General features: G+C 35.9%; 1 protein-coding gene across 10 annotated transcripts; it reads left to right on the top strand.

Annotated features, from left to right (window-relative positions):
* Positions 1-32616: 32616 nt before the first annotated feature.
* LOC147384396 (C2 domain-containing protein At1g53590-like) lies at positions 32617-70667 on the top strand. Of its 10 annotated transcripts, none has more exons than XM_086426619.1 (11): positions 32617-33076; positions 64335-64462; positions 65053-65205; positions 65297-65337; positions 65550-65598; positions 65790-66069; positions 66197-66279; positions 68007-68101; positions 68671-68746; positions 68886-68922; positions 69604-70667. In XM_086426619.1, the coding sequence occupies exons 2-6, from the start codon at positions 64370-64372 to the stop codon at positions 65859-65861; spliced, it is 408 nt and encodes a 135-aa protein (XP_086282745.1). In that variant the 5' UTR covers positions 32617-33076; positions 64335-64369; the 3' UTR covers positions 65862-66069; positions 66197-66279; positions 68007-68101; positions 68671-68746; positions 68886-68922; positions 69604-70667. The 10 variants fall into 10 exon arrangements, with proteins under 10 accessions (XP_086282745.1, XP_086282742.1, XP_086282746.1 ...); XM_086426616.1 differs by having other exon boundaries at positions 68007-68519; positions 69604-70299; XM_086426620.1 differs by lacking the exon at positions 68886-68922.
* Positions 70668-72089: the final 1422 nt, after the last annotated feature.

Below are 72089 nucleotides of genomic sequence, written 5' to 3'. Positions count from 1 at the left end.
CTAAAATCGATATGACAGGCAAGGCGAGAGTCTAACCATTTGCTCCAAGCTTTGACTGAGTTGTGACGCATTAACAGGTTTCTTTTGGAAAAGTGTTTTGACCCATATTCGAGGTTTGATGGAATATCTACAATTTTGAGACGATCACAAAGCCACATATATAGTAAGTAGGGGCTTCCTTTAAAGCTTTCCCGCTCACCATTTTTTATGGCATCTAAACCTGAGAAAGTTTCAGCTAGGATGAGAGGTACCAGGTTAGCTTTCCTTGAGAGTTGAGAGGCTATATCTATGAAGGACTCAGGGATAGTTTGGCCATCACTATTGGAGGTTAGCATGTATTGGGCTAGGATTCCTAGGAACAAACGATAATCTCTAGTAGCTTGACAGGCTTCAGGTTTTACATTGATAGGGTGACTGCGGGAGCGATATGGGCCCAGTAAAGGTACTAAGTCTAATCTCCCGTTATGAACTAAGGCCTTGGCTTCTTCCTTGGAAATGTTCAATCCTGTGGCGAGGTCACCAGAATACCCGGTCTTCAATGAAGGCCTGACTAGGGGTCCTAAAGTGGATATCCCCATGATGCCACAATAATCCTCGTGAATGGGGTACAAATGCATATATCCCATATGGAATATATGAAGGTGGGGGTTTCATCGCTTAGCCATAGCGCGTAAGAGGTTCCAGTCTATCTCAAACTCGTAGAAGTAAAGAGCACTCCTTAACATGAATCTCTCAAAATTGATCTTCTCTACAGGGTGCATCCCTACGACGGTTGTTTTGACTAACTGATCGATTGGGTTATCGCCTGCGACTAGCATCCTGGTTTGACACAAAAGGGTATTTTAGTACTCTTCCAAGGTCCATGTAAAATGTCAATTTTTTTTATTTAGAAAATATTTTCCTTTCATAAAATCTTTTTCTTATGAAAAATATTTTTTGAAAAACATTTTTTCTTGGAAAACATTTTTTCTAGAGAATAACACTTTTTCTGGAAAACACTACTTTTGAAAAATACTTTCCCTTCGTAAATCATTTTTCTTCTTTGAAAATTTGATATCTTTCAATTTAAATGGCCTGGCCCACCATGATTGTTAGATCGGGATGGACTGGGTCATTATTGTAAAAGAATGGATTCTTTATTGGGTCGGTGCACCCATTTTAATTTTCAAAAATAACATTTTTGATCCTTGGGAACAATCATATACTCTGATCTCATCATTCACATCAATCACAAAGTCTCATAAGATTTCATTCAATGAACAACCCGGGAACACCCATGATAAGTTCGAGTCGTGACTTACAGGAAAGGTTACTAAACTCTAAGCTTACTACGTGCAATACTTTTTTATCTGGCCACCCTTGCCTAAGCACACCTATATACCTCTCGATACGTGGTGACTTGGTTTGATATACCGTATAGGTGATAATCTAAAATCTCAATTCACTTCTCTGAAGCCAAAAACAGTCAGTTTGATCTCCAGTTGAGAGGTGGCGCACAATGCTGAGCAAGGGCCCACTTAAATACCTCTCGTCTAGAATAGACGTAGTCTATCCCCCTCGTACAGTAGGGTACAACGGGGCAAGATCTTGCTTAGGCACCGGTTTTGACCAAGAAGTGCAATTGATATACTTAGATTATCTTTTACATATCTATGGGTACGAGTCAAGAGTTGTAGCTTTCGTAAATGATTTGGCATCCCACGAGGGGACCGACCACGTACTAGTACTACATTGGCAATCGGGACATGTGACTGTGTGGCTCACAATAGGTCAAAGGCTTAGGTCACTCCAGCCTGGGTGCATCAATATATCTCTCAGAATCACCTGATCAGACGGCATTGATGCTCCAGTTTGATATACCATAAGGTACGTGACTGGAGTTGTGATTTTCATGAATAACTTCGCATCTCTGAAGAGATCGGGCCACGCACTAGTGCCACGTTGGCTATATGGGACGTGTAAGTGAGTAAAACAGTAAACGTGCATGTGGTGTATGCAAAACAGGGTGGGGTGTGCCCGGGACCTTTTTTAAACAAATGGGCCGATGGGCCAGATCATATCACTACAACAATGATATCACATGAATATTAAATACCAATCCGATCACATTCCATCACATCAACATAATGATCAACATCAAACATATATCTCAAACAAGATTATGGCATGTTAGATAGCAATTAACATAAAGACTAATAATATGGTCCAATCAAAATTATTTTGGGTGATCCTAAAATAATTCAAAATTTCAAGGGATATCGGATTGAGGATAAAAGGATAATCATTAGGATGGAGATTTTAAAATCAAATAACCCTTCCCCCCGTTTTTTTTTTAAAAAAAACATAGTCCTAATAAAAATTTAACCCATAAGTGTATCATTATTGACATATCATCTTTTGCTAGTGTTACCCCAATTTTCATGTAAATCAATAACTAATTAAGATGACATTAGAACAATTGGTATGTCGATAACAACTCACAAAGAGTCCATAATCATTCTCTATTTAGTCATAAAGAGAGTTATTATTAGTCCTTTTGTTTATTTTATTTTATTTTTTTTTAAATCTCTTTATGTCTTCTTTTTTTTTCATTTTTAGTTTTGAAGAAAGAACATGTAAAGAAAAAACACGATCTAACCTATATCCAACAAATTCTCCAACGAAAAAAAAAACATATCTATCATTTAACCAATCAATATACCCTTTCTGAAAAAACAAGGATTTAACAAATCATTAAAAAAAATAGACTCATATTTTATTTTTTCGATTTTAATTACCCATGGATTAATCTTGCTCACATCCAATCGACCCATCCATTGAAATTAATTAATCCATGACTAATCCATGTTTAAGATCGTTTCTTCCCTCGAAAGAATGGAAGTAAAGCTATTTCAAAGAGAAAATAACAGCATATTGATGATCATAGAAGATGCTCATCTTCTTGTCAAGATTTCTCACAGAGAAGTTAATTTCCAAATTAGCAGTGATTTGTGAGGTGGATTGGCGTTCATCTTGTGCTGCCATTGCAACACCCAAATTGAGGTCGGATCCTCTGTTTTTTTTTTTTTTTTTAAATAGATAAGATCGAGAAGAGAAGTAAACATCAAAGATTTGTACAGGTCATCGTCAAAACACCATCCAAAGTAATGGGTTCCAATCCGTTGGTTCAGATAAAAAAAAAACGCCAGATTTTTTTTTTAAAGAAAACTTACTGATTTCTACGATCTCAACATATTCAACCATAGATCCTTATCGTTATACAAATAAGTCTCATCTAAGGCTTGGGTTGATCTAAGATTGAATCTTCTCTGATCTTTAAAATCCCAACTTGACAACCTGCTCCTTAAGAATTTAGAATTTTCAAAACCCAGCAAGTTTTTTTTTAACAGACGAGAAAACGACAATCGAATCTTAGTGCTCTAAGATCGAATCAGTTTTTAAGAGAAACCAATGAACTTAATTCTGCAACAAAGCTGAAACGTTAAGGGTCTTGAATCAATCGGAGCTCAGTCTCCCAAGTATCTGAATAATGGATGAAACGAATTGGAGAAGAAAGACATTGTTTTTAAAAAATGATTAAACGGGTTTCAAAACTCAAAAACACTCTTTACTAACGGTACCCCATCTATAAAAATGACTTGGGTGTTGCTGTTGCTAATAGCACACCATGTTTTTCCCATTTTTTTATGTTGTCAATGGACAGCATCACCAAAAAAAAATTAAAAAAAAATTAAAAAAAAAAAAACAGATTTGTAAAAAGCTCCAACAATTATTATCTCCATAAGACCGTCCATCTCGAAACCTCGCATTATTTAGAATCACCCTAAATGAACTTGATTGAATCACCAAAAAAATATGCCATAACAAAGTGCTCCAAATCAAATCCGATGATGTTAATAGAGACTAACATATGATATCCCAAAAAAATTGAATGGGCTACAACCATTCTCATTTTCATATCTCTAACTCCAGATATCCTTCATCATTTTAAGGTAATCCTGCATTATTTAGGGTCATCCCAAATAACCCTACATAATATTCTGCAATAACACGCTCAAAACTTAATCCAAATCATACCAAGAGAATGTAATACAATCACAAAAAATAAAATAAATAAATAGATAAATAACCGAATCAAATAAACTAAAAAAAAAATCTAAATAGCAATGTTCCCATACTTGGAGTTTTTCAAGTTTGATCCTCAATGATCCCCAGTGGAGTTGCCACTGAAAGCGCCCCTGATCAGCGGGGTGCGCGGATCCGCTTTTGACCCTTGAGGTTTGGGAGTCGCCACCTAATTATTATGGTATAGGAACCAAACTAACTCTAAAACGGATAAAAAACTAATCTACTACAGAAAAACTGAATCTGGGGATCATATTACGAGGTTGGAAGGTGTTAGGCACCAACCTCGCCTGGCCAATGCCGGTCTCTACTTATCCCAAATATAACTACATCGCTAATGACAAAACCTAGATAAAAATAATAATAAAAATCTTACCTTCGATCTGCAAAGGTTATATTCCCTCAAATCTGGTGAAAATGCTCATTGTACCGTACTCCTTACTTCGTTCTGTCTCTGAATCTGATTTCTGATCTCCGAGGCAAGGTATCTCCTTCTTGGATCTGGGTGCTTTGAATTTATTATAGATTTTGGGGTGTTTTTGAAAGGTTTCTGGGTGTTTTTAAGGCTAAAATTGAAGTAGGGATGTTAGGTAAGGAGTTGGGACTCCAAAATTAGGGTTTTGAAGGCTTCTTCACCTACTTTTCCTAAGATTTTTTCTTTGATACGAAAATAGGGTGTGGAGGCTCCTATTTATAAAGTTTTTTAGAAGCATTAGGGTTTGAATAGGATTTCTTTTAGGGTTTCAATTAGGGTTTAGACTTTGGTCTCATGAGATGGACTTAGTCTTTAAAGTTTTAATTTAGGGTATTAACTTTTAGTCTTATGAGATTGACTTAATTAGTTTAGATTAGGATTTTGATTTAGTCTTATGAGATTGACTTGATTAGTGTTTTGATTTAGGGTTTTGACTTTAGTCTTATGAGATTGACTTTAATACTTTGACTTTAGTCTTTTTTGGTTGGCTTTTAATATCTTGACTTTAGTCTTACTTGATTGACTTTAATGTTTCACTTTACATTTTTTATGATTTATTTATTAATTTCAAAAAATTTAATTATTAAAGTTGTAAAATTACCGTTTTGCCCTGGAGAGGATTTTTTACGTTTTAAGTCATTTTTCAATGTTCCAAGATGTTTTGGAATTAGTTTTTCGTAAGGAATTCAATGAGAATATTGGTTTTTGTCATTTATGAAATTTTTGTGTGAAATGGTTATGAATTTTATGAGGAGTGTTTTCGTAATTTTGTCAAATTTTGTGAAAATTGGCGAAGTGGTTTATTTGATTTTGATTTGTTATTTTATGTGTTTGAATGGGTCTTCCTAAACGTAACGTAGGTTCTAGGGTGATTTTGATATTAAGGGTATTTTGGTAATTTGGTCATTTTTAGTGATTTTTATCATGAAGCTTCTTTTTGTCTGCAAGATGATGATTTTTATATTTCTAGGGTTGTATTTTCCTAGCGTAGCGTGGTTTCTAAGTTTTGTCAGTTTGAGATACCTCATCCGGATTTCTGAAACATATCTGGTAACAAAATAAAGCATTGGAATAAACATCCATCATTGGGAACCATTGCGATCGGGTTGACGAGTTGATTAATCAGACGAGTGCAAAAATGGGGTGTCTACACTATCTAGTTTGCTTCAACTCTCTACCAAAGAGGGGCATCTATAGACACCCCATTTTTGCATTTGCCTGATTAATCAACTCGTCAACCCGATTGTAACGGTTCCCACTGATGGATGATTAATCCAATGCTTTATTTAATTACCAAATGTGTTTCAAAAATTTGGATGAGGTATCTCGAACTAACAAAATTGTAGAAATCACACTACGTTAGGAAAATATAACCCCAAAAGCTTAGAAATCATCATTTTTCAGATAAAAAAAAGTTTCACAATAAAAATTACTAAAAAATGACCAAATTACGTAAATACCCATAACCTTAAAACATCCCTAGAGCCTACGTTATGTTTAAGAAAACTCATTCAAATGCATAAAATAACAAATCGAAACCAAATAAATCATTTTACCAATTTTTACAGAATTCGACAAAATTATGAAAATACCCCTCATAAAGCTCATGACCATTTCACAGAAAAAACTTCATAAATGATAAAAACCAACATTTCTATTGAATTCCTTATGAAAAATCGATTCCAAAACATCTTGGAATATTGAAAAACGACTTAAAACGCAAAAAGTCCTCTCCGAGGGTAAAATGGTAATTTACAATTTTAATAATTAAAATTTTTAAAATTAATAAATAAAATATTAAATAATGTAAAGTGAACATTAATAAAATTAATTTAAAATTTTAAACAAAAAAAATCGATCAATCAGGCTCTCAGGCAAAATTGTTGATGGTTGCCTAGATATTTATTAAAGGACTCCTCCATTTGGGGGCCCAAAGAATTAAAGATATAATAAAGGGGGTTTCTCCAAAATCTTAAAGTCAATCAAGTGAGATTAAAGTCAAGATCTTAAAGTTAATCAAATAAGAATAAAGTCAAAATCTTAAAGTCAATCAAGTGAAACTAAAAGTAAACAAAACTCTAATAGAGTTCTAATTAAATAATAACTCTATTTAAAGCAATCCTAATTAAATAATAACTCTATTTAAAACAATCCTAATTAAATAATAACTCTAGTTAAAACAATTCTAATTAAAATATAACTCTACCTAAAATAATTATAATTAAACAATAACTCTCTCTAAAAGAATTATAATTAAACATTAACTCTATCTAAAAGGCATTAAAAGAATCTATAAATAGGGGTCCTTACATCCTATTTTCGTATGAAAAAATAAATCCTAGAAAAAGTAGGTCCAGGAGCCTCCTCAACCTCCCCAAAACCCTAATTTTAAAGTCCTAACTCCTTACCTAACATCCATACCCCAACTTTAACTCAAAAGACACAAAAATTCTTCTAAAATACCTTAGAATCCATTAAAAAATAATAAATAAATAAATAACTCACAGATCCAAGAAGAAGATACCTCAACTTGGAGATCAAAAATCAGATCTGGTAACAGAACGATGTGAGGAATACTGTACAAGAAGTTGTTCTATCAAATCTGAGGGAACAAAACCGTTGCGTTCGGAAAAGGTAACTATTTATTTATTTATTATTATTATTTAAGTCTTGTTAGCAATGTAGTTTTATTTGGGAATTAGTAGAGACCGGCGTTTGTCGGGCGGGGTTGGTGCCTAACACCTTCCAACCTCGTAACATGATCCCTGGACCCATATTTTTTTCGTAGATTAGTAGTATTTACCTTTTTAGAGTCAGTATTCGGTTCCTAGATCGAAATAACTAGGTGGAGACTCCCAAACCTCAAAGGTCAAAAGTGGATCCGTGCACCCTGCGAATAGAGGGCACTTTCACTGAAGGAAACCAATTATCTATGTGGTATAGTTGGTCAAACGAACTAGGTATCGACATCCAATAAATTTTTTTAGAATTATGCCTAGCACGGACCATGGGTAGACCCGGACAACACTCGAGAGAATGACCATAATTATTACATAGAACACACGAGGTTCATGATTCTCTCCTAAACTCCATAATGATGTAAATCTGCTTAAGGTTCTGTATCTACAAAAAAAAAAATTCAAAATACACTACGGACTAGCATAAAAATTAGGGAGGAATTTTCACATGCTTTATGGGTTCCTATTAAACTAGACAACTCCTAATTGTTTCGAAGGGATAACTTGAGTTTCCATCATAATTCTCTGAAATCAAAATTAGCCAGTTTAATTCTCAAATGAGAAGTGGTGCACGATGCTGAGTAAAGGCACTCTTAAATCACCTATTCGTCTTGAATAGACATAGTATATCCCCCAAATAAAGTAAGGTACAGCAGGGCAAGATTTCACTTAGACACTGGCTCCGATCAAGAAATGCAATTGGTGCAACTCGGGTTAGCTTTACTTATTGAGCTCGATGGGACCTATAGTCGAGTCTAATTAGATTTTAATTAAACTTGGCTTGTGTGAATTGATTTCCCTAATAAGGCAAGAACTTGGTGATGAAATTTGATTTTTATCTTATCTGTGCCATCCTCGTAAGGATGCCCTTTTAACTATTGTGCAATCGGAAGTATGTAGTTAAATCACTCAAATTCAATACAGAAACCTATTTACAAGAGATGCGTAGGGGTTTTGAGTTTTACCTCCTATTTTAGATGGGTATTGATTGAATTAAGTAACTCAGGCCACCAACACCAAACTTGGTGCACGAACCCGAGGAGCCGAGACAATTACGTCCCACTGTCGTCCTCACTTAATTCTATTACAGTCCAAGCCTTCTCAGAATAATGAAAATTAAATTCTAAAAATAAATTAAAATTTTCTATTCTAAATAGAAACTAAAATAAATAAAATCTTTGTTTCTTCGTCAAAAAATTAGATTCAGGTGGTGAAATAAAAATTTCCAACCACATTGCTCCTCATTGAATCTTTCGACTAAAAATAGAAGAAAAATCAAATTAGAATTCAAAAACACTTATGTGCTCATTATAATCCATAAGTCTGAAAAAAGATTTCACCAAAATTAAAGCGGTAATCTCAAGGTTTGACCGCAATGCCACAATTGGCCTAGGCGCCACGAAATTTTTTTGATGAAATTGGCTCAAATTTTAGGATTTTGTTCGTACTGACTTCAGAAATCCAGTGGTATTTTTTTTCGAATTTTTCTGAAATAAAAATTTTGATCAACAAAAAATCGAATCAGATTTTTGCATAAAAAAATGTTGGATTACATCATTGTTCCCGGTATAGGTGCCAATTTGTTCGAGTTGTAGATGATGATTAAAAAAAAACCTTGGCAAGCAAGGTTTGAACCATAAAGACAACGTTAATCCAAAGTTTTTTACTTCAAATCAAATTAAAGTTTATCTAACCAATTAAAACCAATTTGCGAAAGAGATTTATCTAAAATAAACTACTAAAATAAAAACTTAAAAATATGATAGAGAAGTGTACATTAATTGGATCCACCTTCATAAGCTTCCTCCCCAAAATGGCATTATACGGGGAACTCGCCTCAACAACCACGAATCTGATCATCAATATCACTAGTCCCACCTACACCGACAGCACTATCTCCCCCTAGGATTGGTTGGATCTTCCATCGAACTTGATTAACGATGCCCCCACCGAGGCAAGCACATTCTTGCTGAATCCCATCTTCAAGAAGGCTGAAGCATACAAAATGTCCACTGAGTTTCCAGTATCAATCAACACCTTCTTGAGCGTGAAGGTGCCCCTTTGTAGCGTTACCACCAGTATGTCATAATGGGGTCTTACTGCCCCCTCTAAGTCTTTCTCTGTGAATGCTACTGTTTGTTCCCAAAGGGCTCTACCTGCTCTGTGGACCCGCTCCTCCTTGTAAAGATGTGATCCAGATGCTCAACTTTCCTTCTTTTTACTCTATCACTAGTTCTGGCCTGCTTAGGCTTGTTGTTCTCCTCTCTAAGGATAACGTGTGTCATCGCTGCCCTTCCATCTTGCTCTTTTACTAGCGGTAGGTCTGCCTTGCGATTCCTGTCCTAAAGTTGGTTCTCCCTCTATCTCCTGGGCAAGTCTCTTAACCTACCCTGCTTTGCCAACTTTTGCAGAAATCTTCTCAAAGCCTGGCATCTATTAGTAGTATGTGCCTGCACCTTGTGATACTCACAGTATCTCTTGCTCTGATTGATCTAATCTCGAGGTATCGATACGGGCCACTTGAAATACGGAAATATGATTCATGAGCAATAATGGGCAATTTTTCACTGTGAGGCATATTGAAATATGTCCCAATCCTTCTCCTCTCCCCATCTTGCTCGAGCGACATCTTCTTGTCCTATCGCTGTAGCTAGTGCTGCTTGCTAGGCTTTTCCACAACATGTATAACCTTGTTCTTTCCTGTTGAACTTCGAGAGTCGTCTTCTAAGCAGATGTACTTTTTTGCTCTCTCGAACAATTTGCTTAAAGTTTCTGGCCTCTTCTTCACAAGAGATCTGTACAACCCTGAGCTAGAAGGCAAGGAATTTCTGAACGTCACTACTGTCGTTCGTTCGTCATAACTCTCTAGCGACATTGCTTCTTCCCTAAACTTCCTGGTGAACTCCCTAAGGCTCTCCCCTGATCCCAACCTCATGCTAAGTAGTGCGTCAACTCGAATACAGTGTAGAGCTCCTCAAACGAGCTAATGGATCCACATGACAACTTGTGGAACCAGGTCAGAGCATTTCCTTGCAAACTCGAAGGAAACAACCTACACATTAACCTATGTTTCTCTTCCAACAATGCGAGTATCTGTCGGAAGTGAAACAAATGGTCTATCGGGTCCTTCATCCCTGAATAAGGGGTAAACCACGGTGGAACAAACTTTTTAGGAATTTCTTCAACTAAAATTTCTACTAAAAAGGAAGACTTCTGAATTCTCCGAAAGGATTGCACTGTTGCTGTGCCCACGTCAACACTCTTCATCATTTTCTTATCTTTTCTAATCATTTCTCTAACCTCTTCTCAAGTTAAACCAACCACAGGTTCAGTTCGAGTAGCTGCCGTAGCAACCTCTGTTCCATCTTCCCCTACAGGGATTAGTAATGGTGTGTTCCCTTTTGTACTAGAGGCATGGCCATCTTTACTTATCACCTGAGGATCCTTCGACATGCTATCTTATTCTGCCTATTGCCGATTGTCGAGACGCTAACTAAAGTTTTGATTATGTTCTACCAAATCGTCCATCTTCTTCTGCATCTCCTCCTGCTGCTTTCTCATAGCCTCCAACATCGTTAGTAGCTGCGCGTCTACGGCCGGAGCTGTTGGTGGGGGCGCATTGACTTCATTTGTTCTTGTGGATCGCACCATTGTTTCAACTAAAATCAATTTGCTACTGGTGATCCTACAGCCGTGCCAGTTCTGTGCAGTCGGAATCTGGTAGACAACTCTGATGGTCCCAACCGGCACTGATTCAAAGTTGTTCCTAGCGCATCCTTCTTCACGGCAGCCTGGTACATGCCACAGATACTCCGACGCTCAAGTTAGAGAAGTAGAGGAACAATAATCAGTACTAGTTAGCTCTCGATCTCTCCAGTCTACCCCTTTTCAATAGTATTTATTATGCTATTTAACCCCCTACTTTACCCTTAGGTTTCCCCCTCTATAGGCTGTAATCATGGGATTTCTACTAGTTCTGCAGGATTTTTTACCTAATCGGGATTTTTTGGATCGATTGAACTTATCTGCGGAGATCTCCTTTGGGATTTTCGGGATTGACGTGCATGCAACAGTATTGCGATTTTCTCAAGGCCTACCATGCCCTCCCTGGCAGGATTGGCTTTGCTTATCGTTACACTGTATTGCTAGTCAGATTAGAGAGATCTCTACTCTGACCTGTTGTTGGACAGCGCCTCATAAACTAATTTGGCCTCATAAGCTGATTTGTGTCAAGTACACTTAGCCGGCTTGGACACGTATAGGGTTAAGTTCGTCGTGCAATTATTTCCCTTTACAATCTATATATATATATATATATATATATATATATTCATTCATTAACAATATTAATATGTAATAGTTTTGTATATTGCCTATAGTATATTTTTCATATGGGCATCTTTATAATTATTTTATTATATTTTATTCAGAAAGTTGTGGTATTATAAGAATTCCACCAATCAAAGATAAGAGAAAGATGTCTATATATCTAATGTAAGACCAACATTTAGGATGTTTGATAATTCCCTAGGAATTCCCTTAGAATCCAAGAAACCTTATGAGCTATGGTTTTAGTTGGAAAATCAACTATTAGACTTGCAAGATTTGAAAAATAATGAAAAATATTTCAATGAGGACACAATCTCACCCTTAAGACAACCAATAGCATAGGTTAGATCTGATGAAATTATAACTCAGATCAATGATATTATTATTATTCAATAATATAAATTATATTATATCTTTTTTTAAGTATATGTTTATTTAGATTTTGTATATCAAATAGAGTTTCTGATATGGAATTAGTCTGATTGTTATTGGATCTAGATCTTAATAGTGAGATCCAACAGAAACCAAATCCAATAAGAGTCCAACATGATACTTTTTGGATCAACTCCGGGTCTAATACTTTCCTATTGAATTGATACCAGATTGATTCAATCCAATCTTGACATGACCCTTTGACAACCCTACCATAAACATAGTTTGGAATATTATAACTAACTTTTTTTAAAATCGATGAGAAAGGGTTGTAAATGGTCCCACTCTTTTCATTAAAGGAAATCAAAGCCAAAGAAAGTTACATGTCAAGTTTATTAGAGTAAAAGGATATGATGCAATGTGATAAGGTGTACTGTGATAACATCAAATAAAAGTAAGAGATTAGGATCTTAATTTTCTTTAGGATTAGATTTAGTTAGGATCTATCTAATTGTGACTATCCTATTGGTTAGGATTTGTTATCCTTTCTATATAAATCTTGTTAGGGTGTGTAATTATCAATAAAGAGAAATAAATCTAATTATTTCTCTTCACAGCTCATAAGCATTGGGTGGCCACCAAAATGTTCACAAGAGGGAGAGATGATCTGTAGCCAGTAGAAGATATCAATCACAATTAAAAAAATATGATGATTAACATGATAAATCATGTTCCAACCGTCAGATCAATGCGAGTCTGGGCCCACTCATTTATGTAGAGAGAACGCCAATACAATATGGTGGGTATGTTCAATAATTAAGTCCTATAATAAAATTAGCAAAAAAGCATGAGGAACATTTATGTGCATTTCTAAACTAATCATAGTAGTAAAATACATTTAATATAGCTTAAAATAGTTCCATGGATCTATAAATATTAATTTATTTTTTAAAATATTTAACCTCCCCCATACCTTTTTTACTATAACAATAATGAGAGAACGAGGAGTAGAAGTGGTTCGACACCAATATTTGGATTCCAAAAATACCACCATCTAATATAATCAATGATCATTTTGGAAAAAATTAAGTTGGTTATTTTTCAAAATTAAAAAATAAAAAATAAAAAATAAAAACCACATTTTTTACGATTATAATGAGAGATTGAAGAGCATTAGAAGTGGTTTGACACCAAAATTTGAGTGGCCATAAATGCCCACACTTTTATATTTAAATTTAATGTGACCAACATCATTTTGGTAAAAGACAAAGAAAATTGTAACCAATAAGTAACTCTCATACTATATAATCTTCAAAAACCCTTGATGAAGTTTTAAATTACAAATAAGACCTTTTAATACATGTGCTTTTGAACATACCACCTCCTAATACTAATAATTCACATGTCAATTAATACATATCTTTGGAATTGATACATACTATTGGGAGTTTCTGGCTGGATCAGTCTTGTCCTCAACACAAAATACTTCGACACAAGAAGGGTGGTTGCGAGTAACTCTTCACTTTTATTAGTAACCTCAAGTTGTCACTAAAAATCCTTTATTATTATTTTAATTAGTTTATTTGCTAGTTTTAGTAGCAACTTCATATATTTAATGACAAGAACTTTGTATATTTGTCGTAGCTAAAGGTATAATCTTTATTGGCCTTTTTTAAAAGTTGTAGTTAAAACATTTAGCCATGGTGTAGCCGCAATTAAAATCTTGCCATTAAAACTTTTAGTGACAACTTTTAACATATAGTGATGAAAAATATTGTGGCTAAAGATCAAATTTCTTATAGTGTTCGATGATTTTTTTGGGCAATTGGTCCTTCAATAGAAGCTTTTTGTAACCATTTCATCTAATAACATCTTTAAATGGTACTCACCTCAGTCCAAAAGTACAAGGTTGCTTAATGATTGCTTATGGGATTGATGGGCAAAATGACATTTTTTTTTCATTGGCCTTTGCAGTAGTGGGTACTTGGAGATGGTTTCTAAGTTCTTTGAGAATGTAAGTTATGAACAACCAAACTCATTGGCCAATTTTGTCGATCATTACCAATAGGCATCTAAACTTGATGAGAAATGTTCCACGATTATTTTAAGGGGCACAATTATGCTTACGCCATTATGGTGAGAGCTTCTTTAACGAATTTAAAGACAATTACTTGTGCTCCCTTTTATTTGTAGCCAAGGATGTCCATAAGAAGAAGTGTAGTTAACATAAGGGAAATACAATGAGAAGTTCGCATTTGAATTGATAAGATAAAAAAGGTAACAAGGGGCAACTTCATATTTTGAAGGTAGGATATATGATATAAACACTACTGACCTATTTGAGAGCATGGACCATGTGTTGAAGCTTGCAAGTCATATGCCAATCGCAACTATGATTTTATAGTGGAGATTGAAAGTTGTGGAATTCTTTTGCGAAAGACAAGAAGCAACCCAAATAATTTTGACTTATCAAAATCCATGTATTGAGTAAAGAAAACAACGGACTATGTTGAAAAATTGATAGCAGCACCATATAAATCCAATATTTTTCAAGTTCATTCAAATGGTATTCTACATGCGGTGGAAAAGATCCCTTATTTTATTATTTAACACTTGTTTTTTCATAATTAAAAAAAGATCCCTGCTTGTGTCAAACACGAAGACATAACTATCAAGGGTTAACATTAGGGGTGTCAATGGGTTGGTTCTGGTTTGGTTCCTATGATATTTGGAACCATAACCTTTATATTTTATTGGTTCCAGTTCTTGTCTGTTTCGGTTCCAATTTTAAAATAAGTGGAACCGGAACCATTAAAATCATGAGTACCCGTCGGTTCCGATTCTTGAGAATCAAATGAGAAAAATAATACCAAAATCATTATAATAAAAAATACCTTCTAAAAAACTAACATATTATTTGTAAAGTATCAACTTAATAAAAATTTGTTCCACTATAATGATGATTTAATGACTTTTATTTTCAAATATTAAAATATATTTCCTTTACAAATAATAAATTGAAAAAAAAAAAAAAAGATTCATCCTAAGCTCAAATATTTAGTTTATATGAAATTTGAAGAACTTTATATCGTTTATGCTAATTTTAAAATATTGGATTACCTTGAATCATGTATAATGTAAAAATAAATGACAAAATAAATCGGTTCCGGGTACATGTGAGTACCCATTGGATAAAACCTAATGGTTCTGGTTCCTATCAGTTCAGTTCCATATTAGACCCGAGTCTAATCGATTCCAATAAAAAGGGAATCGGAACCGGGGTTTATGATTTCTATTCTGGTTCAGTTTTGAGTAAATGGGTACCCATTGACACCCCTAGTTAACATTATTAATTTTCGAGCGTCAGTGATTATGATAACCTCGTGACTTAGATTTTTATTATTAAACTTTGATGATAGTTAATGTTCAGCCTAGATGACGTAATATAATCAAGTGTTGGTAATGGTCAATTTTGATGCATAGTCACAAAATTCTCCAAATTTGTTCAAAAAATAAAATTCTTTGAATTTGGGATTAGTCGATTAAATTGATGAATTGAAGAATTAATCGATTGTTCATTGATTAATCATGGAATATAACAACATTTTACCTTTCACCTTCAAAAAATTTCTTTTTCAAACATCAAGAAGAAGATAGGGTTTATAAAAAAGTACGGAGATGATAGGTTTTAGTAAGAAAACAAAAAACACATATTTGTATATCTTCGAAATTTTGCAGACTTTTTCATGAAACTTCCCTAACATGGCCTCTTCTCTGAACATTTTGGTAAAATTTTGGAGTCTTTCTCCCGAATTCATTCTCATACTGAGCAAAGTGTCGACATCTCTACTCATCCTTAATTGCCAATGTACTACTTGATGAATGTCGAGCAAAGATCTTTGAAGGAAGCTATGGTCCCACAAGGCAACCTGTGGAACTAGGTTAAGGCATTCCCCTGCAAACTAGTAGGGAAAAGTCTGCACAACAAGGTTTCGTTGTTTTCCCACAAGGTTAAAATCTGTCTGAAGTGATATAAGTGCTCTACATTGTCTTTTATAAAAGTAAATGGTGTGAATCTTTGAGCGATGAACTTCTTCGGCAACTCAGCGGCTAAGATTCTATCGATGAATGGAAATCCTTGTATTCCTCTGATGGCCTGCATTGTAGCCAAGCCAGTCTCGTCATTCCTAATGACTTCTTTATCTATTCTGATTAAATCCCTGACTTCCTCTCTAGTTAGGGTTGCCGGGAATTCTGATTGTCTTGTTGGGGCTCCTATTGATGGAAGTATTTATTCTGCATCACCTTGCTCATGGTTAGGCTTTGAGCTGCTACTACCCAATGAGAAAATGTGATCACCATATGCTCATTTACGTTGTTTTTTTCCATGTTTGTTATTCTGTTAAGCCTCCAAATGTTGAGTAAGCGTAGGTGTAGACACCCCATTTTTGCACTCGCCTGATTAATCAACTTGTCAACCCGATCGCAACGGTTCCCAATGATGGATGTCTATTCCAATGCTTTATTTTATTACCAGATATGTTTCAGAAATCGGATGAGGATGAGGTATCTCGAACTGACAAAACTTAGAAACCACGCTACGCTAGGAAAATATGATCCCAGAAACATAGAAATCATCATCTTGCAGACAAAAAGAAGCTTTACGATAAAAATCACTAAAAATGACTAAATTATCAAAATACTCCTAACATCAAAACAACCCTAGAGTCTACGTTACAATTAGGAAAACCCATTCAAACACATAAAACAACAAATCGAAACCAAATAAATCACTTCGCCAATTTTCACAAAATTTGACAAAATTACGAAAATACCCCTCATAAAATTCACGATCATTTCACATAAAAAATTTCATAAATGACAAAAATCAATATTCCCATTGAATTCCTTACAAAAAACTGATTCCAAAACATCCTGAAACATTGAAAAATGACTTAAAACATAAAAAATCCTCTCCGATGGCAAAACGGTAATTTTACAACTTTAATAATTAAAATTTTTGAAATTAATAAACAAATCATTAAAAAATGTAAAGTGAAACATTAAAGTCAATCAAATAATACTAAAGTAAAGTAAGGCTAAAGTCAAGATATTAAAAGCCAACCAAGAAAGACTAAAGTCAAAGTATTAAAGTCAATCTCATAAGACTAAAGTCAAAACCCTAAATCAAAACACTAATCAAGTCAATCTCATAAGACTAAAAGTCAAAACCCTAAATCAAAACCTTAATCTAAACTAATCAAGTCAATCTCATAAAACTAAAAGTCAAAATCCTAAATTAAAACCCTAAAGACTAAGTCCATCTCATGAGACCAAAGTCTAAATCATAATTGAAATCCTAAAAGAACCCTAATTCTCCTAAAAAACTTTATAAATAGGAGCCTCCACAGCTTATTTTCGTATCAAAGAAAAAATCTTAGAAAAAGTAGGTGAAGAAGCCTCCACAACCTCCCCAAAACCCTAATTTTGAAGTCCCAACTCCTTACCTAATACCCATGCTTTGATTTTAGCCTAAAAAACACCTAAAAGCCTTTCAAAAATACCCCAAAATCCATAACAAATTTGAAGAATCCAGATCCAAGAAGGAGATACCTTGCCTCGAAAATCAGAAATCAGATCCGGAGATGGAACGAAGTAAGGAGTACGGTACAAAGAGCAGTTTCACCAGATCTGAGGGAATAGAATCTTTACGTATCGAAAGTAACATTTCTGTTATATTTTTATCTAGGTTTTGTCATTAGCAATGTAGTCTTATTTGGGATAAGTAGAGACCGGCATTGGCCGGGTGTGGTTGGTGCCTAACACCTTCCAACCCCGTAATGTGATCCCCGGATTCAGTTTTTCTGTAGTAGGTTAGTTTTTTATCCATTTTAGAGTCAGTTTGGTTCCTAGACCGTAATAACTAGGTGGTGACTCCCAAACCTCAAGGGTCAAAAGCGGATCCGCGCACCCCGCGGATCGAGGGCGCTTTCAGTAGGATTATCTTTGGTCAGGACATCTATCTTCTATTGCATCTCCTCTTGTCATTTCTTCATCTCATTCATTTGAGTTAACAATTGGTCTTCAGTAATGAGAACGCCAAGAATGGCTTGCGGTTGATTGTTATCAGAATGATTTGATCTCACCATCTTGTCTTTCTCCCTTTTTGATAAGAAGACAAAATCAAATCAAAGTTTTTTTTTTTTTTTATATTCTCACTTTCCCACGGTCAATGCCAAAGATGTAAAAGTGATTTTTCAGTTACCTCTGACAACTCGACTTCGATGTTCTGTTTTGTGTTCCCTGTTCTTTTAGCCGAATGGGGGCACTGGTGGAGTACATATCAAAACTCTTCGATGCTCAAGTTAGTTGTTAGAAAAAGAAAATAAGGTCTCAATTTCTCCAAGAATGGCTGACCTCTTTCCTTTGGGTCTCCTCCTCTATTTATCATCTTCCCTAGAGACCTTCCTAGGATAGAAGTTTCTCTATGATCTTTTATCTTTAGGGATCTTTATATAGGAATCCCTAGCCTTTCGAGGAAGTTTCCCATTTGGATGGGGTCCATGCCGATTGCTTCACATCACTCCGAGATTCTTGGGATACTCCCCTAAATCAGGAGATTTGGTGCTTATGATGTTACTTTGCCCTGCTCTGCTTATTATGCAGAACAGGGTGGATACTCTTTCTTATCCTATGTCTAGGCTGGGATGATTTAAGTATCACTCTAAGCATAGATGGCTACTTCTGCTCAGTCTCGTTATTTTGCTTACATCTGGACACATGTAAGGTCCAGATGAGTTTACAGTTTTTACCCATGACAATAGATATACTAGTGAATTCATTGATTATAAAAGTGACGAATTCCTCGAAATGCATGTTTTGGGAATTAAAATGAACAGTTTTCCAAAATCGGAATTTCAACATAAATTACGTGAAAAATCCCAAAATAAATAAGATAAGTACATAGTTGAGAACAAATAAAACTTGGGGTGCCAATAAAGACTCCTTTTTTTTTCTTTGGCTAGATTTCTAATTTTGGATTTAGGATTTTATTAGCCCAATCAAAATTGTAAACATCTACTAATTTTTTTTTTTTGTTGAAAGAGTGTTATAATAAGGTTTGAAGATGGATGTTTTACTTTTTAATTGGGTGTGATAAATAATTAAGAAATTGGAGTGTAATAAGTAAATGGACGGGTGTAGTTATTAACTAATTACAAAGACCTCCAACAAAACCTTATACATGGTGATTTTGAATTTAAAATATCTCAATATGAAATGGGAAATACTTCTCTTACAACATAGTAAGCTTTAATGCTTACTAAGGGTCGTTTGGTTAAAATGGATTACCACATCAGCAGTCCAACACCACAACCCTCTAAACTTCATCCAAAAACTCATAATAATAATAATAATAATAATAATAAATAGTTTTGGCTTGATCTAAGGTTTTGAAAATCATCATGTGTATCAAAATTCCTCATAACTCCCAAACTTAAAATTGAAATTCAAAGGTGAAAAATGATTTTTTATTTTTATTTTTCAAAATTCATAGAATTTTGTCCTCTACAATGCTTACTAAGGGTCGTTTGGCTAAAATGGATTACCACATCAACAGTCCAACACCACAGCCCTCTAAGCTTCATCCAAAAACTCATAATAATAATAATAACAACAACAACAACAACAACAAACAAAACAACAACAATAATAATAATAATAATAATAATAATAATAATAATAATAATAAATTGTAATAATAATAATTGTTTTGAAATTCAAAGGTGAAAAATGATTTTTTATTTTAGAAAATTTCTTTTTTTTTCAAAATTCATAGAATTTTGTCCTCTACAACAATAAAGAATCAGATCATGATTTTGGAAGCTACAAAGTGAGCCCAAGGACCATTGGTTTCTCCCATTAAAGGAACACCATTAGTACTTGAGCATCACCTGACATTTTTTAAGTATACATCCCTTTTGAGGTGTTATCAGTTCCATTTGAATTTCGATCGTGGTACAAAAACACTTGGGACTGGAACTTAATATAAACACATTCATATGATCCCCTTGTAGTTAAGGATATCATTCCAATATGTTAGTTACCCTTCACATAAAGGCCAAAATCATGAATCAATTGACCAAACATAACATGAATTAATAATATTTGTTTCTAATGTATATGATGTAACTTCATAAGATTTTTTGTCCTCTTACCAATATTATAAACTAAAATAACGTTTGATGAAATAATGTCATTCATAGAAAGAAAAAAAAAATGGGACCAAAATGTCTTATAAGATATAATAAACTAATCAATCTTCATGGTTTTGAATCATTGTAAAAATACTTCTATGCCTTGATAGCAGTCCTCCACAGGTTGGTTCTTCATTTTCATTCAACTACAAACACAAATTCATGTTAAAGCCAATAAAGAAAAGACATCAATTTTACAAGTCTAATAATACAATCAATAATCATGTATCAAACATTATTTAATTGGTAAAAATCATACCCATTATGATGATGAATCTGGAAAATCTAATCTTCGAACCGGTCCTTGAGATTCATGAATTTATGTCGAAGGTACCTATAAAATGATTGATGCTGTGGCGCCCCGCCAAAAACTAACACAAATCACCATGTCAGATCTCGAGGCACTAGGTGGCACTTCGAAATTTCGGCATGGTCTCCTCTGTTTATGTTAGCATTCCAAGGCGTTTAACATGCACTTGATAAACGACATACAATCCTGCACATAAACAAACAAAATATAATACTAGCGGAAGCCTATATACGTCTAATAACGTACGATAGATCAGAGTGCGGAAGAAGAAGTTTATATACTGGATTATACAGAAATTCCTCACTCTAACAAAAATCCTAAAGTTCAGAACAACATCTATAATATTCTTGGATAAATCGACACCACTAGGGGAGTTAACCTCAATACTCACCAGGTAACGGACTCTGGTCATTGTAGACACCCCATTTTTGCATTCGCCTGATTAATCAACTCGTCAACCCGATCGCAAGGATTCCCAATGATGGATGTGTATTCCATTGCTTTACTTTGTTACCAGATTTGTTTCAGAAATCCAGATGAGGTATCTCGAATTGACAAAACCTTAGAAACCACGCTACGCTAGGAAAATACGACCCCAGAAACATAGAAATCATCATCTTGCAGACCAAAAAAAAGCTTCACGATAAAAATCACTAAAAATTACCAAAATACCCCTAACCTCAAAATAACCCTAGAGCCTACGTTACGCTTAGGAAAACTCTCTCTAACACATAAAATAATAAATCGAAACCAAATAAATCATTTCGCCAATTTTAACAGAATTTGACAAAATTACGAAAATGCCCCTCATAAAGTTCACAATCATTTCACATAAAAATTTTCATAAATGACACAAACCAACATTTCCATTGAATTCCTTACGAAAAATCGATTCTAAAACATCCTAGAACATTAAAAACCGACTTGAAACGTGAAAAGTCCTCTCCGGGGGCAAAACGGTAATTTCACAATTTTCATAATTAAAAAATTCGAAATTAATAAATAAAACATTAAATAATTAAATTTAAATATTAATGAAATTAATTTAAAAATTTGAACCTAAAAAATCGATTAATCGGACTCTCAGTCAAAATTGTTGAGGGTTCGTGGGATATTTCTTTAAGGACCCCTCCATTTGGGGGTCCAAAGAATTAAATAAATAATGGAGGGGCCTTCTCCAAAAATTAAAAGTAAATCAAGCAAGACTAAGGTCAATGTATTAAAGTCAATCAAGTGAGACTAAAGTCAAAATTAAAGTCAATTAAGCAAGACTAAAGTCAAGATATTAAAAGTCAATCAATTAAGACTAAAGTCAAAACATTAAAAGTCAATCAAATAAGACCAAAAGTCATAATAGAGATCTAATTAAATAATAACTCTATCTAATAGAGTTCTAACTTAAAAACAATTCTACCTAAAACAATTTGAATTAAAACACAATTCTACCTAAAACAATTTGAATTAAAACACAATTCTACCTAAAACAAGTCAAACTAAAACACAACTCTAATTAAAAGATCTCTAATTAAACACTAACTCTATCCAAATCAACCCCTAAAAACATCTATAAATAGAGGTGCTCACACCCTATTTTCGTATCAAATCATAAACCCTAAGAGAAGTAGGTCTAGAAGCTCCCATAACCCCCCATAAACCCTAGTTTTGGAGCCCCAACTCCTTAGCTAACATCCCTCCTTCAATTTTAGTCTAGAAAACACCCAAAAGCCTTCTAAAAACACCCCCAAATCCTCAACGAACTTGAAGAGTTCAGATTCAAGAACAAGGAGATACCTCGGTCTCGGAGATCCGAAGACAAATCCGGAAATAGAACGTAGCAAGGGAGCACGGTACAAGAAGCTCTTTTGTCAGATCTGAGGGAGTAAAGTCCCTGCATCGGAAAGGTATTATTATTTTTTTTATTATTTTCTATTTTTATCTAGGTTTTAGCAATGTAATCTACTTGGGAATTTAGTAGAGACCGGCTTTGGCCGGGCGGGATTGGTGCCTAACACCTTCCAATCCCGTAACATGATCCCCGAATTCAGTTTTCTTGGTTTTAGATTAGTTTTTATCCGTTTAGAGTCATTGTTCGGTTCCTAGACCACAATAACTAGGTGGCGACTCCCAAACCTCAAGGGTCAAAAGCGGATCCGCGCACCCCGCGGATCGAGGGCGCTTTCAGTCATCTATCTGACCTACTAGATAGTTCTCACTCATGTTCTACACCTGCTTCGCCAAGCTCCAGATCTGAAACTAAAAAAATGGAGAAGGAAAGGGTGAGTAACAATGGTTACCTAGTAAGGAAGAACATAATTTCTGCCAATAACCTCTTCTAACATGAACGAATAAGCATACTAAATCATTTTAAAATCTGTAAAATTTTACAAAACAAACTACGATTAACTGGTACATATAGCCAGGGATGAGCAACTAAATATTTTAAAACTGACATTACATCAATCAACAATACTCACTATAATATTCTCTTTTTATACAAATCTAATTGATCAAATGGAAACATTAAATATGCATTTCATTTTATGTATCAAAATAAGATAATAGATACATAATACAGAATGGTGGAGTATTAGAATTAGAGAGCTAAGATTCACGACTGGATTGCTCCCAATTGGGACATGATGTTACAATTCTTCTCTGACTTTTAGTTCCTGATTTTTTGGCCGGTCGCTGCATTTACCACGTTTGATTGACCATTATCCGACTCAAGCTGGCCGTTTGACGTGATCGTAAGCAATGGGTCTTTTTTCAATGTGTCAAAACATTCGACTACTATAGATTGTTAGTGATCACTGACTAATCATCTTCGTCTATGCCTATCAGGCGTGCATGTGATTCCCAAATATACAAACCATTCGTATACGACCACCTTTACATTACAAGTTCACTGGTAAAGATAGAGAGGAATAACCCGAATTCCAGTTGTGACTCCACTCTCATACGCGTCCCATACCACGTATGAGCTTGGTGGTCCCTACCGTACATCCTAGGATAGTACACCACTCCAAATGATATGACGCACTATCCTTTCAGGTATTCACAAACTCTTTAACAGCTCACAAAATAGTTACTTATATATATTATTTTCATTTAAAAATAAAAGAGAAATTAACAATACAAGGTTGAGAATGGATATCCAGTTTCTTACCATGCAAGTGTGGCCACCTGACCTAAAATAAATAACATAATGAAAAAATAAACAACGCCTCACACTAACAGAAATTTAAATAAACATGCAACCAACAATATTATCCCTGAATATCTGTTCACCAACCTACACACAACACAATAATGTAAAATGCAAACATCACCCCTCGGGTGTGACTCTGACATTTTACCGTTACATACTCTTTTTCCCTTTTTTCGATTTTTATAGTTTTCAATCTCTTCAATAAAATATATATTTTCTAATATTCATCAACTCAATATGAATTCATTGAATATTAAATCACATTTTCCAATTATAGAATTTATTTTTATCAATAATATTGAAAAAGAATACAAATTTTATATCAAAACGGGGTCCAAGCAGTGCACAAGACCCAATTGATGGAAATAACCCGTTAAAATACTCTACCCACGTATAATTTGTTAAAAATACAATTAAACATATCAAACATGTAATTTCTGGCGTGAAGTTTTAAATAACAAAAGAATTCTATATTTTGGAAATACATCAAAATTTTTTTTGATAAAATCCTAAATGCAATTTTTACAATCTACGATTACTAATAGAAATTGAAAGCTCCTTACAATCACTAGACGACGAAACTGAAGCATGTGCACAGAAATCGAGGTGAAAGGTGCGGAAATCGAGGTAACTCGTACTTCGAGGTGGTTGATTTTTGAAATCGGCCTGGTGGTTTCGAAGATCTCGATGTGGTCGTTCTTTCTTCCTTCTGCGACGGAGGACGGTTTGACCTCAAAATCGATGAAATTCGAGGTCGAAGTTTTAAAATTCTCGTATATAAATACAGCTGATTTTTGACGATATCGGGTGAAATAGAAAGTGAAACGAAAAAAAGTTGGGTGGATTTTATAGATGTCGAGGCTGCGAAGGTTTCTCCCTTCTGTGTCGGTCGTCGACGACGAACCATTTGCAAGAGATCTGAGGTGGAAGATCGAAGAAAAAATGAATTTTTCGTTTATATATGTCGCGGCTGTTTGGACGAGTTGGGGAAGATGAGAGAAAAAAAAATTAAAAAATTTTATTTATATAAAATTTGGGACGAAATCGGTATAACTTGATCATCCAGACTCCAAAACTGACAAATGAATACTCTATTTCGTCTAATTTTTCGTTCCGGATCTAATGGTGTAGTCAATTTCTACAAATTATGTCTTTATCAAAAGTTTACATTTTTGGCCTGAGGTGACCCCTAAATTTGATGTCGTTTTCATTTTGGACGATAATTAGACTTTCTGGTCTCCAAAAATGACAAATAAGTAGTCTACGTTCAATAATTTTTCGTTACGAACATAATGGTATAATCAAATCTTAATAATTCTTACTTTAGTAAAAAGTCACTATTTTAGCCTGGTCTGATCCGGTAATCGAGGATTTTGTAACTTTTATATTCGGACTCGCATTTAAGCGTGCTTACAGACCAAAGTATATTTTTCAATCATTTTGAATCCAATGGTGATGTCAAATTCCATTAAAAATGATCAGAAACATCCTAAAATTTTACCCTTAAGTCCCACTTTCAAGATTTTCTTAAAATTTCACTATTTATTTTTTTCTCAAGATACGAATTGAGAACTTGGGGTTTTACAGATGCATACAAGTAAATGATGATTTTCATTAAGTTCGTGTAAATTACATACCTGTTGAGACATGTAAATAGCACTTGGAAAAAATTGATTATTTCTTTGTTCTGTATATCCTATGTAATTATATTGTTGTTATATTCTTGACTTGGGTACTGATAATACAATGATTGTTGTGCCAATCCAAATGACTCATATATAAGAATGAATAAACTTACATATTATATTTTACTCAATTGTTAAAAATATTTTATAACATTAATCAAAGTAAATTATAATCTAGGTAGCTTGATGCATGTTTAATGACCTACCCATGTTTTGTATTTTGATAACATTTCCATTATTTTCACCTGCATAAAATTATGATGTTATTTGTAGCGCCCCGCCAAACACTAACACAAATCCCAAGGTTGCCTCGAGGCACTAGGTGGCGCCTCAAAATTTCGGCATGGTCTCCTCTGTTTATATTAGCGTTTCACGGAACTCAACCTGATAAACCAACTCCGACAATCCTGTATAAAGTAATATATCCATAATGAGTATGAAACGGAAGACGGAATAATTTAAGAACAACAAAAAAGCAAGGTCAGAGTTGCGTAAAAAGGGATAGAGTTATACAGGATTACAAAGTTTTATCCTCACTCTAACATAGCCCTATCACTCGGCCCAAAACACTATATACAACTCCTATGACGAACCAACTCCTAGGAGAAATAATCCCAATGCTCACCGGGTAATGGGCACTGGTCATCGATTTGACCAACCAGATGCTCCTCGACAGATGGCTCAACACTAGCCTCTCCAAGCACAGGATGTGCAACTAAAAATGATGGAAGGAAAGGGTGAGTAACAATAGTTACCCAGTAGGTTCACAAACAATTCCTACCAATAACCTATCCTAATGTGATCGAATAATCATACTGCATCATTTCAAAACATGCAAGTTTTACAATTGAGCTACGGTTAACTGGTACATATAGCCAGGGATGAGCAGCTAAACAGTTTAAAAATTACACATAGCATCAATCATCCATATTCATTATACATTTTCCACTTATGCAAATATAGTTGGCAACAATGAAATAGTAGACATGTTTTTCAGTTTATAATTCGAAATATAACACAAATACATAATACAAGTGGTGGAGTAATGGAATTTGAGCGTTAGGATTCACGACTGGATCGTTCCCAGTCGGGACATGATGTTATAACATAAATCTGACTTTTAGTTCCTAATTTTGTGATCGGTCGTTGCACTTACCACACAGGTGATCATTTATCCGGCTCAGGCTGGCCGTTTGACGTGACCGTAAGCAATGAGTCTCTTTTCGATGTGTTAGAACGTTCGACTACTACTAGATTGTTAGTGATCACTAACCAATCATCTTCGTCTATGCCTATCAGGCGTGCATGTGATTCCTAAATGATACTCCACTAGTATACGACCACCTTTACAATACACGTTCACTGATAAAGATAAGAAAGGAATGGACCCGGATTCCAGTTGTGACTCCACTCTCATATGCGTCCCATACCACGTATGAGCTTGGTGGTCCCTACCGTACATCCCAGGATAGTACACCCCTCCGGATGATGTGACGCACTATCCCTTCAGGCATTCACAAACTCTTTCACAGTTCACAATAGTTACGTATATATATATATATATATATATATATAGTTTTTCATTTAAAACAAAAGAAAAATTAACATAGCAGGGTTGAGAATGAAATCCAGTTCCTACCATGCAACTGTGGCCACCCGGCCTAAAAATAAACAACAGTACTCAGCGCACGAGCTAACATAATCGAAATAAACATGCAATCCTTTCATTAATAATCTGAAAATCTTTTCACCAACCTACACACAACATACAATGTAAAATGCAGACATCACTCCTTGGGTGTGATTCTGACATTTTACCGTTCATTCCCTTTTTTCACTCTCTCGACATTCTCACTTTTCATCTTTTCAAATCAACCCTCCATTTTCAATCTTTCAAGGTCATTCTTTTGGTCTTTCCATTGAAAACCATCAAAGTTTATTCAAAAACAAGATCTCGGTGATGCATCGGACCAAAGTTGTTAAAAATAGAGGAAGCTGGTGAAAATTTGGCTAAGTGTCGAAAACTCAAATTTTTAAAGTTCTCGAAATTGAAAATGGGTTTTTCGAAATGAAAGTCTCGATTACGAGATTCGACACCATATAGTTTTTGTAATCTAATTCAAAGTTATGTGAAAGTTATTACATTTTGAAAACTTGTCGAAAACGTCGAAAAATACGTTTTGTTCTTGAAACCAAAATTTGGATTTTGATCTTTTGAGATTTGGATCTTGAAACCATTCCCATTGTTCCGAAATGGGGGGTAAAACCTTAATTTCATTAAAGAACTTAAAGTAAATGTCCAATGGGGAAGTCAAGCCAAGAGTCAGAACACAGTTCTGAAGAGAACTGTTTTTGTCGGTGGAACCGACAGAACACTCATCGGCAGGTGTCGGTGGGACCGATGGCATCCGTCAGCAAAATAAAATTTTCGGTGGCTTTTTGGTTTCATCGGTGGCAGAAGCCTCATTCTATTGGTGGGACCGACAGAATGCCTTAAGCAGATGCTGGTAGCATCGACCCTTCCCACCTACAACCTGAACCTCACAAGCGATTTTTGGGTTTTTCGATCCCTTTTTTGGATCTTTGTTCCGTTCCTCAACCTTTCAACCCACCCACGAATTCAACGTTTAAAACATAGATTAAACACATCAAATCCTTATTTCTAACATGAATTTCAATTCAAACAAAGATTTCTACGATTCAAAACAAACAATAAGTTTTGTTAAAATAACTTAAATGCATATTTTGGAAATCTAAAGTTACCAATAGGAATTGAAAGTCCCCTACATGTTTGTGGACGCCGCAAGCGATGAAATCGTACAAGGATCAAAGTTGGTGGTGAAAGAGTTGGTGTTGAGCTGAGTTTGATGCAAAGTGAGCGAGGGTTTGCAACCCCTTTGACGACGGAACTCTCATTTGTTTCCACAATGAAGGGTGAACCTAACTCTCACTCGATAGAACCCTCGGTGAAAATGTGTTAAGATTTACTCGAACCACATGGCTAGGTTTTGATGGAAAATGGGGAAAACAAATGAGAATGGATTAACAAGGAGGGTGAGGTTGTAGCTATCGTCGTAGCCGACAACTTCGTCTTCTTCGTCAAACTTCAATGGTCCTTCGTTCTTAACGGATCTTGAGGAGAAGAGAAAAGAAACCCTAGGTTTGAGAAAAATCTGAGTTGGGGTGCTTTGGAGAAGAAAGAGAGTGACTTAAAAGAAAATAAATTTTCTTTTATAACAAGGGTGAGGGCATACTTGTAATTTCTTTATTTTTCTAGTTTCGATCGTAACTTGATTATCCGGACTCGAAAAATGACAAATAAGTATACCATTTCGAATAATTTTTCGTTGCGGGCCTAATGGTGTCATCAAATTTTTCTAATTATCGCTCTAACGAAACTTTACTATTTTGGATCCCACTTAACGCGAAATTTGAGGATTTGTTAACTTTTACACCAGAACTAGAATTCAAACTTGCTTACAGGCTAAAGTATATATTTCTATCATTTTTAAACTAATGACGAAGTCAATTTTCAACAAAAATGAACATAGCATAATCCAAATAATTTACTCTAAGTTATCTTTTTATAATATTCCTCGAATTAACACTATCTGATTTATTCGAGATACGAGTTAAAAACACGGGGTGCTACATTATTAGTAAGAATATCTAACTAAAAGTATATTGAAATGCATCACATTTTAATACATATAACAATTAACCTGTTTGTTTAGATGGGGCCCTCTTTTTTGATGTTTTAGTCTCCAAAGAACTTTTAATTCTAGTTTTATGATGGTCTTGACCTCGTTTAATTTTTGGATCTCGTAATTGAATATCCTAATTAAAGTTTGGTATTGAATTAACATGAGCATCATAAGTGCCTTTTTCGATGTCCTCACCAATTCTTTTTCAGAAATTGAAAATATTTTTACTTTTGCCTTTACTTCTAACAACAATGATTTAGCAAAGGTAGTTATTGCATTTGACTTTGCACTCTTTACCACAGTTATCTGTGAAATATGTGATGATTCATTATAACGAGTTGTCGAGGTAAGATCAATGTTGCTTAAAATTACATCCCTATATGAGTCAAAAATCACTTCATCTATAGTAGCAATGGTCCATCTCTTCAAATAATATTAGAAGGTAGATTCTTAAAATATAAGTCTAGAAATAATTTTATCGCATGAGAGCATAGGATTCCATGAAATTCAAATTTTCTGCAGCTGCATAATACAGATTGCTCTGATTGGTTATATTTAAGTGTATGTACCTTTTTCCAACAATCCATCTCTATAACACTATATATTTGGACTGTCCCATTATTTTTTCTAAATTCAAAAGATGATCAATAATTCGTTTGTATTCTTCTTGAAATGAGTAGAATATCTTCTTTGTATATATTTTGGATGCTTTGCGCTCTACAGACCAATTGGAAAATAAAATAAATGTTATTTGCGTGACTTATTTTTTGCTTCCCTTTCTTTCTCCCTTCGACTAGCTATGATTTTTGAGTATTAATCTACAAACTCTCGAAGAATGACAGTACTAGAAAAATAATCCTTCAAAAATTTATTGATGATCTCGCTTCTTTTTATTGTGGTCATACCTGTACAAAAATGATCACGAGCATATACTTGAGTCTATTTTTCACGTAACTTATACAACCCTTGCAACCACGCATTATTTCTCAACCTATAATCTTCAAGCAACCTATCCTAATTTTTTTCAAAATTTTCAATTATTTCTAGATCATATATGCATTTCTTCAATTGTTGTGTGAGTAATTTGGAATTGGTGAATGCTTTGGATAAGTGTTTTGCTGCATTTTGATAAATGTGTCATAGACATAATCTGTGATACGTTTATGGGAATACAACACTAATAGCATTTGCGATTGCCATAGCTTGATCTGAAAATATAGTCTTTGATTTTTTTCCTCCTCATCGCTTCTAAGAAAGAATTAAACAACAAAATAATCGCCTCAGTTGTTTCACCATCTAACAAATCACATCCAAAAAGTATTATTTGTATATGATTATTAATACCGACAATTGGTGCATATACCATATTATAATTGTTTGTTCAGAAAGTTGTATCAAAATAAATAACATCACCGAACAACTCATAATCACGTCTGAACTTTGCATCACAAAAGAAAACTCCACTTATTTCGTATTCTTCATTGGTTCGAAATGAGAAAAAAAAATGTTTGTTCTCTTATTTCTTTTACTTGAAATAATCAAGGAGGTATTGTGCGTCACCTCTCTTGAGAAACTCAACACGTGTTTTTTGAATTAGATTGTTGCAATCAGACTGAATGAAATTAAGATTTTGGGTCCCTCCAACTTCTGCACACATATAAGAGAATATCTCTGATTGTCGAAGTCTCGATGAATGCATTTTTTTTATAAGTCCAACTTGCAAAAGCTCTATGTGTTTGTAAGACCTCAATAAATGTGATCTCTCAGGCTGGACAAGTTTATGACTATGATCCACTATGAATTTGGTCACTAAATATTTTCTGTTAGGATTGAGGATCATATGAAATGCAGCTAAGCATTGAAATCTTTTATTTTCTCTTCTCTTTTCTGGTGTTTTGACTTTTTGGTAAGAACCTTCAACAGAAGAACATAATGTTTGACTATAGATCTTGTAGGGATTAGATCGAATCTTACTTGTCCTTTGCTTCCTCACACTAAATCCAATTGTTCTAGTATACCCATTATAATAATCATATGCCTTTTTTACAGTATCAAATATCATTCCAACAAATGGATCTACTTGATCATTTGCCTTTTCTAGTCCATGATAACGAAAATCTTCATTATGAGAATCCAAATGTATCCCCTTAGAATCATTGGAAAAATCATCATCACCAATATATTATTTTGGATTTCAAATCCTTCTTGTTGCATCAAAGACATAATTAACACTCTTTCCTTTAACAAATTCTTCTAGAATATTTTATTGAATTTTTTTCCTTCTATTTTCTATAAGATAATATATCATCAAAAACTTATTGGTGACAAAATATATATATAGATATACAAATTCTAAACATGAAATTTATTGAACAAGCCTAAAGTAATTGTTTATGATTAAGCTTATGTAGATCTAAAACCCCCCCAAAAAAATCCTAAAAACATATATTAAAGTATATTGAACAAATAAATTGAAAATATATTTAAAAAATTTAATAAATTGAAATTACTGAAAATAAATTAATAAAAGATATAAATGAAAAAAATAAAATCACACACTTACATAAAGAGATGATAGTATCTAGGGTTTGAAAACAAGAGAAGTGCTTAGAAGCATAGAAAAACCTTAATGAGAAAATATTAAAAAAATTCAATAAATTGAAATTTCTGAAATATATAAATATATAAATATATAAATATATATATATATATATATATAATATATATATATCTATATATATATTATATATATATATATATATATATATATATATATGAAAAAAATAAAATCACACATTTACAGTGGGAGATGATATTATCTAGGGTTTGAAAGTAAGAGAAGTGCTTAGAAGCATAGAAAAACCTTATCTTTTCTTGTGGTTAGAAAATGAGTCGTTTGAAATTCCTATTGAAATATTGTTATTTCAATTTAAAATATTTTTTATTGAAGTTCTGTGTAATAAATTAATAGTTGAAGTACTTTAAAAAAAAATGATGTGTTCAATAAAAAATCCCACAAAATTCTTCAATAGGATTGAATGGTCAAATATTGTTATTTCAATTCAAAATAATTTATTATTATTATTATTATTATTATTAGTTTTTGGAAGAAGTTTAGAGGGTTCTGGTGTTGGATTGCTGATGTGGTAATCCATTTTAGCCAAACGACCCTTAATAAGCATTAAAGCTTATTATATTTGTAAGAAAAGTATTTCCCATTTTATATTGAGATATTTTAAATATAAAATCACCGTGCATCATTTTGTTGGAGGTCTTTGTAATTAGTTAATAATTAGAAATTTTTAATAGAAAATAAAAAAAATATGCGTTGAATAAAAAATCACATAAAATCCTCCGATATAAATAGGATTGCGAGGTCATACTACTTCGTCACCGAACCGTGCGTCAACAAAATCGCACTCTTCCCATACTTGGTCACCGAGTCGTGCGTCAAACAAAATCGCACTTCTCTGTCTCTGCTGAAGGAAGGAATAAAAAATTAAAAAAAAGGGTTACCTTGTCCCATTGTTCATCCACGTCTCCCAAAATCAAATCTCCTCCAAAAAAATCAATGGAAACCTCTTCTTCTTCATCATTACCATTTTTTGAAGACGAAGAAATGAAAGATGCAGAAAAAGGACAAGAGGGGAACGAAGATGAAGAAACAACAGATGAAAATGAAGATGAAGAGGAGGAAGGAGAGGGAGATAATGATAATGATGAAGATGAAGATGAAAATGATGAAGAAGAGGAAGGAAGCAAACAAGAAGATGAAAACGAGGCGAAGTCTTACTTACGATGGCTGAAGTCTGAACGTCAGAAGACAAAGCTGATTTTGGATGAAATTAAATGTCAACTGCGTCGACTTATTTGAGGTAACTAACGACTAGTGGTTTCTTAGTCTACTTGATTGATTCACATAGAACTTTGAAGTTTAGGGGCTGATGATTGGAGAATATGCACATTTTAGTTTAGATGGGTATTTTTTGGGGTTAATGATGGAGAAATCTGGCCTCTTTGGAGATGTGTTTTTTTTTTTTTTGGTTTTCTGAATTTTAAGACATGGGTTTCTTTTTTTCCCCTGCTAATCATACTAGACGTTTACTTAATTTTCTTGGGTTTCTCTATATTTAATGTGAATGTGTCCCGAAGTTTGTAGGAATTGGAATTGGCTTTGTTACTCATTGATCTTGGTAAATTGTACTACAAGCTACTACATTTTGTCCAAATGCACTAATGAAGTGCACCATTGACTTAAAGTTATTGTCACTCTAACTCAAGAAAATGATTTGTCGGATGTTAACTGAGTGTTTGGTTGCTGCAATAACTTATAATAGCATGTTTGGGTATGTAGATTCAAATTTTTTGCTGCATTTTTTATTTATTTATGGAAATTACTTTGTCAAGCATGGTATGCATTGTAATCTTCATCGTCATCAATGTTTTTTCTGATAAATTTAGCAGTTGGCGGAAAGATTCTTGTTCCTCCACTTAATTTGTTGAAAGCCAATTTAGCAGTTGGCGTTTAAACTATAATGTATGTTTTAATTGGGACTGTAATTGGCCTTTGTTTCGTGTACAAATTTCCATTCCTTATCTCTAAATGACACTTTTATGTGTACAATATCTTTTGCAATTTGCAAAAGAAAAGAAAAAAACAGGTTGCCAATTAGACAACCTGATATGGCCTCATTTTCTTACAAAAATATCACACAAATATTAGAATTTTCTTTTTGAAAAGTAAAACTCAGGGATCTTTATAACTATATTTTCTTCAAATGCACATGTGCTTCTTTAGTCCACCCACAACCTACAAGAATGCTGAAGGTAGGTGAGATTCCGTGGTTCACCATGTCATAGAACAGAACAAAGCTTGTAGCTTCTTTGAAGAGGCCAAAATTACATAGACCATGAATAATGAGTAGTAAGAGACGAACATATGACCGATCAAAAAAGAGATGAACATATGGCACAATGTTTTTGCTATCATTTTTTGAAAGAGGTTCAGTGCCATATTTATGCGACTCTCCTTGCAAAGTTTGTCAACAATGGTACTATACATTATTTGTAGTAGGCTTTCATCTTCTTTTATTCATCCCTCTAATCAACCTAAGAGCCACACTCTTGTAAAGCCAATCAACAACTGTACCATATGTGACTTTAGTTGGAGTTTGAAGTGCCATATTACGGGTACTAGAGAAGAAATGGTCAAAATGTTGGTCGTGGGGAATGTTTGGACAAGTACTTTGTAGAGAGGATTATTATGGGCCCGTTGGGTTTAATTCTGGACATATGCTCCAATGGGGAGTAGTTTCGTGTTAGAACTTCAAGCTTGATGTAAGAGAGGGGGGGGGGGGGGGGAGGCTAATTCATAGAATGGGCTTTCAATTCCAATAGAAACTTGTATCCAAAAGCTCTTGAAGCACAATTCTAACTTTCTGTCAGAGCTAGAAATGCTCCAAGTAGTTAATCCAAACGGAGGGTAAACCTTTTCTTGGTGAGGAAATGAAATGTCAATATTTGAAGCTTGTTAGTGTTTAGAAGAGAAAGAGATTGGTTTAGTAAAGAAGTTTAGAGAGAGGCTCAATAGAGTTACTTCTGTGAGCCTCTTCTCTTATATTTATATAAGAGAATTAAGGCTACAGTTAAGTGGGACATGTGGAATTGGAAAAGACCAGTTTGCCTCCCCACGTCCTATACATACCAATAACACTCCCCCTCAAGTTAGAAAGTCCAACTTGGAACAAATTAAAGAAACTACAGAAAATAAAGTATTAAAGAAGAGAAAATAAAAGAAACTAAAGAAAAGATAACACTCCCCTTCAAGCTGGAGCATAAATGTTAAGTAAATCTAACTTGGAGCAAATAAGGCTGAGGCGACTACAGTTAAGTGCCTTAGTGAACATATCCGCCAATTGATCTTCAGACTTCACGAACGGTGTACTAATTTCCCCACATAAAACCTTGTCTTTGATAAAGTGACAATCTGTCTCAATGTACTTTGTTCGCTCATGAAACACAGGATTGGAAGTAATATGAATTGCAGCTTGATTATCACAATATAATCGCATAGGAGTAGCTATCTTAACACCCAATTCTTTGAGAAAATTCTTAACCCACGTCAGTTCACATGTTATAAGAGCCATTGCTTTATATTCTACCTTTGCACTAGACCTTGCAACCACATTTTGCTTCTTACTTTTCTTGGAAACCAAGTTTCTTCCCAAGAAAGTGCAATACCTAGATGTAGACCTCCTATCAGATGGAGAACCTGCCTAGTCAGCATTACAATACCCCTCTAAGTCCAAATGATCTTTGGACTTATACCACAAACCATGTCCTGAAGATTGTTTAAGAAATCGAAGGATCCAAACAACAGTTTCCCAATGTGGAACCCTTGGCATTTCCATAAATTGATTCACTACACTTACTGCAAAAGAAATATCTGGATGAGTGATAGTCAAATAATTGAGTTTACCAACTAGTCTTCTGCATTTTCTCGGATCATCAAACAACTCTCCACTATCTACTATCAACTTGAATTAGGGTCCATTGGGGTGTCCATAGGTTTACTTCCCAACATACCTGTCTCATCAAGCAAATCAAGAACATACTTTCTTTGAGTCAGGTTAATACCTTTTTTGGATCTCGCAACTTCTATCCCTAAGAAATAACGCAACTTGCCAAGATCTTTTGTCTAAAAGAAGGCTTTCAGCTTCTCTATTCCATTAGTGTCATCATCTGTGATGATTATATCATCAACGTAAACTACCAGAATAATAGTCCTTGAAACACTGAAGTGAATAAACACAGAATGATTTGTCTGACATTGTTTCAATCCAAATTAAATTACTACCTCATTGAATCTCCCAAACCAAGCTCGTGGAGACTGTTTTAGGCCATAAATGACCTTTTTCAACTTACACACCATGTTAGACTCCCCCTGAGCAATAAAACCAGGAGGTTGCTCCATATACACGTCCTCCTCCAAATCACCATTCAAAAAGGCATTTTTAACATCCAACTGACATAAGGGCCACTGAAAGTGGGCAGCAAGGGAGATGACAATATGAACAAAAGTCCTTTTTGCCACAGGAGAAAAAGTTTCTGAGTAGTCCACACCATAAGTCTTAGAATAATCTTTGGCCATGAAACGAGCCTTCAACCGTTCAATAGACCCATCAAGCAAATACTTCACCACACATACCCAACGATAACTAACAATGCCCATACCAGTAGGTAAGGACACTAACTCCCAAGTACCATTGTGATGAAGAGCATCCATCTCAACCTTCATAGTTTATCTTCAACCTGAATGAGACAAAGTATCCTGTTCACTACGAGGAATAGACACAGAAGAAAGAGTAGAAACAAAACCACGATACGAAACAGACAAATGAGATAAAGAAACAAACTTAGAAATGGGGTGCTTAGTACAATTACGAGTACTTTTTCTTTGTGCAATAGGAAGATCAATATCAAAAGAAGTACTAGATACCTGATTTGCAGACTGTGAAGATGATGTTAAAGTGTCTGCATCTGGAGGAGGATGGGGATATAAAGGTGCCAGTTGTTTCCTAAGAACATAAGTGAGTGGAAATGGAACGGTGGGAAATAAATCGGCCACAAGAATATGAAGAGCAAACAAAAGATCATTATACTGTACTGGATTTGTAAAATATGATACAAAATAAAAAAATGTAACATCTGCATTGACCTAAACACGACGGGCTGAAGGATCATAATAATGATATCCTGGCCTCTTTGGAGATGTGTGTTTTTTTTTTCCTTTTTTCCGTTAATGATACTAGATGTTTACTTAATTTTCTTGGGTTTCTCTATACTTAATGTGAATATGTCCCCAAGTTTTAGGAATTGGAATTGGCTGTGTTACTTATTGATTTTGGTAAATTGTATTACAAGCTACTACATTTTGTCCATATGCACTAATGAAGTGCACCATTGACTTAAAGTTATAGTCACTCTAACTCAAGAAAATGATTTGTCGGATGTGAACTAAGTGTTTGGTTGCTGCAATAACTTATAATAACATGTATAGGTTTATAGATTCAAATTTTTTGCTGCATTTTTTTTTTATGGAAATTACTGTCAAGCATGGTATGTGTTAGTGTCACGCCCCAAAAACTCAACCCGAATCCTCATGATTCCCAAGTTGAATCCCGAGGCATGATATAAAACCCGTATCATGATAATCAATTCATAAACGTAAACGGCAAAAATATAACTATATGTCATACCTGATCATTTCTCAACAGAACAGACACGTATCCTCAAACATCAGAAACACTTGACATATATACATAAAACAGTAATGACATACTATAGTGTTCATAATTACATAACCAAAAACGATAGCTAAAGACTTAAATCTAACTCTAGTTTAAGACTTATAACTAGTAATACCCATGCTCCACTCTTGGAAGCTTGGACTGATCATCTATAAGGCCCTGGCACTGAGCCTCCTCGGAAGGATCACCTAAACCAGGTGCGCCTGAAATTTGTGATGTCGTAGGGGTGAGTAACAGGGGAGTTACCCAATAGGGGAATCTTACAATTTTAAATAACAGCATCCTATATGCAGTTTAAACATTCTAAGAATTCATAAATCATGCATATTTGATATTCAACACAATTAAAAATAATTGAACTCCGATGTCATAAAACTTAGTAGGAAATTAAAACACTTAAAAATCTGAAGAAAACAATTGTTCATAATATAACATCAAATAATAGAGTACTATAATAGAGAGTTGAGGGTCACGACTGATGTGAATATCTCAGTCAAAATACGATTATTCCAATACTTCACCAGTGTGGAACCCCACTGTTAGTTCTTGATTCTATGGCTAGTCTCTGTCATAATTTGGGTAACTGTTTTCCGACTCAGGTTGGCAATTGACTAAGGCCTTAAGAAACGGGCCAAATCAAGTAGATCATTCTTTCTTGACTACTCTAGACTATTAATGATCATTAACTAGCCATCTTCATCTATGTCAATCTAGCGTGCATATGATCCTCGATAATCTATATCAATTATACAACTATCTACATCTTGTTCTCTATTAAAGATAGAAAAGAAACTCCCGGATTCCTGTTGTGATGTTGTGTTCTTATGCATCCCATAATACATAAGAACTCAAACAACGCAACTGTTATCCTAGAATAACACGTCATTCCGGAAATATCACAACATGTTATTCTTTATAGGTTTTCACAATCTCTTTAATAAATCACTAAAATACTACATATAAGTATTTATTTTCTTTTCAAAATGTAATGAAAAATAAAACATACACGTGTTTTAAATACCCAGCCCACTCTTAAATGTATAGTCTTATCTCTCTTTCCTTTTTCTTTCTTTCGTGTCTTACACGACCCTTAGTCGAAGCATTTCACTCATTCGTGTCTTACACAGTCTATGACTGAAGCATCACTTCATATTTTCTCTCTTTTCGTGTCTTATACGGCATACGCCGAAGCATCTCACTAACTGGGTATTTTAAAAGCACGACATTCAATTGAGAACTCGTTCTCATATTCATTTTAATAAATTACTTTTCTACCCAACTTTTAATTAGAAATATTTCTTGGAAATCCATCACTAAAATGATTAAAGTAAACTGTCCACCAGTTTAACTTATTCAAAAATCATGTATGTTTATAACAATGTGAACAAAATATGTATTGTGTAAAAAAAACAGCAACTTATATAGTTGTTGTATTTTCTTTTTGACAAGTACAAAATACGTATAAAATACGTATTAAGTACTTGTAAAATACGTATAAATTAACAATTATTTTTGAGCATGAAACTAAAGTAAACATAGTAATATATTATATAAAAACAGCAACTTTTATAGTTGCTGTATTTTATATTTAATACGTATAAAATACGTATAACGTACGTATAAACACGTATAACGTACGTATAAAGCAACCATTTTTTTTTAATATCCTATCTAGCATACATATTGTCAATTTAATACAAAAAAAAACAGCAACTTTCATAGTTGCTGTATTTTGTTTTTAGTATATATAATTACGTATAAACATGTATAAATCAATTACTAACATGTAATAATTCTTTTTAAACAAAATAACAAATACTAGCATGCTTTAAAATTATAAAAACAATAATATAAATAAGTATAAATAATATGCATGTTGTTAAAAATTTACAAAACAATTTTAACTTTAAAATTTCTAATCAAAATTATTTTTAAAAACAACACAAATCCAATTTTTACAACTAGAAAATCAGCAATATACATATATATATACATACATATATTTTATTAAAACCATTATAAATAGTTGTAAGGGCCTACCTTATTTCTTTTCCTTCCTTCTTTTCTTTCTCTTCCTTCTTTTCTTTTCTTCTTACTTTTCTCTTCTTTCTTTGTGTAAAGAAAATGAAACAACAACTAAAAAATCAGCTAATATCTTTATTTGATATTTTTAAAAAAAAATATCTAGATATTTTAAATATCTAGATATTACAAAATTCTAATTCTTTTAGAATTTCTTAAAAATATCTTAGTCAATTTGACTTAGTCAAAGTTGTTTGACTAGTCAACAATAATTGACTTGACTTGACTTGAGTCAACCATAGTTGACTTGGCTTGAGTCAACCTTAGTTGACTTAGTCAACATTTTTTTATTTTTTTTATTTTAAACATTCCAGTTAGCCCCCTAACTGCTGAACACGGATGGGCTGCGTGTCAGAGGCTTTATTGCGCGCATTAATAAGCTATGTGGGCAAGGCAGCAAACCGTGTGGGGTAGAACAGCATGCCGGGTGAACAGGGTAGCGAGCCGTGTGAGTAGGGTAGCGAGCCGTGTAGGTGATGCAGCATGTTGTAAGGGTTACATGTGATGACGGCTTAAGTTAACGGGTCACACGTGGGAGGTCCCGAGAGATAGCAAGGCATCCTAAGGAGTGCTAGGGATGGCTTATGCAAGATGGGAAGAAACGGATCTTTGGGTCGAAGCTCCAAACCCGACCCATAACCCAGTATGATCGGTCCCATGAAATGATGTTTCCTTTTGGAGATGGGCAAAAGACTTAGCATACTTTTTAAGGGGGGCACTCCGTGTGAAGTAGGCACACGAGCACTCGGCTGAGGCGTAGCTCGTGTGAGGGTGCATAGTACATGTGTACCCTAGGGACGTGACGGACATGGAGGGGCATGCATAGGCGATCAGCCTAGGCGTTCGAGTGTGAGATATGTGATATCCACGAGACGACCCGAGAGACATAGCTGAAGCCAAGGATCAAGCTATGCAACAATGTGCTGGAGAACAGTTGAGTAGTTGTGACGGTTGAGTAGTTATGTGGGTTGGCCTGGCTATTGGGAGTTATGTCCTATGAACAGATCACATGTGGTGCAGACATGGGGGTAGAGGTAAAGTTGTCACAGGGACAATTTTGCAGGTTAATTTTTTTTGCTTTTTAATCACTGTACTCATCCGTGTCACCACTAGAATCGATTTAGTCTCAGCCTTCGCACACTCACACACACAGTTTAAAGGCAACAATCGAATTTTATTTCTGTACAGATTCTGAGAGTATTACAAACTCATGCCCATTGTCTTCCCATGACAATGAAGGTTCTTTTTGTTTAGTTTACAGTAACCTCTAATAAAATTGCTATGACGACTTCACATGACACCTGTACAAAACCTATAGAGTTGGCTTACATTAGCCTACATGTATTCTTATCCAGAGAGAGGCCACATGGATAACCAACCATCTCTACAGTCCACGAGCTTAACATCTGTCCATTTCTTAGAGAACTTCTCTAACTCCCTGCTTGGTATCCTCTTTTCATAAGATTACCTCTGCCATGTGTTTCATAGATATCTGCCCACATGTCTACACCACATGTGATCTGTGCATGAGACATAACTCTCAACAGCAAGGCCAACCCACATAATTACTCAACCGTCACAATTACTCAGCTGCTTTCCAACACATTGCTGCATATTGGACTTAATTTTAATTTCTGTCATTTTCCCACCCTTAGAATTGTCTTAGTAAACTTTCTTACCTTTGCCCTTGTTCTTGGCCTTGTCAGAACTATCGGTGTTGGCTGATGCAGAAACTTTGCAGTCAACCAGACTGTCTGCCGTGGCCATTGCAGCGGGTAAATCTTTCACTCCTTGTCTTCTAAATTCTGCCTGTGCCCATGCCTGCAGTCCTGCCAGGAAGTTGAACAGTTTGTAGTTGTTAGACATGTTCTTGATGTCAAGCATCAGAGAAGAGTACTGCTTGATATAATCACAAACTGTACCCGTATGCTTGAGTTTGCGCAAAGCATTGCGGGCATTCCATGCCACATTGCATGGTAGGAATTGCTCTTTCAACTCTTTCAAGAAGTCCCACATCTCGATTCTGGGTCTCCCAAGTGCAGTGTTGTCGTCTGAACGGGTCCTCCACCAGAGTTTAGCGTCTCCCGTCAAGTACATGCTCGTGAGAGTCACCTTCTCCCCATCCGGAGTATGAACAGCCTTGAAGTATTGTTCCATATACCAGGGAAAGTTTTCTAACTCCTTAGCATTCTGGTTCCACCGAAAGACTTTAGTTCAGGGACCTTGGCCTTCTATGATGACTCACCACCAATGGGCGTAAGTCGTACAACCCTCTTTAAAACCACCAGTTCATTGGTGAGGGATTGAAGTTTTTCCTTGAAGACAAAAGTGAGGGAGGCTATGTCGGCACTCAAATCTTCGTATTTGATTTTCCAACTTTGTGTAGACTTCTCAAAATTTGTCTTCAAAACTTCAATACGTTCTTCCACTCATGAGGAAGAAGACTCCCCTTCATCACCGTTGGGGATTCTGTTTGAGAGTTCGGCCAACAATGCTTCGAGTCGGCTAACTCAATCACGTACTGCTTCTATCGCGCCACTACCCGCCATTACAACCGTGCTTTGATACCAATTGTTATGGGGACAATTTTACAGGTTAAATTTTTTTGTTATTTAATTACTATACTCACCCGTGTCGGTACTAGAACCAATCTAGTATTTGCCCTCACACACTCACAAACACAGTTTAAAGGCAACAACCTAATTTTATTTCTGCACAGATTTTGGGAGTATTACAAACTCATGACCATTGTCTTCCCATGACATTAGAGGTTTTTTTTGTTTCGTTTACAGCAACCTCTAACAAAACTGCTATGGTGACATCACATGACACCTGTACAAAACCTATAGAGTTGGCTTACATCAGCCTACATGTGTCCTCATCAAAAGAGAGGCCACATGGATAACCAACCATTTCTACAGCCCACAAGCTTGACATCTGTCCATCTCTTAGAGAATTTCCCTAACTCCCTGTTAGGTGTCCTCATTCCATGAGATCATCTCTGCCATGTGTCTCATAGATATCTACTCACATGTTTACACCACATGTGATCTGTGCATGGGACATAACTTCCAATAGCCAGGCCAACCCATATAACTACCCAACCGTCACAGCTACTCACCTACTCTTCAGTACATTGCTGCATAGCTTGATCCTTGGCTTCAGCTATATCTCGGGTCGTCTCGTGGATATCACATATCTCACAGTTGAGCGCTTAGGCTGATTGTCTATGCACGTCCATCGCTGTCCGTCACGTCCCTAGGGTACACATGCACTATGCACCCTTATACGAGGTATGCCTCAATCGAGAACACAAGTCGGATTAAGGCCGCCAATTCAGGGAATGGCCATGGATGTTACCACCCAAGTAGGAAAGCGGACAAGGAGGATGAATCTAATGTCAGTGCCATTAGATGATTTCGAAGTCATTTTCGGGAATGACTTCTTCGTATAGGCCAAGGTGGCATTGTTGTCACATATTGGAGGGATATTTATTGCAGATGGTCTAAGGCCTTGTTTCGTTCCTGCTGTGGAAAGGGGAAAGGGTAGACTACAGAAGCAAAGAAAGAGATTGGTTTACTGTCAGCCATACAAGTTAAAGATGAATTGCGTAAGGGATATGAATGTACCTTGTGACAACGGTAGAGATCAAAAGTAACCAAGGGCTACCCATTGAGAAATTTGTGGTAGAAGTGTTGAATGAATTTTCAGACATCATGCCTCCAGAATTGCCAAAGCGACTACTGCCAAGACGTGAAATCGACCATGAAATCGAATTGATTCCTGGTTCGAAGCCTCCGTCTCTTGCACCATACAGAATGGCTCCATCGGAACTTGAAGAGTTGAGGCGACAACTTACTGATTTGCTGGATTCCGGATATATCCAGCCCTCCAAGGCACGATATGGAGCACCTGGACTATAGAGCATTGAACAAGGTGACTGTTAAGAATAAATACCCAGTACCATTGGTTGCGGATCTGTTCGACCTTTTTTCAGGAGCTATGTACTTCACAAAACTGGATTTGCGGTTTGGTTATTATCAAGTACGCATCGCACCGGACGATGAAGCTAAGACAACAATGGTTACACGTTATGGTTCTTTCGAATATCTTGTAATGCCTTTTGACTTAACAAATGCCCCTGCAACTTTCTGTAATTTAATGAATAACGTATTTTGTGACTATATCGATCGTTTTGTAGTTGTGTACTTAGATGATATAGTTGTGTATAGTAAAACCTTGGAGGAGCATGTGGCTCATCTCCAAATGGTTTTCAACAAACTCAGGGAGTTTGAACTATATGTAAAGCCCGAGAAATGTGAATTCTGTCAAAAGGAGATCACATTTCTTGGACATGTAGTGAGTCAAGGATATGTGAAGATGGATGAACGTAAAATAAAGGCAATCACAGATTGGCCAGCCCCGACCAAAGTTATTGAGTTACGTTCCTTCCTTAGTCTCGCAAACTACTATAGGAAGTTTATTATTGGTTATTCTAAGAAAGTGGTTATATTAACAGACCTTCTCAAGAAAGATCAGACATGGTTGTGGACAACAAGATGTCAAGAAGCTTTTGATGAACTGAAGAATGTAGTAGCTTCAAAACTAGTTCTTCGGTTTCCTGATTTCAGTTTACCTTTCGAAGTTCATACGGATGCCTCAGATCGCGCATTAGGTGACGTGCTGATGCAAGAGGGACATCCTATCGCGTATGAAAGCCACAAGTTTAATGCAGCAGAACAACGATATTCTGTGCATGAGAAGGAAATGACTGCTGTCATTCATTGCTTGTGGGAGTGGAGACATTATATGCTGGGGACAAAGTTCGTTGTCCATACAGATAACGTTAGGAGGCTAACAAAACGAGACACAGCACATGATTCTTTATTGGCAGGCCACTTGGGACAGGAAAGAACACATGCGTTACTAGGTCGGAGTTATTATTGGCTGAAAATGGAAAACGGTGTAAATCTGTACATCAAGACGTGTTTGGTGTGTTAACAAGACAAAACAGAGAAGAAAAAGTCTACTAGATTGCTGGAGCCTTTACCTATTCCAGACAGACCAAGGAAGAATGTTTCCATGGACTTCATCACTGGTTTGTTGAAGGTTCAGGGGTATAGGTCAATCTTGTTGGTGGTTGATCGTTTCTCGAAGTACGCTATCTCATTCCTGCTATGCATGCAAGCAATGCAAATGTAGCAGCAGAATTGTTTTTCAAGAACATAATGAAATATTGGGGCGTATCGGACGATATCATCAACGATCGAGATACCCGTTTCATTGGCAGATTTTGGACGGCTCTTTTTAGTATGCTGGGGTCAGAGTTGAAGTTTTCTACTAGCATTCATCCGCAGACAGACGGTTAGACGGAGAGGGTGAATACATTGCTAGAAGAATACCTGAGACATTATGTGATCGCGAGCCAGCAAAACTGGGTGACATTGTTGGACACAACACAATTTTGTTACAATCTACATCGAAGTTCATCCACGGGGATGAGTCCATTTGAGTTGGCAACAGGCCAACAACCGATGACATCGCATGAGATAGCTAGAGAGCGATTTCAGGGTAATTTTCCCACCGCCTGTCGCTATGTGTGTGCCAAGCAGGAGTTCTTGAAAGAGGTATGAGACAATTTGAATAAGGCAGTCAAACGAATGAAATGGGCAGATCGCGATAGACGGACAGTGGAGTTCCAGGTGGGAGATCGAGTTATGCTGAAACTCATTCCCTAGATTTGGAAGAAAATTCAGAGTAAGAAGTTCACCGAGGTTTGATTCTGAGGTATGACGGTCCATTTGAGATAATGAAGCGAGTAGGCAAGTTTGCTTATCACTTGATTCTGCCAGATAGGTTGAAGATGCATCCTACATTTCATGTAAGTTTCTTGAAACCTTACCATCCAGATCTTGTAGATGAGACAAGACATACACCAAAGAGGGCTCCTCCAACTATTCGAAAGCAGTTTGACAGGACTGTGGAGAAAATTTAAGACCTCGTGACTAAAGGTTAAAGTAAGAAAAATCAAAGGACCCATTATTTGGTGAAGTGGCAAGGATTTCTAGAGAGTGAAGCTTCATGGGAAAAGGATGTGACATTGTGGCAGTTTGAGAAACAGGTGAACAAGTACGTTGAAGAGTTGCCAATGAGGACATTGGGTTCTTTTGGTAGGGGTGTTTTGTTAGCCCCCTAACTGTTGAGTGAAAGCGCCCTCGATCCGCGGGGTGCGCGGATCCATTTTTGACCCTTTAGGTTAGGGAGTCGCCACCTAGTTATTACGGTCTAGGAACCAAATTGACCCTACAATGGATAAAAAGAACTAATCTACTATAGAAATCTGAATCCGGGGATCATGTTACGGGGTTGGAAGGTGTTAGGCACCAACCCCGCCCGGCCAATGCCGGTCTCTACTTATCCCAAATAGATCTACATTGCTAATGATAAACCTAGATTAAAAAAAATAAAAAAAATTTACCTTTGATCTGCAAAAGTGTTATTCCCTCAGATCTGGTTAGAATGGCTCCTTGTACCGTATTCCTTACTTCGTTATATCTCCGGATCTAATTCCTGATCTCCGAGGTAAGGTATCTCCTTCTTGGATCTGAGTTCTTCAAATTTGTTATGGATTTTTGAGATGTTTTTTAGAGGGTTTTGGGTGTTTTTTAGGCTAAAATCGGAGTAGGGGTGTTAGGGAAGGAGTTGGGGCTCCAAAATTAGGGTTTTGAAGAGGCTATGGAGGCTTCTTTACCTACTTTTCCTAGGGTTTTTTCTTTGATACGAAAATAGGGTGTGGAGGCTCTTATTTATAAAGTTTTTAGAAGCATTAGGATTTGATTAGGGTTTCTTTTAAGGTTTCAATTAAGGTTTTGACTTAGTCTTTAGGGTTTTAATTTAGGGTTTTGACTTTAGTCTTATGAGATTGATTTGATTAATTTAGATTAGGGTTTTGATTTAGGGTTTTGACCTTGGTCTTATGAGATTGACTTGATTAGATTAGGATTTTGATTTAGGGTTTTGACCTTAGTCTTATGAAATTGACTTGATTAGTATTTTGATTTAGGGTTTTGACTTTAGTCTTATGAGATTGACTTTAATACTTTGACTTTAATTTTTCTTGATTGACTTTAATGTTTTGACTTTAGCCTTACTTGACTTTAGTCTTACTTGATTGACCTTAATGTTTCTTTTTACATTTTTTAATGATTTATTTATTAATTTGAAATTTTTAGTTATTAAAGTTGTAAAATTACCATTTTGCCCTCGGAGAGGATTTTTTACGTTTTAAGTCATTTTTCAATATTCTAGGATGTTTTAGAATCAGTTTTTCGTAAGGAATTCAATGGAAATGTTGATTTTTGTCATTTATGAAATTTTTTATGTGAAATGATCGTGAATTTTATGAGGGGTATTTTCGTAATTTTATCAAATTTTGTGTGGTTTATTTGGTTTCGATTTGTTATTTTATGTGTTTGAATGGGTTTTCCTAAGTGTAATGTAGGCTCTAGGATTGTTTTGATGTTAAGGGTATTTTGGTAATTGGTCATTTTTAGTGATTTTTATCATGAAGCTTCTTTTTAGTCTGCAAGATGATGATTTCTATGTTTCTGGGGTCGTATTTTCCTAGCGTAGCGTGGTTTCTAAGTTTTGTCAGTTCGAGATACCTCATCCGGATTTCTGAAACATATCTGATAACAAAATAAAGCATTGGAATTGTAATGACCTGAAAATCCTAAAATGTATCTCGAGGAAAGAATTTTAGATCCGTGCATTGATTTAAAAGTTATCAAATCCTCGAGTTTCGCGTTAGATATTTTACAATAGGTAAATGACACCTTAGAGACGTAATTTGAGGAAACCGATCATATCATTAGATTCGTGTCGAAAAATTATCCGAAATAGAGTATAAGTTTGTCCAATTCGGCATTTGGGAAAAATAATTCCCAAAATGATAAGTATGTCCCAACTTAAGTGATATAAATATCTAAATTCTATTAGAAAAATCAGATTTTTCTTATTCTCCTCTCTAAACAAATCTCAACCATTTTCCTTCAATATTTGAAACTCAGATCTACGCCAAACGAGAACGATCCGAGCTTAGGCGCAAGAAGGAAAGTTATTCCTCTCGCCGAGGGTTACGTGTGGACGCAAAGAAATCCGATTTTTGCCGGAAGAAAATTTTGGAGATTGGCCGGAGGCGATTTTAAAGTCCATTCAACCGTTGAAAAATAGCTTGATGTAGGTTGCCTTCCCTTCTACCTTCTAGTTATGCGATAATTTCATAGAAAATCCATATGATTATTGATAAATCGATTATTTCATTAAGTTTATACATATTTGAACGATTTGAATCATGTTTACATGCTTATTTATGATTGGTTTTAGTTCATTTGATGTAATATAAGCATTTTATAGTTAATATGATATTTGGATCGAGTTTGGTTCGAGTTTCGACGAAAAATCAGCAATTCGGAAAAGTATCCGAATGTTGAGTTTGGTTCTAATTTGTTTTGTGTTGCTTCCATATAGTATGTATACCCATTTCCTACATTTATTTCATTAAAACTAATTAAGTATTACTTTAAATTCTTTAATAAATAAATAAATAATTCGTTTTCAATTTCGACTTTGAAAAAAAAAATTATTTTTCAACACTTAGTTAAATTTTCATAGATTTTCAGCTTTTATGTCTTATGGTTTTATCTTTGTTTTCGAGTCTCTCGACTCAACCAAAACCATCGAATGGAATTGGTTGATGCTTTATGGATTTCGAATTGCTTTAAAAGTAAAATTACTTTAATAGATATGTAGGAAATTAGATGATAGATTGATTGATTTAATCGATGGATGGATAAAGAGAACGTATGTTCTCGACTGATTGATGGGACAGTGCCTCTAGTTTTACATAGTGGCCATGCCACGTAAAACGTGATAGATGGATAGAGGGATGAGATGGTTGATGGATGGATATGACAGATAACTGTCACTGGAGGGTACTACCAGACTTTGTTTGTATTTTCGATTAAAAAGAAATGATATATTATATACAAAATAAATTATTTTATTTACCAGTAAAGGTTTGTAGAAAATCCATAAAGAGTGACGCGTTGCTGTGTATCCGGAAGCGGCGAGTCAATCTAGGATAACACTAGATGTCATATGCTCTTCGGTAGTATGGGATACCTTAGAGCATATTACAGCTTATGAAATTCGGGAATTTTTCCTATTTATTTCCTGGGAAATGTTGTGTGTAAAGGCGGTCTCTATATAGTGTAGAGCTAGGCGGGGTTCACATGCATTGCCTCTTGATAGGCTTCGACGCGAGGGGTCTCCTGGGCTAGTTAGTGATCACTTTTAGTCTGTAGTCGTCAAACGGTCGACCTCACCGTTAGTTGAACTCAGTATTGGGTTCTTGGTCAACGGCCAGTCTGAGCCAGATAAATGGTCATCCAACCGTGGTATGCTAGACCGGCCACAAAATCAGATTATAACGATGGGATTCCACATCGGAGGTTAAGTTTGGAATATCGTATTGCCATAGCCGAGGCGGTTATATCGGTGTGTTCCTCTGCTCTCTTATCGATTACACCGCCGTGTTCTTATTATGTATCTTTTTCTTATTTTGTAATGATTGATAGATGTTTTCATTTAAAAGATGCATATGTTACTTTAAATGATAGAAATGATAGGTTGAAATTATTTAACTGTTTATTGAATATGCTTAGACATTTATCGTATGTTACATTATGAAAAACTTACATTATTTAACTGTTCAACTGATTATACTCGTGCATGTATGACTCGTTGTTAGAACGGCGTTCATCCTGCTGAGTAACATTCCCCTGTTACTCACCCTATCCTTCCCCTTTCAGATTATTCAACTTTTGAAGAACCGTTCTTTGAGGAGTCTTTTGAGGAGGTCCTTGAGGAGGATCAGATTGATGTCTTGCCGCCGCCATGTCTTTGAGGACTAGTAGAGGATCTTAGTGGTTTTTGGTTGTAGATAAGAAACATGGTAGTTTAGAAATTTTTGTAACCTGATGAATTATAAGATTAAAGATCTTGACTTATATCAGTGTTTGTCGATTTCTTCTGTTTACTCTAGAGTCTCGTATAGATGTTAGTTAAATGTTTATTCCGCTGCGTATATTTTCTTTTCATAAGTATTATTATTTATGAATGTTCTGTCAGATTGTGTGATTGATTATCTCACACCTCGAGATTCTAACCGATGAATCATAGGGATGAGTGTTGGGATTTTGGGGCGTGACAGGAATAGACATCCATCATTGGGAACCTTTGCGATCGGGTTGACGACTTGATTAATCAGGCGGATGCAAAAATGGGGTGTCTACATTGAGCAAGGATGGGTTGCGTGTCAAAGGCTTTACTGCGCGTATCAGTAAGCTTTGTGGGCATGCAGCAAGCTGTGTGGGTAGAACATCATGTCGGGTGAACTGGGTAACGAGCCGTGTGGGTATGCAGCATGTTGTATGGGCTACACTTGATGATAGCTTAAGTTAACGGACCACATGTGGGTGGTCCTGAGAGATAGCAAGGCATCCTAGGGAGTGCTAGGGATGGCCTATGCAACATGGGAAGAAACAGATTTTTGGGTCGGAGCTACAAACCCGACCCATAACCTAGTATGATCGGTCCTATGAAATGATGTTTTCTTCTAGAGATGGGCAAAATACTTAGCATACTCTTTAAGGGGGGCACTCCGTGTGAAGTAGGCACATAGGCTCTCAGCTGAGGCGTAGCTCGTGTGAGGGTACATAATGTATGTGTACCCAAGGGGCGTGACAGACAGTAAGGGGTGTACATAGGAGATCAACCTAGTGGTTCGAAAGTGGAGATAGGTGATATCCGCGAGGTGACCCGAGAGACATGGCTGAAGCTAAGGATCAAGCTATGCAGTAATGTGCTGGAGAGTAGTTATGACGGTTGGGTAGTTATGTGGGTTGGCTTGGCTATTGGGAGTTATGTCCCATGCACAGATCACATGTGGGCAGATATCTATGAGACACGTGGTAGAGCTGATCTTATGGAAGGAGGACACCTAGAAAGAAGTTGGGGAAGTTCTCTAAAAGATGGACAGGTGTCAAGCTTGTGGGCTGTAGAGATGGTTGGTTATCCATGTGGCCTCTCTTTTGATGAGGACACATGTTGCCAACTCTATAAGTTTTGTACAGGTGACATGTGATGTCACCATAGCAGATTTGTTGGAGGTTGCTTAAACTAAACAAAAAAAACCTCTATTGTCATGGAAAGACAATGGGCATGAGTTTATAATACTCATAGAATCTGTGCAGAAATAAAATTAGGCTGTTGCATTCAAACTGTGTGTGTGTGAGTATGTGAGTGTGTGAGGGCTGAGACTAGATGGGTTCTAGTGCCGACACGGGAGAGTACAGTAATTAAGAACAAAAAAATTTAACTTGTAAAATTGTCCCCGTGACAAGGAAAAGCTACTTGTGGTTTTGGACGACGTCTTATGAACCCAGGTCAAGCAAATTGCAACATGCCCTCTTTTTGTCAAGAGGAAAATTGGGGAGTAGCCCCGTCAAGGAAAAGTTGCTTCGTTTTTAGGGGTCTGTGGAAGCATAGTGTGGTTGACCTCCGTCTAGCCCTGGTAATAGAGGTAGCATGATGATTTGTTCTGCTGTTTTTGCAGGAAAAGGGCGTCACCGTGCTCTGAATTTTTGTTTTCTTCCGAGTATCGTGTTTTTCGCAAGATCGGTTGTTTTTGTGTTAAGTCTTCGCACAAGGGTTCCCCCGCCTTCGCAGGCTGGGAAAAGGATGTGACATTGTAGCAGTTTGAGAAACAGGTGAACAAGTATGTTGAAGAGTTGCCGACGAGGACGTCGGGTTCTTCTGGTGGGGGTGGATTGTAAGCCCCCTAACTGTTGAGCATAGATGGGCTGCGCGTCAGAGGCTTTATTGCGCGCATCAGTAAGCTATGTGGGCAAGGCAGCAAGCCGTGTTGGTATAACAGCATGCCGGGTGAGCAGGGTAGCAAGTCGTGTGAGCAGGGCAGTGAACCGTGTGGGTATGCAGCGTGCTGTATGGGCTACACGTGATGACGGCTTAAGTTAACGGGCCACACATGGGAGGTCCTGGGAAATAACAAGGCATTCTAATGAGTGCTAGGGATGGCCTATGCAACATGGGAAGAAACGGATCTTTGGGTTGAAGCTCCAAACCGGACCTATAACCCAGTATGATCGATCCCATGAAATGATGTTTGCTTCTAGAGGGGAGGGGAGGGCACTCCGTGTGAAGTTGGCACTCAGGCGCACGGGCTCTCAACTGAGGTGTAGGTCGTGTGAGGGTGCATAGCGCATGTATATCCTAGGGGCGTGACGAACAGCAAGGGGCGTGCATAGGCGATCAGCCTAGGCGCTCGAGAGTGGATATAGGTGATATCCACGAGGTTACCCAATAGACATGGTCGAAGCCAAGGATCAAGCTATGCAGCAATGTGTTGGAGAGTAGTAGAGTAACTGTGACGGTTGGGTAGTTATGTGGTTGGCCTGGCTGTTGGGAGCTATGTCCCATGCACAGATCACATGTAGTGCAGACATATGGATATCAATGAGACACATGGCAGAGGTGATCTCATGGAAGGAGGACACCTAGCAGGAAGTTGGGGAAGTTCTCTAAGAGATAGACAGGTGTCAAGCTTGTGGGTTGTAGAAATGGTTGGTTATCCATGTAGCCTTACTCTTGATGAGGACACGTGTAGGCTGCTATAAGTCAACTCTATAGATTTTGTACAGGTATTATGTGATGTCACCATAGCAATTTTGTTAGAGGTTGCTATAAACTAAACAAAAAGAACCTCCATTGTTTTTCCATTGTCATGGGAAGACAATGGGCATGAGTTTGTAATACTCCCAGAATTTGTGCAGAGATAAAATTAGGCTGTTGCCTTTAAACTGTGTGTGAGGGCTGAGACTAGATAGGTTCTAGTGCTGACACGGGAGAGTACAGTGATTAAAAAACCAAAAAATTTGACCCGTAAAATTGCCCTTGTGGGCATTTGTTTGATCAGAGTGAGAATGATAATGAGAATTCTTTTCTTTCATGGAAGTAGAAATTCTCTATTACATTGGATGTAGCACAATAGAGTTTCATCCACACAGATTTGAAGCCTTCAAATATACTTCTTTGGGATGGCATGAGAGCTAATTAAGGATTTAGATGTTGGTCTTGTTAAGAACGCTCCTGATGAGAAGTACGTACTCTCTTGAGATACGATTGGCAGCCGAGACATTTGGATGTCTTGCACCTGAGTATGCTGGTAAGTACAGACCCAAATTTTTGTTATTTGTTTTTCTTTTTCTTTTCTTTTTCTCAGTTTTCATTCGTAAATTATTAATATCTGCTTTGTAATAAATTTTATTAGAATGCACAAGAGAAAATAAAGAGGAATTTCTTTTATGTAAACTGGTTGGATAAGAAGAACGACAATGCTTTGACAATTGACAAATTTCACATTGTAACTTTGACAATGACATAGACTAAAACAAAGAAGGAAACAGACGTTATAAATACTGAAAAGAAACATGACCCAATCAAATATGTCATCTCATTATTTGAGATTTATTGACTACCCTACTACTACTCAAAAAAGCCTGAGCATATGGAATGTGCTGAGATGTTGGGATGTTGAGAAGGTACAAGCCATCTACTTCACGACTACTACCAATCACCATCTTCATTTCTAAATCCTTAAAAGCACAATGAGAGGGAAAAAAGGTAACACAACAATTTAGATTTTTTGTAGCACTACTAACAGACATAAGATTAGTAGTGAGATTAGGAACATGTAAAACATTAGACAAAGAAAAACTACGAGGAACCTGGATGGTTCATTTACCGGCTAACAACGCTTACTGCATAGTCAATATCAGGTCGTGTAAGAGATATGGAGATGAGTTTGCCAACCAAACATTGATAATGACTGATATCTTCAAGAGTTTCACCATCACTTTCACTCAATCGATGATTTGGCTCAATTGGAGTATCAACTGGTTTAGCCTCAAGTTTGCCAATCTCCTGAAGCAGATGTAACACATACTTGCGTTGTGAAACACTAATGAATCACATACGACATAAGAGTTGAATCTATTTTCACATTCAGAGAAAAAAATTCTGACTCACCTTGAAGGCTATTACAACCGTGACATAGGCTGTAATAGTCAATCAAGTGTGAAGAGTTACTCGATAGAGATCCACAAAGGTGACTGGAGGCAGTCCTAGGAGGTGGTTGGATGATGTGCGACAACCACTAGAGGTGGTTGGAGTTGTGCGACAGCCCTAGGAGATGGTTGGATGATGTGCGACGACCCCTAGGGGTGGCTGCTGATGTGCGACAGTCCCTAGAGGGTGGTTGCTGATGTGCAGCAACCCCTAGGAGGCTATTGGGTAGCTGGCGACAAGATATGAGGATGAGCGACAGCCCTAGGGCTGTAGAAAGGTGGAGATCGGACCCTCTCTTTGATTTGGAACTCTTTTCGATCTTCTCAGTCGTCACCAAAGCTCTAATACCATGTAGAGTTTGATCTAGGGTTTAGAGAAGATAGAAAGAAAGAAGAGAAGTTCCAGAAAAATATATTTTATTCTTGCTTCATTCCTATTTATATATTACATTATAAATAAGAAAAGAAGAAAAAGGACATGACATAAAAATATAAGTAAAAGAGAACTATCACTGATAACAGGTTCCTCGTCATTATCTAGTAAAGGAGTTTGGTGGCCGACAACACCTTTTTGAATATCCCAAGCTTGGACTGAGTGACCATAGGGTGAGTGGGTAGGCCAGCTATATGAGAAGGAATTTTGGTTGCTCTGATTGAAGGGGTAAAAGAAGGGGAAGGGGAAGTTGGGTGGGTAATAAAGGGAGGTTGGGCGACGGAAGTATTGGAGGGGTTGGGATAGCAACAGGGAGGGATAGTTGTGGAGGTGGTGTGGACACTAGATGGTAAGGATAGGGAGACAAGGGCAGTAAGGATGGGAAAGTAATGAGATGGGAGGTCACGTCCCACAAAAATCGGGTAGTTTGAATGGCAGCGAAAGGAAATGATTCCTCATTAAATGTCACGTGTCATGATATGTTCAAGTGATTTGTGGGAATGTGAAGACACTTGTATCCTTTATGAGAGGAACTATATCTTAGAAAAACAAACGAGACCAAGAAGTTTATGGGAGTTGTAGGAATGGAAATGAGAAAAACATTCACACCCAAAGGTTCGTAATGTGGTGTAGGTAGGAGTCATGCCAAAGAGTACCTCAAGAGGAGACTTATTAGGCAATATAGGAGAAGGGAGATGATTCACAAGGTATGAGGACTGATAAAGGCATCATGAACCCAATGGATTAGAGGGACAAAGGCACCTATCATGAGAGCAAGGCCAGTCTCAACAATGTGCTTATGACAATGTTCAGCAAGGCCATTTTGTTGGGGGGTGTGCGGGCAAGAAAAAAGATGAGTGATCCCGTAAGTATCCAAGATAAAGGTAAATTTCTTGAATTCACCCCTATTTTTAGATTGAAATACTTATATTTTACAATCAAGCAAATTTTCAATTATAGTTTTGAAAGAAAGAAAGATTGGAAGAGCATCAGAGTTGCGCACAAGAGGAAAGAGCCCAGTGTATCTACTAAAAGCATCCAATAATAACAAATTATAGCGAGAACCGCCCCAAGAAAGACCCAGAGCCGGTCCCCAATCATCAGCTACAATCAATTCTGAAAGACATGTAAATACAGTAGAACTATACTGAAATGAAAACTGATGACTCTTACTAGATTGACATGAACTACAGAAACTTGGTTTTGTATTAAGAATTGGAAGAAAATGGGCTGCAACGACGGCTTTGACGGTGCGCATCATTGGATCTCCTAGACGACGATGCCAAGTATCCAAGGAAGCACGCTCACCAACGAAAATTGAAGGATACATGGATAGAGGAGTATCATGACACGATTCCCCGTGTGACGATCCTTAACAACAACAAAAACGATGGTGAAATTCGAAAAAGGCATCATTATCATGAGTTTATTTTGAAACAGATAATAAATTAGTTGAGATATTGGGAACATGCGAAAGGTCTTTGAGTACAAACTTATGATGAGGAGTGAGTAGTGTGGACATATCAATGTGGGAGATAGGGAGACCAAAGCTGTTACCAATACGAAGTTGACCAGGGCCTGTGTATTCAGATTGAAGATGAAGATTCCCTAGATCGGCGGTCACATGATTTGTAGTACCACTGTCAGGGTACCAATTGGGATCATAGGACGTGTTGGATGTTGCAACATAAGCATCGGCAATAGGCGACGGAGTAGAGTTTCCATAAGCTCGATCAAAGCGAAACCAACAGGATCCTGCAGTGTGGTTCTTGTGACCACAAAGTTGGCATGGACCCATTGATTTACCCATTGGCTGAGGAGTTGGAGGAGGGCGTGGACCCTGTCTACCATTGTTTTGGCTGCCACGAGTATGAGCATCGAGGACTGTAGAAAGGGCACTATTTCAAGCATCAAGGCACATTTCAAACGCCAAAAGGTGTTCTTGAAAGTTATCCATGGAAGTGGTCAACAAGGTGTCAGTGAGGGTAGTGACAATGATGTCATAGGCCGAGTCAAGGCTTTTGAGGATGACTTGTTGAAGGTTGGAGTCCGGCATATAATTACCAGAGGTGGCGAGACCGTCCGCAAGTTGCTTTGATTTGTGGAAGTAATCGACCATGGTAAGATTGCCTTTACGAATAGTCTGAAGTTTGCGACGAATTTGCATAATACGAACATGAGAGCGAGATGCATACTGATTCTCTTGTGCATTCCATACAACAAGAGAAGATGAGAGTCCCACAATGTGGGAAAGAACCGTCTCTGACAGGGAGGAGAGCAGCCAGCCTAACAAGACTTGGTCTTGCTTGCACCAGGCAGTGTATGTTGGATTGAGGGAACCATCTGAGAGAGTACGAGGGGGAGGGCGGATTGTACCATCAACATACCCCTTAAGGTCATATCCGATGACGACAGGGAGAAATTGTGTGCCACAACAAATAATTATGGAGATCTAGTTTAATCAAGTGTGGATGGGTGCCGCTTGAAGAGTAATTGAGGGCATTGGCAAGGCTGAGGCAGGTGGAGGAGAGGATGGGCTATGGTCGGTGGAGGAGGTCGCCATGAAGGTAATTGCTGGGTTTTTTTTTTTCTTTGAAGAGGATGGGGTTTGGCTGATACCATGTGAAAGAATTACTCTGTTCCTCAATCGATGGTTCTGTTCCCTTATGCATCGAATATATATAATATTTACAAATGAGATATTCTGTTTTGATTAAACGTAGGATCTGGATCTGTTTTGGAGGACTGATCATGTGCTTCTATACTCCATAGTTACTTGGTAATTGACCAGCTGCTCTGGATATTAACTTATTAGCTTATAAGCATCCTGGAATCTGTACCCGAAAGTGGTCCTTGAGATTCTGAATCTACAGATCTTCCTAGTCTTTCAGCAGATTTTATAACGAACCAGGAATCTGCAAAAAATCAAGTCTAACATTACTAAGTAATGACCTTAGAATCAATCATAACATTAGGCACACACTAGTTTGCTGGAAATTTCTTATCATTTACTTGAGAAAAGGAGACAATGGATCTTTAGACCACGGTAGGCCCTGAGGTGGCAAAAGGTGGAACTTTTTTTTTAATGTTTTTTTCCCCGAGTTTAATAAGTATTTCGAGACGTACCAATCAATCAATTGTCCCACTTGGTTTGAGCCAATATTGTAACGTCGTTGTGGCTAGAATATGATTGTGAAGTGGATGGAATCTACTGGAATGAGTACAAAGGGATTGAGTGAGTTTCAAGTGGAGATCGTTCTCAGTTCTAGACTCAGACATTTGGTGGCCCTGCCTCTTTGGTTTCTGCGTCAATGGGAATGAAAGGCTTTTGATCTACGAATAGAATATGTGCAAGGGACTTTGGGTCAGCATTTGCTTGATAAGAGTGAGAATGATAATGAAAATTCTCCTCTTTCATGGAAGCAGAGTCTCAATTGCATTGGATGTAGCACAACAGAGTTTCATCCACAGAGATTTGAAGCCTTCAAATATACTTCTTGGGGATGACAGAGAGCTAATTAAGGTTCCAGATTTTGGTCTTGTTAAGAATGTTCCTGATGGGAAGTATGTACTCTCTTGAGATATGATTGGCGGCCGGGACATTTGGATATCTTGCACCTGAGTATGCTGGTAAGTACAGGCCCAGATTTTTATTGTTTGTTTTTCTTTTTCTCAGTTTTCTTTCTTAAATTATTAATATCTGCTTAGTAATAAATTTTACTTAGTGGAACCTGAAAATGTGACTAAATATGGTTTTAATTACTCTTTGGGATGGGATGAGATGGAAGGCCCACTAATAGAATGGAACTCATCCAAAGTGCCTTAACTCTGGAGACGATGACAAACCCACGGTCAAAGTCATTTCCCCGAGGTCATCATCGTCGAGAATTAACATGAATAGGCACTATTTCTTAACAAAGCCGAAAAGAGGAAGTGGGAAAAGGTAAATAATTTTCGTTCAATTAACTCTCATCAGTTGGTTGAAAACCTCAAGGGGTTGGCCGAGCCTTGATAAGCTCCCTCAGGAAGGGTAGGTCTAGTGTCGAAGCCCCGTGAAGCAATGAATTCCTTGGGGCCACCCTCCAGGATCCAGTTGTCCCTTGACTCAACCAATTGCATGTAGGATTTTCCGAGAGGGCAGTGCTTGTGACCATGGAATTAGTCTCATTCAAAGCATGGCAATATCCATGATAAGCAATAATAATAAATAAATAAATAACTCTCAGTTCTTGGAAATATGTCTTGAGCATTAAAGAACAAAGAGTTTGTGCACTTACACCCCAAACACATTTTGCACATAGTTTGAGGTTTTATTATCAAAGGAGTATGGATCTCAAGGAGAATTTAGAAAAAGGGACATTTAACCAAAAAATAAATAAATAAATTCAAAGGTTTATGACAATGGAAAAAAAGGGTCACTTTTTTTAAATACTCAAAAACATTCGTTCTGCTACAGTAACTCATGTTTTCGGAGGAAAAAAGGCCCTTCACTTTCATTTTCTTTATTAAACCCTTCTACAACCTTTTTAAATTACAACTTCTTCCCTCCTAACCATTTTCAGATTTTACAGAGAGAACTCTCCATTCTCACTCTAAAACCCATCAAAAAAGATCTAGCAGTGAGGAATGACCAACATCTCTTTGATCTTTCATTAATGTGATGTATCTCATGTTCAATCAATGATCTATTGGAGATTTTCATCAAAGGGTACCATTTTCTCCTCTCCTCTCTTTCTTTCATTTCTTTTAAAATCCTTTGTATAATCTTTTATAGCATTATCCTCATAGTAATATAAATGGAAAATGGTAGTAAAAATCTAAATGATTTCACGAATTATGTAAGGCACATATCATTGGAATCTAATTCAGAGTCAAGTTTCAACATTACCTATCATTGAAACTCGACGAATGACTAATAGAACGTTTCTTTTGTAAATAAAAGTTGTTTGCATCATAGAACCTCCATGATTGTATATTGACTAGAGGTTCGACTATAATAGTATTGTAGAGGTTCGACAATAAATTTATAACAGAATATTTATGTAAGTAAAAAAAAAAAAAAAAACTTTTGCAGCATTGAACCCCAACAGTTATATATTAAGGATAGGTTCGATGGCAATACAATAACGTTCAACAATAAATTGAAACTAAAAAGTTTCTGTAAATAAAATATAATTACCACAACATCGACATTATTGTAATGTCGAAGGTTGAGTTTTTGTTTAACTTATGCAGATTTATTTTAATATGTCCATTGCTACTTTTCTTGTAGTGAACAAGGTGGATCCAGAGAAAGTGTTTTTTGTTTGTTTTTATGGTGGACGAGTTATATAAGGGATTACGTTAGAATGTATTGGCAGTACCTGCAAGTTTATTCAATTAGAAAGGAGAATCAAAATTTTAGAGTTATGCAACAAATTTCGAAGTGCATGTAATATACCTGAAAGCACGCTTTTAAAGTTATGTGTGCGCACCCCACAACTTCGAGTAGATTTGTTAAACTTGATAGAATATAAAATGATTCACTATCTAGTGTTTGCTTACTTGTTCTTCATTTTGCAATTTGTTGGAACTCTACATCAACCAACATGGGTTACGACCTGATGTTCTTGAGAAGAACATGTAATTATTTAGAGTTCCAGTTGATATTTGATATACTTTTTTCTAATTATATTTTTCTATTCATTAATGAAAGAAAAAAACTAACTATGATATATCTTCAATGGAAAATACACAACGGCATGATTCAATCAATTTAAATATTGTTGGGGATGATTCCTTCATGGTTAGAAGGTATGTATATTCTTAACTCTTTTAAAACAACCTTACGCATTTTATGAGTGATGTTAGTTCTAATATAGAGCGTAGTGCATAGTGCATGGAGCAAAATAAATCTGGTGGACCTACAATTATTGAAGTGGGACATATCCCTCCAAAAATTAGATATTAAATTAACATTAATGAAATTGATTGTAATGTGTACAATTAGGTTAAGTCCCCAATTGCATCCGAATGATAGTCCAAGACTGGAAGTCAATGTTATTGTGGAAGGTCAGATATCACCTTATAGAAGTGTAGATGAAGAATCCCAAGGGGGTGGCTCAATGGCAATTTTGGAACCAATAAGCAGTGAGTGTCCGTAGGTTGTTTGTTCGATACCCAATATGAGCAATATTTCCTCGGGACCACCTACGAGGGCATTCCCTCATTTACCTGGCGTGTGTGATGTGCGGGCGTTGCTTGTGCCTGGGGAAGGGACCGATATGCCTTGGCTTAGACCTTGGCTCATCCGGTCCCCTTAGTTGGATGTAATTCTCGACACCATCGTTCTAAATAAAAAAAGTGGAGATGAAATGATGGAATTTGTGGAATCAAAATAAGGGTTTTGCCAAAATTCAAGGTGATGTTATACAAGAAAGATCACATGTGCTGTATACATCGAAGATTATGAGGAAATGATCTTAGACCGGCTACGGTTCATTGGTTGGCTACAAAAATAGTTGGTCGACTTCGAAAGCATCGAGGTACGAAGCCATCTTAGATAATTACTGATATATCCACATTGTTCAGCATAAATATATCCTACACTGAAGCTGTGTGAGCCAAAACTCAAGGCAAGACCATGATTTTCAGGTATTTTGCTCAATCTTATAAGTTATTGCCATCATTTTCATCAAGTTGAAAATAGTTGATCCTGGATGCGTAACTTATTTTATTCTGACAGCCGATAATAGATTTGATGATTTTGCTTAATGATTGCTTATGGATAGATCGGCAAAATGACATTTTGCCATTGGCTTTTGGAGTAGTGGGTACTAAGCATTCTCGTTGTTGGAGATGGTTTCTAAGTTGTTTGAGTATTTATGTTATGAACAACCAAACTCATTGGTAAATTTTGTCGGTTATTATTGATAGGCATCTGGACTTGACGAGAAATGTTCCACTATTATTTTCACGGGTACAACATTGCATATGCTTACGCCATTATGGTGAGAATTTCTTTAACGAATTCAAAGACAATCACCTACGCTTCCTTTTATTTGCAATCAAGGAGATCCACAAGGAGTGTGTGGAGATATAGATAACATATGGAAAATACAACCAGAAGCTCGCATTTGGATTGGTAAGAGGTAAGATAGAAAGGAAATAAGGGGAAACTTCATATTTTGAAGGCATAAGATATGATATAAACACTACTAACCTATCAGATGGCATAGTTGTGTTGAAAGCCTGCAAGGCATATGCCAATCACAGCTCTTGTTTGAGAGTGTAGATTGAAGGTTGCGGACTTCTTTTGCAAAAGACAGGAAGCAACGCAAACAATTTTGACTTGTCTAAATCTCTATGCTGAGGAATTATTAAAGAAAACAACGAATTAATTCTGGGGGTTAACATTATTAATTTCAAACATTCTTGTGGCTTTAGATTTTTATCATCAAATTTCGATGATAGTTAATGTTTAACCTCGACGACATAATATAATCCATTGTTGAGCCTTGATACTGGTAAACTTTAATGCAGTCACAAAATTCTCCGAATTAGGGATTAGTTGATTAAATTGACGAATTGAAGAATTAATAGATTATTCCTCGATTAGTCTTGGAATATGATAATATTTTTACCCTTCACCTTCAAAATTTTTGATTTTTGAAACATTCAAACATCAAAAAGAAGATAGGGATTATAAAGAGTATGGAGATGATGTATTTTGGTAAGCAACAAAAAAAAAAAAACATATTTTGTATAATCTTCAAAATTTTGCCAACTTTTTCATGAAACTTTCTTGAATTAATCTGAATTGAATCCACAACCATTTACGGAATCCAAATTTCTTTACTATGCCTTTAATGGTGTATTTTGGAGTGAGAATTCCTTGTAAAACCTGAAAATGGTTAGGAAGCACTACAGGAAAAGTCGGCTACAGCAACAAGTTTTAGTGACGGTCAAAGCTTGACCGTCACTATGGGGTCATTTATTACAAACTCAACTCTCTCTCTCTATCGAAAATAATTACATCTGAAACTCAAAGTCTCATCTCCGTTGATCTCTCTCTATCGAAAATAATCTCTTTCTTAAGCTCGAAAACGAAGCCTCTGTCTCATACTCGAAGATTTCATTTGAAACAGATCTCAAGCTTGAAAACGAAGCCTCTGTCTCATACTCGAAGATCTCGTTTGAAACAGATCTCAAGCTCTAAGATCTCTTTCTCCGCTGATCTCACTGATATTTCTGTCTCTCATCTCATACTCGAAGATTTTGTTTGAAACAAATCTTCAAATTAAGGATTTATTCGACATGGAGCCTCTCTGCCTCGCTGTCGATCTCTCTCTTTCTCTCTCTCTCTCTCTCTCTTGGTCTCTCAAACGCGTGAGAGTTCAATCTAAACAGATCCGATCTGATCTCGGCCTTCCGAAAATTAAGGTATGTTTTCTCTCCAATCGATCCCTAAACCCTAGATTTTTTTGCATATTTTGTTGATTTTATTGTATAATCTTAATTTCTATATCGTTGATTCAGATTTTGGTTCGATTTCAAACCAAAATCCCAATTTCTATAATTTTAATTCAATTTTTTGATGAAATCAGATTTTAGGTGACTACCATTCCCCAATTCTGCTTATCAAATCTGAGAACTCACTTAGTTTTTCTTAAAGTGTGTTGTTGAATAATATTTGCCCACAGGAGCACTATTGTAATTTGGTTTTTTGATTTTATTTTTCTACTAACCTTGTTTGAATGATTAGTGAACAAATCTTTTATATTTGGATTGTTATATATTATAGTTGGTTGCTAATAAGCATGGATTTAAAATATACCAAATTAAATCAGGAAAAAAATACGAACACCTCAGAAATGCTATACTTGAGCAAAGTTGTAAATTCCCCTTATGATGATTATTATAACTCTCATCTCATATCTATGAGATGATAAGACATAATTATAATTTTACAATAATAATGCTAATGATCTCACACCATTAAATTATAATAACATGTGGTCCGAATTAAACTATGATACTTTATGTAATGTGGCCCATGAATACATAGTGTTATATACATCACTACCATTATTATACAACCCAATATATTCTTTGAAGGGTTTATTTTTATGTTACTGATCTTTGTGAGTTGATTAGACATAATGCATGGTGATGTTATGAAATTCATAAAATATTCATAACAGATTATTCTTATGTTACAACCCAATATATTTTTTTGTTACTTTATATAAGGTCGGGATCCATAGACTCATGAAAAGTGAACATACATGTTCACACACATTCTTGAACGTGTATATCTGAGATCCAACGGCTGGGATAAAAGATGCATTTCAAGAATATATTATAGATTTCTAAGATAAATCTCAATCATTGGATCTCATACATATATATACACAATTGAGATTGTGTGTGAACAAATGAGTTCACCTTCATCAGTCTATGGATCCCAACCCATTATATAATATGCTGGCCTCATTCTTGTACAATATCGCTTACAAAGATTGATGAGAGAGAAGGAAATGTCCACCATGCTTACAAAGATTGATGAGAGAGAAGGAAATGTCCACCATTCTTGCATTATTGCAATATATATATATATGGGGAAGGTGATAAGGAAGTCATGTGTAGAGCATATGGCACATTTCTTTCTTTTGGCTTTGTTTCCTATCCAAGGGATAAGAGCTTTGTGGATAACACCATATTATATTAATTGCAACTCATATTATTAATAATACATATTTGATAAGTTGTTAAATAATGGGTATGCTGATTTGTTATGTATTACTAATAATATATATTTGATAATCGTTCATGGAATATTCTATCTGATTTTGGTTCTATGTTGTCTATGTTGCTGTACTGAAATATCAGGTTGTGCAATTCTTAATGCACTTTGTTTCTGACTTTTAAGTCAATATGTTCAGCACATGTACTTGGGGAGGAACCCACATATATTTACTGACATAAGGGTTCATAGACAATCTTCTGATGATGACCACTTGGTAGGTATTACTTACCTATTCCGTTAATGTATCTATATGGTAATGGCCACAATGTATGTGCTTTCTAGCCATGAGCACAAATAAAAATTAACATCCTGCAGGTTCTGGAGTTGTGAATTTTCTTACTACGGAGGATATGAGTACGATACTTGCTGTGAAGCTAAGAAAAAGACTTGGATTGGGCATCTGGGCAAAGTTACATGTGACAGGCATGCATATCGAAAGGAAGGTACTGGCATCAATATGTCATTCTTTTGTTGTAGTAGTTCAGCGCAGTTCAAGCTTTTTATTACCAATGGTTAACATAATACTTGAAGTGTGCGAGTAAAAACATGTTAAATGAGGGAAATTTGACTTGGACATACAAACACTAAAGGTTGGGTTCGTTCAACCCTGTCCACTCTCAATATCTCAATCCACATTCTTTTAGATCGTCCTCCTGCTATTTTAGAGCCTATGAAAATCTTACACTAGGGTGTACTTAATTTGAGCCAATTTGACATGCAGTCTTTGTAGAGTAGAGTTAGGTAGACTTAAGGTGTTGCAGCCTTAGAGGTAGACTTTTGAGTTACAAGTGGTTCAGCAAAGCCCCCAAATTGAGCAAAACACAATATTCTTCTGCTTTATCCACATAAGTAACATGTGAATAAAAGTTTTTATATGAAGATGCCATTATATAACTAAATATGTTCTGTTTTTTGAAATAAATCATGTTCCAACAAAAAGAAACATGAGTTTACTTGTAAAGGAATATATGATAAAAGGTGAAGTACTCCCATCCTATTTGTTAACTTTCATATACAATCTCCTCTGTTGTAGGTCCTAGTCAGTGTGAAGTTTATCCCTCAATGGCCCTTCCTTGGGTGTTTGCATGTTTGCTTTGTTGAACCACCCTACTTTCAGATGAGAGTAAAACCTATTGTCAACCATGGCTTTGATGTTACAGAACTTCCTGGGATTGCAGGATGGCTGGTAAGCTTATGTCAAAGTTTGTGCCAAGTCAACTACTACGGGCAGTTAAGCATTTTCTTAGTTCTTTGATGGTTTTTTTCCCTTTGAGCAGGATAAGCTTCTTGCTGCACATTTGAACAAACACTTGTTGAGGTTAGTTCTAATAGAATATGCTGATGCTCCACTAGGTGGACTTGTCTCATTTGTCTTGGATTTCTTGAACTCCAATTAACAATCTTCACTTTCTTATTAACTCCATGTATTATAGTTTATAAATGTGAAGCATGATCTTTGTGTCTTCTAACCTAGAAACATTATTACATCATAATTCAACTGCTCCTGATGTAACATGCACTACCTTGCAGCCCAATATGCTGGTTGTTGACGTGGAAAAATTTGCTTCAGCGCCTACAGGTAGGTTAATGATGAAAGAGTCTTCAATTAGGTTTGTAGCTTAATTGCTTTTGTATGGTCCCTTGCTTGGGGTTATGTTGTTTAAAATATGTCCATGGATGAACACCACATCCTTTTTATCAGTAATTATAACCTTGTTAGTCTGTTCCAAATAATTGTATTTCTCTTACAAATAAATGTTCACTTTTCAGAAACATGGAAACATTCAGATGAGGCTTTCTATTGGATTAACCTTCATGTTTTGCAGCCTGGATTCACCTTAATCAATTGGATTATCTCTTTACCCTGTTAGTCTGCACCAATTAATTTCATTTTTCCCATCCATACATGTACTTTTTTTCTCATAAATATGGCAACATTTATACAAGTCTTTCTTTTGGTTTGTTATGGCAGTTCACATTTTTCTGTCTCGCAGTCTGGCCTTCATCCTAGTGGATTATGTAAATGCCCATGCAACTTCAACCCCTCTGGGTAATTTTTCAGACACTTACAATTATTATGAAATATTTCTATGGGCTACTGCATTACGAATTCTGGTGGATCTGCTTAAATTGTTATGTTAGCCACCTGTTATTTCTGAAGAAGTCGAATTATGCAGGTGATGTAGTTGAAGCCAATGCTATCAAATCCATATTTCCTGATCATGCAACATCAGGTGCTCTGGCCCTATAATCAACAAAGGTAGATTTTGCAGTCTTTGATGATTAAGATAGTTTTCTAAGTAACATATTAGGAAAGAGAATTACTACAAAATCTCCATTGAAATGGCTTGATTAAGTTAGCTCATCTTGGGAAATATTACACTTCGCCACTCACCCTAGCAAACAGTAAAATGGATAAGCTTTCACATGGTTTTCCTTCTCTGCCTCAAAAGCATACATTGTCCTACCCTGCACTTACATTTGTCATTTCATTCGTTAGAGTACATTCCTTAACTGAAAAGGTATAAAAAAAACAAACAGTCATGGAATCTTCCAGACTGCCTGTACCAAAATTGCAATTCATGGAGGTCTATGAGGCTATCAGATCCGTTGTAGGTTTTATCTATTTTTGGTGTAAAGTTTTTGAGGAGTTTAAGCAAATCTTATTTGAAGATTTTTTATGCAGATGGGAGTTGGTTTATGTGTGTCTGAGTGAGCGGTTTCATGTCCTTTTTTGCCTTTTTCTGTTTTATTTTGCTTTCTGTTTTGGTAGGTCTCCTCAACCTCCGTCCTCTGTATCTTCCTCTCATTTTATAGGATCTCTTTTATCTATAAACAAAATGCAACCTATGAACTAGTGGTCAACTTCCGAGAAGTCTGTTAATCCAGGGATCTGGATGTACTAGAATATCACATAAAATGAACGAACCCAACCTTTACTAGAATATGTCCATGGTAAACCTTTGTTTTGTATTTCTGACTATAGCCTGTGGTTATCCAGTGATTTTATGTGTAATTTCTTGTTTACTGGGATCTTCATGGGTCAATATTTGACATCTTCTTGAGTTTATAATGATGTATGTTAATTGGCATATCATGAATATTTAAAACATTACTAATATTGAAGATGTTTCATGGCATGGATTAATATTATGTGTATGTTGTAAGATACCTTTGAATGAAACACAGTAACCAACTCCAAGCTCCAAAAATGGCTGTTATTGCTAAGGGCTTGTCCTTAAGAGTGGCATGTTCTTGGTTCAGAATCCATTTGCACATTTGAGTTACTAGTTGCGCTAAAAAGAAGGCTCATCAGTGGTCCGACTGCATGACAAAATGCACCAAACGTTTGGAAACTTTTTTTCTTCTATTTATAGATTTATCACTACAGGAAAATGGATTTATAGCAACGAAAATTAGCAACTGTCGCCCACTAACCGTCGTAGTAGAGTAGCTACCAACAACTTCCTAACTCAGCCATCGCTATGGTATTCTCTTGGTACTCACTCCCAACTGTCAACCTCTCTCTAGTTTGAGGTTCGAAATCTCTTAATGCTGTCAACCTCGTTATTTCTAGTCATGAACCTAGTTTATTTGAATAATTTTTACTGTATTATGGAATTTATCAGCCAATATTTTTTATTTAATGAGGAATGTGGTTTTACCTAGTGAGCATAGTTCTTGACAGGGTTTGGATTTTTGAATTTCATACTTATATTCTTTAATTGGATGTGTGTTCCTTGTTGTGTGGAAGGACACATTTTGAGTGTACCCATATAGTCATCTCTTACTAGTAAGTGACACATTCATTCATTGTACACGATTTATTCTATTAATGTTTCTGTATGTTGGGGTTGGTTTAGTTTGATTTAGTTTCCTATTTGTTTTTGCATATTTTAATCCTAATAGGCTAGTTCTATTTTACCTTACAAGTTAAAAAGATTAATGCTAGGAGTTTATTTTGATGTTTATGATTTATTACTTCAGGCTATGGAGTATCTACTAAACTGTCAACAACAAGGGGGTAGCAGCTCTCTTGGTGAATTCTTTTCTTTTTTATCAGAATTTCAAAAAGCATCTAGGTATTTCTTATTCTTCTTTAAGAGTATAGCATTTAATATTAATCCATTCCTTTTATTGTTGAACGGAGTACACCTAGATGATTTGTTCTTGTTTCATTCATATAATTTCTAGTTTTAGTCCACAAGAGATATTGAATTATTGTTTTGGTTGGAGGATTTATCAAACATTAATATAAAGAATTGCTAACAATATGCTTATAAAAGATATTGAAGACAATAGGGGAATGTATTGGAAGCAATGTGGAAGGCAATAAGGAAATGGTGTGGCATAGATTGATGAAACTTTCAAATACAAGTGTTGTTGGAAGTTGAAATAATCGGCAAATGCTAGAAAATCACTTCAATGTGTTTATGTGCAGATCAGTATTCATCACAGTTTCTATGGACCACATCTACCCATTGGTTTTCTCACTTTTATGTATGCCTCTATGTTGGACTTAAGAAATTTTATTTTGCATGCTGTGCTTACATGCTCTTCGAACTTCATAAAGTTTATCATGCTATTCTCTATGATATGAGTACCTGCATTTTTGTGTTGGAGTTAATTCTTTCTTGAACTTTTTATATAGAAACTTCGCTAAAAGGCAAATGACGTGGTTCTGTAATGAGCTTATTTATCATTGGCTTGATGCTTCACAACCCTTGGTAAGTCAACCTTTGTAGTCTCTTTCCACACCCTTTTGGTCTTCCTCACACCAAAACACTCACTAATGCCATCATTTATTTTCATTCTACTTGTCCAAACCATCTCAATCTTCTTTCCTTGATCCTTTTCATGATGCAGTGCTAGGTTTCTTAAAATGCCTCCAATCACCTAAAATGTAAGAACATATCTTTGTCAAGTTAGATCTAAAACAAATTCTAATATTAGAGTTGTTCTGTTGTGGGGTCTTTTCTATTTTTCTTATTCCAATAAATTTGGTATTGTTTTAGTTTCTTTTATATAGTTTCTTATATTTATGGATTGAATGAAGTAAATTTCAAAAAAAAAATGTTAATTTCCTTTATGAGTCTTATGTCCAGTCTCCAAACATCCCTTTCTCTTTAGATAGTTAAAAAAAAAAACTACAACAATGGGTGCCTACTGTTTGCAGTACACAAAAATGTTACTTGTTACCTGAGAATCTTAATATGTGATGAGAGAGAAGCTACTTCTAAATGTCTCCTATATAGATGAAGGCATAAATATTGCATTTTTCCTGAAACTTTCGAGTGCTTTTACACTACATTGTATAAAGTATAGGTTGTCCCAAGGCATATCCGAGAGACCTTCTTAACTGTATTTCTCACTTAAAATGAAGTGTAAATCTTCATTACTATCTAACATGTTTCAATAGGATCCCCTAATCGTCCCTTCCCAAAAGGGTAACATATACTTGTATCTTTGATGTCGAAAATCTTTTTTTTCAGTGAAAAATTGTTGTTTTATACATACAATTTTTACTTATAAAATGACTCTTTATAGATTACTTTTCTGATTTCTGATTTTCCTTTTTGGCCAGGTTGGATGTGATTATATTAAGTTTGATTCGGATAAACAGAACGTTCTGGAGTTGAATGATCACCTGTAATCATGTCAAAGAGATCGCAGAGACACCCGATACACAATGAAAAAGATCGGTCAGGTTGTGTGTGGGGTTTGATTAGTTCCGCTTGGATCGTTCCACTCAAAAGTTACTTTCGGATAAGAGACATGGAAGTAGCAGACATGTTGTTGGTAAGAAACTCATTCTAACATTGCTATCAAGCTAACGACACTTCATTTACATGTATTTAGATTCTTAGTGGTAATCCGTCTAGAAAATTTCAAATTTCTCTACTTACCTATATTGTAAATGTATAGAAGATTTATGTTTCTACACATATGGTGTTGCTTTCTATTTTGTATGGGTTGTCTTTTGTTCTAAGAATACTACTACATGTTGTTTTGTAACAACTTCTCAAATTCTTTCAAAATTTTCTTTTATTTTTTCTTGTTTATATCTCATAAGCAGTCTGTGAGACTTTTGGACTTTAGTTGAGCTAAATTTATTAATATTTGAAAGTTTCATGTATCTCCTTCATCTTTAACTCTATGTATCTCTCTCTTTTTTTCACTATTTTTTAGGGATTTATTGATAAATAAGTGTTTCTACAGAAAAGAACAATATTTTATATGTGTGTGTGTGCGCTCGTGTCTGTGTGTTTGTGCGCACTTGTGTGTGTGAGAGTTGGAGTGTATGTGTATGTGTGCGCCCGTGTGTGTATGTTTGCACGTATGAGTTGGAGTGTATGTGTGTGTGCGCGTGCCTGTGTGTGAGTTGGATTCTGGTGACCATCTTATTATGTGTGTGAGTGAGATTCTGTGACAATTTATATTAGTCTGCAATAGTAACCCAATGAGCTCTAGTAGAGAGGGCATTTGGGTCTTTACATAATGATAGTTGGGGTTGAGGTCATCTATTTCAAAACATAGGGGTATCTCCAATATTCAGCAATAGATGAGGGGGCTGGTGTAAAATTAAATTTTTTTTCCAAAAGCTTCTATAGCGACGGCCAAGCCAAAATCGTAACTGAAGGATAATTTTTTTTTTTAAAAAGACTACCCTATAGCGACGGCCAGTAGCAGCTGTCACTATAAGTCCTGTACCTGTGAATTGTTGGCCGTCGATATAACATTTAGCGATGGGACTATTAGCGACGACTACTGAAAGCGCCCTCGATCCGCGGGGTGCGCGGATCCGCTTTTGACTCTTGAGGTTTGGGAGTCGCCACCTAGTTATTGTGGTCTAGGAACCAAACTGACTCTAACATGGATAAAAAGAACTAATCTACCACAAAAAATCTGAATTCGGGGATCATGTTACGGGGTTGGAAGGTGTTAGGCACCAACCCCGCCCGGCCAAAGCCGGTCTCTACTAACTTCCCAAATATATCACATTGCTAAAAACCTAGATAAAAATAAAAAAATTACATACCTTTTCGATAGCAAGGATTTTGTTCCCTCAGATCTGACAAAAAGAGCTCCTTGTACTGTACTCCCTTGCTTCGTTCTGTCTCCGGATTTGACTTCGGATCTCCTAGATCAACGTATCTCCTTGTTTTTGGATCTGAACTCTTTAAGTTTGTTGCGGATTTTGGGGTGTTTTTGAAGGGATTTTAGGTGTTTTCTAGACTAAAATTGAATGAGGGATGTTAGGTAAGGAGTTGGGGCTCCAAAACAAGGGTTTATGGGGGGCTAGGGGAGCTTCTAGACCTACTTCTCTTAGGGTTTTTCATTTGATACGAAAATAGGGTGTGAGCACCTCTATTTATAGAATTTTTTTAAGGTTGATTTGGATAGAGTTAGTGTTTAATTAGAGATCTTTTAATTAGAGTTGTGTTTTAGTTAAAATTATTTTAGGTAAAATTGTGTTGTTTTAATTAGAATTGTTTTAGGTAGAATTGTTTTTAAGTTAGAACTCTATTAGATAGAGTTATTATTTAATTAGAATTCTATTATGACTTTTGGTCTTATTTGATTGACTTTTAATGTTTTGACTTTAGTCTTAATTGATTGACTTTTAATATTTTGACTTCAGTCTTGCTTAATTGACTTTAATTTTGACTATAGTCTCACTTGATTGACTTTAATACTTTGACTACAGTCTTGCTTGATTGACTTTAAATTTTGGAGAACCCCCTTCCATTATTTCTTTAATTTTCTTTGGACCCCCAAATGGAGGGGTCCTTAAAGAAATATCCCACGAACCCTCAACAATTTTACCCGAAAGTCCGATTGATCGATTTTTTAGGTTCAAATTTTTAAATTAATTTCATCAATGTTTCACTTTAATTATTTAATATTTTATTTATTAATTTCGAATTTTTTAATTATGAAAATTGTGAAATTACCGTTTTACCCCCGGAAAGGACTTTTCACGTTTCAAGTCGGTTTTTAATGTTCTAGGATGTTTTAGAATCGGTTTTTCGTAAGGAATTAAATGAGAATGTTGGTTTGTGTCATTTA

Source organism: Akebia trifoliata, chromosome 15 (assembly GCF_017979445.1).
Source record: "Akebia trifoliata isolate Shusen 1 chromosome 15, ASM1797944v1, whole genome shotgun sequence".
Classification (NCBI taxonomy): domain Eukaryota; kingdom Viridiplantae; phylum Streptophyta; class Magnoliopsida; order Ranunculales; family Lardizabalaceae; genus Akebia; species Akebia trifoliata.
Note: the sequence above shows the minus strand (reverse complement) of the source record. Positions and strands in the feature narration are given on the sequence as shown.

What these genes read in the sequence shown, in the direction of transcription:
- LOC147384396 (XM_086426621.1), top strand. Translation starts at nt 64,370, where the DNA reads ATGAGTACGATACTTGCTGTGAAGCTAAGAAAAAGACTTGGATTGGGC. An exon ending in GCATGCATATCGAAAGGAAG is followed by an intron (nt 64,463 to 65,052) that starts GTACTGGCATCA and finishes CCTCTGTTGTAG; the next exon opens with GTCCTAGTCAGTGTGAAGTT. An exon ending in CTGGGATTGCAGGATGGCTG is followed by an intron (nt 65,206 to 65,296) that starts GTAAGCTTATGT and finishes CCCTTTGAGCAG; the next exon opens with GATAAGCTTCTTGCTGCACA.